Source organism: Leucopleurus acutus, assembly GCF_964270905.1.
Source record: "Leucopleurus acutus genome assembly, chromosome: 7".
In the NCBI taxonomy this organism is placed as follows: domain Eukaryota; kingdom Metazoa; phylum Chordata; class Mammalia; order Artiodactyla; family Delphinidae; genus Leucopleurus; species Leucopleurus acutus.
Genome location: NC_139150.1, coordinates 44,424,407 through 44,496,495, shown reverse-complemented (window position 1 = coordinate 44,496,495; position 72,089 = coordinate 44,424,407).

The window sequence follows — 72,089 nt, the reverse complement described above, 5'->3', positions numbered from 1 at the left end:
GTTCCACATGTAGATGTATTTGTGGGGAGGAAGGTGATCTCCATGTCTTACTCACTCCTCTGCCAACTTGAAGTTCCCCCTTCGCTTGTAGATTTTTATTTCTTCATGTAATTCTGTCAAATTTCACTGTCTACATCCTGAATGAATGTTATTAGAGGGATACAAGTACAGAATTCTAATAAATTTGTTCCTTTTATCATTGAATAAGACTTTCCTTTTTCTAATAATATTTTTTCCTAAAACTCTGTTTTGCCTGATATTAGTATTGATTTCTTTGGTTAATGTTTTAGTGGTGTGTTCTACTATTTCTATCATTGTAAATATATATAAACATTTCCTTAAAAATGATATATGACCACAATTTAAAAACCCAAATTGTGCCACAATGTTCAACGAAATCCTGAAGTCCTTTTTCTTCCCATCCCCCAACCACAATCCTCCAGAGGCAAATAAAATTATTTTCAGTTTTCTGTTCCATATTTACTTTCATATTTTAAAATACCATATTTAAAATATCATTTAAAATTTTTTCTTTTGGGGCATTATCTACTGATTTCCAAGTATGTTGGATGAGGACCTATTCACCTACATCTGTTCACCCATCCTCCTACTATGGACAGTCACAATTCTTGGTTAAATCATTATTCAGAGTTTCTATCTCATGAGTATTTCATGTTGTTTACATCTGAAACATAATATTGTTTTACAGTTGCATTTAATTTTTGCATAATGCTATTCTTCCCAGTATCAACAACTGCTTCATTTTGCTGTTTTCTTTAAAAAGCTATTACTATTTCTTCCTCAGAGCTTTCAACATGGTCATACGTTTTGGATAATCCATCTATTCCATTTTCTGTCTTTGTGATGTGCTTTCCGGAGCCCTCCGTTCTTCTCCATTAATCCGGACTTCTGGGTCCAGACTGAATTCTGGATGCCTTTTTTTCTTCTTCTCAGCCTTGAATTCAGCTTCTTGATTCATTTTTATGCTGCCTTACCCTCCTCCTTCTTAACAGGATTTCTGTCTCTTCTGTCCCAATATACCTACCATACCAATTCATATTTACTCAGTTCACCTCCAATTTCTGAAATAAGTACAAATCCTCCTTCTTTGTTTTTTGTTTTCAAATTGCAAGTGACAGTGGAGAAAGAGGGTAAAAAGGCTGTTTAAGGGTTTTAAGCATGGGAGCAGTGTGTCAAGAATTTTGTTTTAGACCATTACTAGAAAACGAGGGGGCACCTGTGGATGCAGCTACTACCATAGTCTAGTCACGAGAGGATGGTGCCCACTCAGGCTTAGGTGATAGTAGTGGAGAAAACTGGACATTTTGAAAAGATATAAAAGAAGCAGCATGCATAGGGCTTGGTGATTAGATGGTGATGGGGGGAGGGCTATGAGAGGTCAGGGATGACTCCGAGGATTCTGGCTGGATGGGCAATGGTGCCACTTACCGAGATGCGGAATACTGGAGGTCCTGGGTGAGAAGGAGGAAGAGGAGTTGGATGAAGAGATCATGTGCAAGTGATAGTGATGCGACCTACTGTAGATCAGCCATTTGTTGTGTATATTTTCTAAATGTGCTAACTTTTTTTTTTTTTTGCGGTACGCAGGCCTCTCACTGTTGTGGCCTCTCCCGTTGCGGAGCCCAGGCTCCAGACGCGCAGGCCCAGCAGCCATGGCTCATGGGCCCAGCCACTCCGTGGCATGTGGGACCCTCCTGGACCGGGGCACAAACCCGTGTCCCCTGCATCGGCAGGCGGATTCTCAACCACTGCGCCACCAGGGAAGCCCTAAATGTGCTAACTTTTTGAAGCCGTGGGTAACAGCTAAAACAGACTGGTTCTGGCAGAAATAGGATGGGAAGACCTGTTGTCCTGCCTGTTTGGTCCATGTGGGTGACTATCAGTTAAACCCCACTATTTTTCAAGGATCAAAATACTAGTATAATTGATTACCTCAATTAATTGCTTCTGTTTATTGTCTGGGATACCATTTCCCATTGAATTTTTTTTCCTCATACTCTTTCCTTCCAAGTGGAAAAGATCAGCCTATTTAGCAAGCAGATAAGGTTGGAATCAGTGGAGCAGTTACAAAAATAAGATGGAAAACAAAATGTGAAGGGGTGCAGAGCTTGAATTGAAAAAAAACCCTAGAAAGAAAAATGCAGTAAGCCAACTTAAGGAGCCAATCAATTTCAATAGGAAATTATTGGGAAAAGAATTTTCTTTGAAGGACATGTAGGGATATTTCACCTTCCCAGAGCATGGTGCCAGAAGGCTGCTGGAAAAAAACAAAAAACAAAACTGTGCAGGCCTGTTCAACCAGCAGAAAGGAGAGGGTTATGAAAAATAGGACTGTCATGGGTCTCTAAATTTCTCACAGAGTGAAACAGGATCAATGATTTCTCTTAGAGCTCATGTGCTTAAGTCACGTAATCTTACAGCATTACGTGTGTGTGTGTGTGTGTGTGTGTATATATATATATATTCTGAGTTATAGCACGTGCCTTGAACCACAAGGGAGAAGACCAAGAAAGAGACTTCAGCATTGATCATAGAGGCACGACTGGTATCATTATAGAAATAGAATTGTGTAACAAAATGAGCCAGTTCCCCTGTTGAACCCTCATCATTGAGGAAAGATTGTAAAGTAACATTTTCTTCATTCTAAATTATGTGCAGACTAAATCACACATTTACTAATAAATTCAGACTGCTTTAGTGTCTGATAAATTTATAAGGAATAAGAAGCAATCCTGAAAGACGAATCTACCTCTACTGAATTTGTGCTTTGCCCACACATTGCTGTTGTTATTCATTTTGTTATTATATTATTATTGAAACAGATATTCCCTTCCCAAGCCACTATATCTTAATAAAGATGATAGCCTTTTAAAGTAAAGAGATAAAGAATAAAGCGCTATTTTTTCTCTTCTCTGGATATGAGGCAAAATAGTATGTTGACCAGCCAAGAAAACCCTGATACAGTATTCAGATTCATTTCCAGCTAAGGGCCTTCTTTGTTGCAGGCACTGTGCGGGTGATAACATACATATTTTCTCATCCAGTAATGCGCATTGGAATTACATTCTCAGAGTCTGAGCAAACCCTGAAGTTTCTCTAGGACTCTTGGTTAGGGTTTTCAAGGGTTGGAAGTTCTGACTATGCTAAAAAATTCAATGCCCACATCATTGAGGAAAATCACACAACTGCAATCAAACTGAGCTCTCTTATGAAGTCATTCTATGACAAAGGCAAAGAATAAAACATACTCCACTCTACCATTGAAATGTATTATCCACATGGTATTAATAACCATGGATGCCTGTTCTCAAATATCAGAATGTTCAGTATAATAGAGGCAAAATGTTCAGAGGGTATAAAGCATTTTTATTTTGTTTTGGTGATATTAAGTAGTAAACAGGTCTAAACAATGAAGGCATAAATTTGCTCAAATAATTTATTTGTTTATTTATGAGTTGGCTTTGGTGCTACTGCTGCCCCAAGGAGATGCCGCATTAATGTGAATAGTTCTAAATCCATAAAAAGCAGCAGAGACAGCCGACAGATCACGACATTCACAGTCAAACACCTGGGCTCCAAGTGAGGCACTGCCACTTGAAAACCCCGTGATGCTGACAAGTGTCAATTAATCTCGCCTTAAAATGGGAACGATAATAACACCTGGCTGCTGCCTCACGTGATCGCTGTGAGGGGTGAAGAAACCAGACTGCATGCTTTGTGAATCATAGTCAGATGTGTGTTTCCTTGTCTTTTTTTCTTTCTTTTTGAGTAGAGTGTTTTATCTGAATTGTGACCCCAGTGGTGAACTGACTTTATTGTTGAGTTATCCATAATGTTCATTTGGAAATGAATATTCTGATCTCTTAACATTTAGTGTGAATTCAGCTGACAAGGTTGCTGGAAGGGAGGGAAGCAAAGCTGATTCTAGATTCTTACAAAATGAAGCAAATACTGATGCTCGAGGCAAGTTGTTCTGTAGTTTGACACCATATGTGTTAGTTTTGCTATAATGATTCAAATGTTTCCCCTGAAGAAAATTTATGTTGGGCACGCAGCTTTAATTTCATATTCCGAAAAGGCACTCTGGAGTCCGAACAAGGAGACACTGAGACTCGTAAGACAACCCATCTGCACTCCCTGATTTGTAATCTGGTTGGTTCCCTTGTGGGAATTTTCAGAAACCCTGAGCAGAGAGGCCATAATTCTGTCAACACCTCACGCCCCGGGAGCAGGGGTTAGGACTTGATCCCTGGAAGCTGTGCAGTTAAACTTGTACCATAACACGGGGCTAGAACACACAGGCTGGGTAGGATCTGCCCCTGATACTGCAAAAGCCGTTGTCCTGAAGAGCTGTCAGAAGCAGCCAGCTGCCCAGCACCCTGGCCGCTGGTGCTGCACTAACGATGCTCAGTGGATGGCCCAGATCTCCAGGGAAGGCGAGAGCCAAACAGTTCTTGCTGAGTCACTGAGCTGAAGCAGGGAGTGTTTGCAACTGTCTCCTAACACTTGGAGCATATTGTTATGTGAGGTTCTGAGTTCCTTGAAAATCACTTACTGCATGGCCGGGGTGCTCGGAATGAGTGACCCAGTCAGAGGGCTGTGTGTACATTGTGTATATGGGGACCATTCCCTGATGGGCTGCTTTCCACTGTCCACCCTTCTTTGCCCTGCTCCAGGCCCTGGGAGGCTGATCTGTAAGGACAATATCAACTGGCTCTCTTACAGTCTGGCTTCAAGTCACATGGCCCAGTGGGAGTCCCAGCAGGCGATCCACAGAGGGAGGAGTGGGGAAAAGTGTTCCTCTAGTTGTCTCCCTGCAGGGTGGCCAATGGGAGGTCATAGCTCTGTTAGGTGCCTGTCCCACACAGCATTTGGTTCCAGTAGCAACACTTCCCCCCACCCCTTCAGGCCTACCTAGGGGAGTGACAGTACACTGTTATCACCAGCCCTGGGTTACTGCATTCTTCCTCGTAGTTTCTGTTTCCTGCTTATAAATAGGAAATAGTCCATTTATTAAATTTTCTGCACATATCCCAATTTGAGGGTGCCACCTTTTTCCTGCCAAGACTCTGATATACCAGGCAAGCTGGGATTACCACTGGCCTACAAATTGGGACAAGCCAAAACTTTAGGTGCTAAATAGCTGTTGAATAGAATGTCATTCAATTTCAATGACAACAGGTGCTCCTTTGTTTCTATTACTTTCTTGATAAAGGTTGGTTTCTTTTCGCTCTGTCTTAAAATGTCATATCAAAAGTGCCTGATTATGTGGTGTGGTCCAAGTCATTTATTGAAAGGAGGTCATGGGTACTATTGTCTGATCTGTAGGATGGTTTATTTGATATATTTATTTTGGGTGGAATAAAAAATGAGGTACTACTTTTGTTATTATGAAAAAATCAAATCCCTTTTCCCTCTTCTTTCCTTGTTTGCACTTTCCTTTCCTTCTTAATTATCTATTGCTTAAACCTAGGGCACGGGTCTGTCATTTAGATATGCGTACTCTGAAAAATAAGAAGGAAAAGAAAAATGTAGTGAGTTTTCAATGTTTATCAGTATAAAACATTGTAATATTTTATAATTTTTGGTGACAGGGTTATGTGGATCAGCTCGTGTACAGACATATTGTTCTAGTCAAATGATCAATCCATTCAAGTTGCCTTATTTGATTTATGTGTATGATAATATCATATGTTAAAAGTTTCAGCACATACTGTTATTTCTCTGAAAAGCACTATTGTTGCATGCTCCTGTCTTTTTAGAGGTGCATTAGTCTTGAGCCTTTACCTCACTCCTCTAAATACTGCATGGGTGAAGACATGAAAATAATTAAAGTATATCAGAATTAACTTTAGTTTGTTTAGAGAATACTGTGGTACCCTGTGATCATAGTTTAGTGATCTAGGTGGTCTCTTCTGTCTTGTACCCTTCACTCCTCCAGCAACAACATTCTCCTTCTCTTGGGAATTGCTTTTTCCCCACTCCAACCATGTGGTTCCTCAGGAGCTGCCTTCCTATTCCACGACGCTGCCTCACTCTGACCATAAGACCAGACAGTGGTCATGGCCAAAGCTTAGACAAAAAGAATTCGCTCCTGGGACTTCTGTGAAAGGGAGAGAGGAAGAGAGTCAGTTCCTCTCTGGAGATGGAAACCACAGTTTATAAAACTCAGGTTCCCTTGGTGGCCACTTCCTCTCTATGTGAAGGAAGCCAATTATTGGCTGTTGATATTATAGTGGACGCTCAGAGAGAGGGAAGGGGGGGGATTCAGAGCAAGTCATTGTCACATTCAAGTGCTTGGTTACAGTTGTTCCTGAAACCCAGGTGCATTTCTGCCTTGCTCAGGTTTTGATTGTTCAGATACCCTTCAGTTCTGTGAGATATATTCAGTACTGTTTACATAAATTTCCCATTTGCCTAAGTTAGTTTGATTATGGTCTCTGTCAGGTACAATCAAAAGCATACTGACGGGCTTCCCTGGTGGCGCAGTGGTTGAGAGTCTGCCTGCCGATGCAGGGGACACGGGTTCGTGCCCCGGTCTGGGAGGATCCCACATGCCGCGGAGCGGCTGGGCGCGTGAGCCATGGCCGCTGAGCCTGCGTGTTCGGAGCCTGTGCTCCGCAACGGGAGAGGCCACAACAGTGAGAGGCCCGCATACCGCCAAAAAAAAAAAAAAAAAAAGCATACCGACTAGAACAAATGGCGATAAATATTCAGTTTAAATTCATTCAGCAATTTTTGAGTAGGTATTTTGAGCAGAATTCTCCAAGGAAAGCAATGCAGGATAAAACTTTGTCCCTGTTCTCTGTGTGCTTACGTCATGGTAGGAGAGATAAGAATGATAATAACAACAACCTTGGTAATATAACCACCACAATATTTTGAGCATTCCCTATGGGTCTGCTAAGTATTTTACATGCATGATTTTATTTAATGCTCATAATAACTCTGTATCTGTGATGTCTCCTCTCACATTTTAGAGATGATGTAATTAAGGTTCAGCAATCTTGAACCATATAGCAAGTAATGGTAGAGGCAGAATTTGAACTCAGGACTATCGGACTTCTTGGTCCTAGCTCTTCCTCACTATACCATACCTCTTGAAAGTAAGGAAACATATGTGTGACGTAAAGAGAAGTTCAGAGAAGACAAAGATAATTCATTTGGAAGGATCTGAGAAGTTTAATGGAGAAAGTGACATTTATATGGGCTTCCAAAGTTAGTAATAGGATGTGACGGGGCAGAAAACACAATCCCACACAATCCTACATCCATGCTTTAAGTGTACTTACAACTGAGATTGGAGCAAGGATAAAAATAAGAGATGGCATCAATTCAAATTCCTCTTGGGCTGCATCTTAAACTTTCAGTGCTAGCTCTTTCCCCCATTCGAGCTTGCCGCCTAATGATTCTGCCAAGTGTAAGGAATTAACCTGCACTTCTGAAGATTCACAGCTGGAAGGATTTCATTTTGCAGGAACCAAACCCAAGAAAGTTCAGCAGTCTTGAGCTTGGAGTAAACACTTGCTTCCCAGACCGGTGAGGTTTACATGACTGCTAAAGGCTGCATTGTGTTGCTATTAGACAGTCTGTGTGTTGGGAGTCTTCTTTCCCCTTTCCAGGCTCTTTTAAAGCAGGACCTGTTGCATCCTCTCATCTCAGCACTGTGGCCCCCTCTATCTGACAGACATGAGCAGCCGTTTTGATGCACAGCAAAGATAACCACTGGAAGTACGTCAGGGTTGTAAACCCAGAGATAAAAGTGTTTTCTGTACACTCTGCCTCTTTTTCCGTAGGGTAAACTCATCAGTGACCCCAGCCACCTCTGTGAACTTTTTGGATAAATGTGGTCTGCTGAGAACTCTCAGTGATCTTTCCTTGTAGTCATGTATTTAGTACTTCCAGGCCAGTGCTTGCTAGTTTCCAGTGCTTTATAGAGAACTTGTTGAAGAATACTTATGGAGTGTCTGCAGTGTGCCAGGCACTGAGTCAGTGACCTCATATATCACCTCTTAAGTCCTAAACTTCACAATAACACTGTGCAAAATCCAAGATTCAGAGAGGTTAAGTAGCTTGCTCAAGGCCACACAGCCAGTAGATGGCAGAGCTGAAATCTGAATTACTTTCACATAATACAAAGACAGTTACTTCACTTTGGCAAGCTGTCAGTAGGTGCTATTAACCATTCTTTGGCTGCAGATACTAAAATTTGGAAATTAAATCATTTGTAAGGCCACATTGCAAATTGAGAGTTGAGTTATCTATATCTAGTCACAGTAGTATGGTTGTACCAAATCAGACTTCTAAATGATGTTGAATATCAGACTCTGATCAGAAATAGAACATGTAGAGGTGAGAAAACATACTATTTGGAAAAAAAAGTCAGGCTATTAGAAAAATGCCTGAGAGTTCTGCTTTAAGATGACTTGAAGATTGTTATTATTATTATTCACAGCTGGTTATCATCAAGCTACTTCCAAATTAGCCATTCGTTTTTGAAGGTGTTAATGTCAGGCTCAAAATAAGTCAATGCTGGGAACCTTCAAAAATAATTGATTGGGCAGATGATCTGCAGGCTTGTTGCACAGATACTCTCTGTAAAACAGACAATGTCCTACTTAGGAACTGGCAGAAAAGCAGCCTCCAGTGCTTTTTCTGAAACTAGCCTGACGAGTCGAAGGGCAAGAATCGTATATTGTTAGACCCTAGAAGTGATGATTCTTTCATTTATGGCTTGTGGTTTTACTTTACATTATTCTATGACTGAACTTAAAAGAACTGCATCTTTGCATCCATTTGGTAAGTTGTCCAAGGCAAGCAATTAATGGTACTTATATTTTATATTTAATGGTAGAAGGAGAGTTGTTTAAAAGTAATGAAGAAGTAAAAAGCTCCAGCTAAATAATCACCTTGGGACCGAGATGCAGGTGAAGACTCATATAGTAAAAATTGCAAACATCTAAATATCACGTGCTAAGCCCTGTACTTTCCTATGAGTTTCTAACTTTAGTCATGTGGGGAAATAACCTATTTTGCGTCAGATTTTCTGCATGTCAAGAAAACTTTTATCTCTTTAGACTTAATAACCAAGAAATCAATGTCAAATCTTATTACATAATGCTATGTGCCTCCTGGGTTAAAGCAACTCTATTGTTCAGAGTGACATTGATGATCCTTTTCTAAACTGACTGCCATAAAAGTTTCCAGGGGAAACTTTACTGAATCGGAGGCTCTTTATACCACCTTTAGGTAAGTAATTAGGTCCTGGTAAAGCCCTGTGTATGAAAAAAATCACAGGATTCTAGGCTGTCCCTTAGGAAAAATATTTGTCTTTCTTTTTTCTGTTAGAAAATGTAGGCTAATCAAAGCTGCAGTAACAAAACCCCCAGATCTCTGTGGATTCACAGGGTAAAAGGTGTTTCTTGCTCAAGTCTTTATTTGCATCAAGCTGTATGGTTTTTCTGGGCAGCTCTTTCCCCAGGTGATAATTCAAGTTTTGGGGCTTCTTCCATTGTATGTATGGATCCTCTGGGAATGTTCTGATTCCTGTTATTATATGGATGGGAGAGAGAGCGAGAGAGCTTAAAATCATGTGGAAAATCTTCAAGGCAAAGCCTGGAAGTGGAATTCCTCATTTCTACCCATGTTCTGGAGACTAGAATTTAGTCACATATACAACCTAACTTCAAGAGAGCCTGAGAAATGTAAAACCACCAATTGGGGAAGCAGTTTTACATTTTAGTGACTTTATTTTTTGAGGGTTGGGCTAAAAGAGTGAGGATACAAGTAGACAGGAGAGACCTTTTGCTTAGATTGGTGAAGGTTTGTTGTAGGAAGAAGAAGGACAATGTTAACCCAGTGATATTACAAATATCACCACTCAGATAAAAGAAATTCAACCCACTGCTTTGGCCATTAGAGCCTAGCAATGCTGTGATTGACTAGCTAGATTCCAAAATTTTTAAAGAAAGTTTTCTATATTGTCATATCAGGTTGGTCAAAGTAAGAAATATCTGGATAGTGTGTGTAACCATTGGGTATGTTTTTGGCCATAGCATATCATTCTATCTATCTATCTATCCATCTATCTGTCTATCCATCTATCTATCTACCTACCTACCTACATATCTGTCTAATCATCTAATCAGTTAGAAAATACAAGAAGACAAAACAACAAGGACCTACTGTATAACACAGGGAACTATATTCAATATCTTGTAGTAACCTATAATGAAAAATAATCTGAAAACAAATACATATATAACTGAATCACTTTGCTGTACACCTGAAACTACATAGTATTGTAAATCAACTATACTTCAGTACAAAATAAATGAATGGCAGGAAAAAAAGCCATATCGGTGTGAAATTAAATGGTGGGCTAATAAATGTATTCTAACTAGTAAGCCTTAGCTACATATGAATCCCACCTTTATAAGTCTGCTGGCTAAACTGATGATCCCAGAGCAGCCAAACAGTTCACCTTTGGCTGGAAGAAATGGAAGGCTTAGGTGTGCATACTGTCACAGAGATGTTCTCCTTAAATGTGATTGATTGATAGACCTACCCACTCATTTAAACAACTTTAATTGAGGGACTACTGGTACTAAGTGATGTGTTGGGCTTTGGGAGGACAGGGTAAGGATAAATATGACATGGCCCCATAGCATATAAACTGTATATAAAGTTATAAAGAAGGATATTACAATTATAATAAAGTATTTTAAGCCAAATGGGTAATATTTTTTTCCCCCTCTGAGAAGATGAATTCTGACATACTCCTAAAATCCTTTAGGATAACTTGAACACATCTCACCTGTACACACTTGACTGATAACTAAATCAGTTTTATTTCCAGAGTGGGCTTTATTAGAATCCATCAATTTGTCAGGTTCTGTTATCTCCCAATAGCTGTTCATTGATTTAAAGAAGTGAATGGACAAACTTCAGGCTATTTCTAAGAGCACCAACTGCCAAGACTTCCCAAACTGCAGCAGGAGTTTCAACAGAGGAAAGAGAGAGTGAAAGGTGAATTGTCTCCACTGGAACATTCTGTCTTTGCAACTCGGGGTGCTGTGTTCAGGAGTAGGAAGTTATCTGCTTTTTTTGTTATAGGTACAGGAACAAGGAAAGGTTTCTAATCCCTGGGCTTTCTGATCTGTCTTCTATAAGAAGCCAGTTCTTCAGAGTGGTATCAAAATTGGTCATCAATTTATATCCATTCTTGTTTATTGTAGCACATTCAGTCATTTAAAACACAAGTTCTGTTTTTTTCCCTCTTGTTCATCCTTTTTTGGTTTTTGGGTTTTTTTGTCATCAGTATAAGTCTAGTAGGGCTGCCATAACAAAATACCACAGACTGGCTTAAACAACATAAATTTATTTTTTCAGAGTTCTGGAGGCTGAAAAGTGTAAGATCAAGGTGCTGGCAGGGTTCCTTTCTGCTGAGGTCTCTCTCCTTGGCTTGTGGAGAGCCGCCTTCTCACTGTGTCCACATAGTCTTTTCTCCACGCCAGCACATCACTGGTGTCTCTCTTCTTGGAAGGACACTGGTCTTACTGGATTAGGGCCCCAACCTTATGACCTCATTTAAGCTTAATTACATTCTTAAAAAGCCCTATCTCAAATACACGTTCAGAGTTAGGGCTTCAACATGTGAGTTTGAGGATGAGAGGAGACACAATTCAATCCATAACAACATCTGCATGTGAACTTGAGGATGAGAGGAGACACTATTCAATCCATAACAACATCTGTCTGTTTCTTCTTCTCTCAAGCACTCTCCTACTTCACCTGTTAGTAGTTGCTTCTGTTAATCTGAAATTCTATGGGATAGATTCATAAATTTCCTGAGCCAAAAATAGGCATGTCTATTGCCCTCAGCTGAGTGTTTCAGATTAATGCTGTGCATTTGGAAGGAAAGCTAACTGGAAGTGAGGGACAACATGTTAAGTCCTGGCTAGAGAGTGTTCACACGGTGCCTTTTCTTTTTAACCCTTCCTTTTATTGGGGGAGGGCAGATTACATTTTACATAAACAGTTGAAGTAGACTAACGTGATTTACAAACAAAAATTGCTAATGAAATGCCTCTTACTTGGCTTTTAAGAAATGTTAATTCCCTTTGCTTTGCTTTCATTGACTTTGTCATTGAAAATAGATTTCTAAGAAGAGGTGCAAGTACGTTAGAAAAAGTCGTGTCTCCTAAAGCAGAAATGGACATCATAATTGTGAATGACAAGCCAAGCACGTTTCTAAACATTCTCAGTTTTATCATGGACGCCACTGTCCTAACAAGTTCTGACATGGACAGGGCAACTATGTCTCTTAATATTGCAGGGAGCTAGTGTTCACTTCCACTAGGATTATATGAACATATAATGATTCTGTGTGCTTTTTTTGCACATTTCCTCAAGGGTCAAATATTTGTTCAATCATACCTGTTAGACTCATTGACATCTTTCCTTTTTCCTTCTGATCTGCCCGTGTGGAGTTATATAGCAACCCAATATTTCTCCATCTTTTTTTCCTCTTTGTTCGTCCTCTGTTATCACCAGCAGGAATTCAGAGATAAAAAAACTGGACGTGTGCAACTTTGTACCAACAACTCCTTCTCCCTAGCGTCATCAGCTCAGCTGCCTGTAATTCCCTAGGAGTGTCACAGTTTTCAGTGTAAATCAGCTTGTTTGTATGTTTTGTTCTGTTTTGTTTTAAACATAGAAATCTGGTTTACAACTAGCTGGTTTGGCTAGATTGGAGAAATTACCCTCAGAAAGACTGGAGAGGACCTAGGAAATTTATCTTATTGACTGAACTTTTAAAGCAGCAGCCCACAGGGGTAATTTACATTAAGGAAGAAGCAGCATGGAGCTGCACTGGGATTTACAGGCACTTTTGTTAGAAAGGAAAATATCATACATCCGACCAAAATGGACTGAATGGCTCAATGCTCACAGCGTTCTTTTCATTGGTAAACAATTTGAAAAATCCAGCAAATGAGAAATGAAACCCTGATTTGGTTTGAAATTGAAATTTCTCAGATAAATTTATTACTTACCTCAAGGATTAAAGATTTTTGTGTTCAGAATATAGAGCTTTGGGCTAGAGTAACACTGTACTACAGACCTGTTTAGTTGACATATCTGTGCGTATGAAGTTCGTAATTCAGTGGAAAAGGGAAAGAAGTATTTGGAATACAATAACTTAGAATTTATAAAGGATACATGTATTTGTGTACACTTATCCCTCTTCAGATAAGGCATGTTGGGTGGGGGTCACATAACAGAGTGGGAGCTGTGTTTCTTGGTACTTGATACCCATAAGACTCTGGGAATAGGTACGTACGTCTATTGAACTCTAGAAACTAAGAGTAAGCATTAGGAGGGAAAGTGAAGTGGAACAGAGTGGGCAGTAAGTTGGTAATAGTGAAGTTGTGTTTAAAAGTTGCTTTAAAGACAGTCATTTGTTTTGTTTGAGAGGTAATTAGTAGGCTTTTTAACTTCAGGAGCTTTTGCCAACTAAGGTGGTTTACAATCAACAGTTGTTACTAATTGCCTGACTCTTGGTAGGTTTTCAATACAGGTTAATTTCTATCCCCAGTTCCCTGCCCCTTAGAGGTTTTGATTTTAGAAAAGCCAGCAGGGAAGTAACATAAATAAACTGAGTTAACTTGCATTTTGACTAGTAGATCTTTCCAAATTCCCATATATTTTTAATATAAATCACTAATTTTATACACACACATTGTATGTATGTGTATATATTGTTGATATATTAATGTGGAATTTTGGTAATCTGTATATTTAATTAAAATCAAATAAATTAAGATTTTCAATAATAAACCCTGAATTTTCTAGATGTAGGACCTAAAGTATAGGATTAGCACAAGGGATTATAGAACCACAGAATGTCATTCTGAAAGGGGACCTAGAAATCAGTTGTCGATCTGATTCTTCCTCATCATTTTTCGGTTGAAGAAACAAGAACTGATAGGTGAACCGATTTGCCCTAGCTTGTCCATGTCAGTATGGCAAATCTTTATTGGAAACAAAGGAAAGTCATCTGGGGCTAGGTCTGAGGAAAAAATCATTGATCAAGTTAAATAATATTCTTAAGGCAAAAATTTTCATGAAGCTCATACCAGCCACTGAGACAATCCCTGCCCTGCCTTCTCTACCTGCCCTAACAACCCAATTCTAGAAGAAGAGAGTAGCAAAAACCTTTAAAATAATAACTGCATCACTAGAAGAAAATGTCCAGCTTTCTAGGTTTATTTTGAAAGATGACTTTCATTTGGATGTGTAAGTTCCAGTGCGTATGTGTGTTTATTTTTTGCTTGATTTAGTTACGGACATTATTTGAGTTTCATCTCATGTAGGGGGATGGCCTTGGACTGTAGGCAGATATCATCATTGTCTTCTGAGGCATGACAATTATGCAACCAAGAATTTATAGATTAAAGACGAACAAAGCCCTTTTCTTCTTTTATAAAACAGTAAAGAAACAAAATGTTTTCTTTGATAATTTTAAACTATTTTAATAATATTCTTAGTAAGCAACTCTGGGTTAAAGATCTAAAGAAATGTTGAAACAATTTACTTGGCTTATTTATATTAATTAGCTTTGATAGTCTTCTTAGTATGCAATTTTCTAATTGTCTGCAAATCAAAACCTATTTATATAATTCAAGGAATGTATAATACCTTACTTTAATTTCATCTGGTAAGGTCAGTAACATTTGTATTTCCACCTATAAAAATCAGTTCCATGAGTCTATCATAGTAGATGTATTTTGTCATTTATTCAGCTAAATTTACCATTTCTAACTGAGTAGAGAGAGCTAACTGCCTACCCAATATCCATTTTCCCCTTCTCCCTGGGCAACATGCCAGCTGGGGAAAATGATAAGAAGATCAATGATGTTTCTTCACCTAGGCCAATGATATATATGCTGAAGATTTCTGGAAAATGTCTTCAAAGGCTCTTACCCTTTTCTTGTAACCAGCTGTCTGGAATGTAGTTATGATAACTGGAGTTCCAGCAGTTATCTTGAAACACAAGGTAACCTTTAGGATAGACATCAGTGCTGAATATGGTAGATCAGAAAGAGAGATGGAACTTGGGTCCCTGATGATATCCCTGGAGTGCCTTCCTTCAGATTTCTTTCATATGAGAGAAAAATAAACCCATATGTCTCTAAGCCATCGTTACTTTGAACTTTCTGTTCTACGCAATAAAATGTAATTTCCTCTTATATGCTAAGCTCAATTTCAGCAGGATTTTTTATGTTTTCTTTTTAACCAGCTCAAGAAAGTCTCATGGTTACCTGTTGCTTGCTATAAAAATATAATCACTTAACCAACTATATAACCCAGTCTCTTCTATTATACTTTTGGCCCATTGCTGCACCCATGCTAATCTGCTCAATCCTATCTCACCCATGACTTGTTTCCAATCTATTTGAAGTTTACTCTTGCAAAAAATGTTTTAATTTTATGTATTGGGCATATTCAAATTTAGATATAAAGGTTGCAAAAAAAATTGATTTCAAAAGAGAGCAAATACAATGCCAGTTTATAGCTCACAAATATAGAAATTTCTTTCTCATTCCAGATTTTGCTCAAGGTAGAGTATGTTGAAGCCAGTACAGCTGTGCCTGTGTTTTTTGAATGTTTGTAGTTTGTTATTTGCATATGTAAAAATATAGTTACAAGTTTTAAAATAAGGGAAACTAAAGTGGAAGTAGCATTGGGAAAGATGAAATTTAGAAAGATCTTGAATATCTTACTCTAGGAGGGCTAAGTCACTTTGTTAAAGGATGAGATAATAAGCGTTTCAAAACAATAGGAGTGAATGAATTTCTGAGAGAACAATTCATGATAGTGGCAATTCAGTTTTCAAGAGTGCTTAATTCACTGTAAATCTCTGAGTTATCAGAATTATGAAATCTCACTGTATGGCTACTGAGAACTTGGACATGAGGATTTAAATAAAGATAAATTGGGGGTGGGGGAAGGGGAGGAGAATGGGCTTCTCTGCAAGAAATGTTTCTACTACTTAAAAATGTTCCCACTATTTAAAAATTAGTTATGCATTACATTTCTCATTTTATGCATTTTCAGTGTATATAATTTTTAGAAGTGCAATTCATGTGTTCAGTAAGAATCAGTTCTCCTAAAGGGGACCCTCTTGCACTGTTGGTGGGAATGTAAATTGATATAGCCACTATGGAGAACAGTATGGAGGTTCCTTAAAAAACTAAAAATAGAACTACCATACGACCCAGGAATCCCACTACTGGACGTATACCCTGAGAAAACCATAATTCAAAAAGAGTCATGTACTACAGTGTTCATTGCAGCTCTATTTACAATAGCCAGGACATGGAAGCAACCTAAGTGTCCATCGACAGATGAATGGATAAAGAAGATGTGGCACATATATACAATGGAATATTACTCAGCCATAAAAAGAAGCGAAATTGAGTTATTTGTAGTGAGGTGGATGGACCTACAGTCTGTCATACAGAGTGAAGTTAAGTCAGAAAGAGAAAAACAAATACTGTAGGCTAACACATATATATGGAATCTAAAAAAAAAAAAAAGGTTCTGAAGAACCTAGGGGCAGGACAGGAATAAAGATGCAGAGGTAGAGAATGGACTTGAGGACACAGGGAGGGGGAAGGGTAAGCTGGGACGAAGTGAGAGAGTGGCATTGACATACATATACTACCAAATGTAAAATAGATAGCTAGTGGGAAGCAACTGCATAGCACAGGCAGATCAGGTCAATGCTTTGTGACCACTTAGAGGGGTGGGATAGGGAGGGTGGGAGGGAGGGAGACGCAAGAGAGAAGGGATATGGGGATGTATGTATATGTGTAGCTGATTCACTTTGTTATACAGTAGAAACTAACACAACAATGTAAAGCAATTAGACTCCAATAAAGATGTTTAAAAAAAAAAAAGAATCATTTCTCCTGTGTCCTTGACTTTCATCAGGAATATACTCTTATTAAATATAGGGGAAGTCCCCAAATCTTTTTTTGTTTTTTGGCTATGCTGCAGGGCTTGCGGGATCTTAGTTCCCTGACCAGGGATTGAACCTGGGGCCATGGCAGTGAAAGGGCTGAGTTGTAACCACTGAACCACCAGGGAACTTCCAGTCCCCAAATCTTTGTCTTACCAGCCTGTGACTACAAAGAAGGCAATATTTCATTTAATACCCACACTTTAATGATTTGGAGAACTCATCTGCCAACTTAGCTTGGGATCCGTATCTTTTTCCTAGGTTTCCTTTTCATTTTTCAAGGAACCCTAGAGTGATTTGTTTATCAGTCCTGGTCGCATGCTTACAGCATTTGCCAGGTGTGAGACTGCAAACCAGTCATATGAAACCCTTGCGACTTTGGACACCCCCCTTTGCTGGTTTCTGTTTCTTCTAGAGCTGCTGCCTTAATCCTGTGACAGAGGCTAGTGATGTTGACAGGCACACTGAACTCTGGCAGGCCCCTGAAAGCCTGCCTGGGCTTCCCATCTTGCTGTCTAGTGCAGGAAAGATGAGGCTTGATTACATCACTGGCTCCAAGTCTGGCCTGTCCGCTCTTCTGCTGTGGCTGGTGATCTGCTCTCCTCTCCACTCAGCTACAGGCATCTGACAATTTGTTCAGCCTCAGGGACTTCTCAGATCTAAGGGGAGTTGCTTCTTCCTTTGGTGTTCTGCTCAGTCGAGGTATCGTACAGCAAAACCATGCTGAATAATTACAGGGGGCATAATTGTCTGGAATACCGTGGAATAATGCTGGTTGGGGGGATGCAATATGGTGTCTCAGTATGGGCCCCAATTATAACTATCAGTGTCATACTGATATTTAATTCACACAAAGAGCACACCCAGAGTGGTATAACATTATTTCCTGTATGTTAAAATTAAACATAAAAATACCTAATATGTAATTGGATGTAAAGTAAGATGCCTTTTAAAAAAGAAAGAAAAGGAGGAAACAAGGGCTTAGATGAAGATACAGTAAACAAAAGAAAAAACTCAAGGCAGAACTGAAAGTTCAAGAGAATATGGAAACCAAGAAGAAGACTTATAGTTAGCCAGTTGGGCTGAGTAAAGGAATAGCTCCTAGGGACTCAACCAATCTACCTGCTTTCTGGGAACTCCAGGAAGTTGAACGATGCTGCATTAAATTGAGGAGAAGAAAGAGAGCAGAACCTAAAGTGATTACAAACTTTTTTGACAACCAGGTAGAGAAATATCTAGGCAAGAATGGGCCCATTTTCTAGAAACCAGAATAACGGGCATTAGCAGATTATTGCTTTATTTGTGATTGCCTATCAATTGTATGTTTTTTCAGCAAGTATATATTGAATGCTTACAGTTCTAGATACTGGGGATACGATGGTAAACATTCCTATGAGTTCCTTGCTCTCATGGAACTGACAGTAGTGAATGAGAGAAAGAAAATAAACATGTAAAAAAATAATTTTAGATAATTTTGAAAGAAACAAAATTAGGACTGTGAGCTTGAAATAGAGGGAGGTCTGCTTTATATGGAGTGTTCAGGGAAAACTTCCTTGAGGGGTGACACTCAAGATGAGAGCTAAATGATGAGCGTGAGGCAGCCATTCACAGATAGAGCAGAGTGGCATTCCAGGTAGCAGGAGCAGCTAGTGCAAAGGCCCTGTGTCAGAATAAGCTTGGCATGTCTGAAAGACAGCAAGAATGACAGTGTGAGTAGCGTATCATGAAGGAGGGAGGGAGTTTTAGGAGAAGTTGGGGAGGCAGGGAGGGGCCGGGGTTTCTAGGTCATTGTAGGGAGGCTGCAAGTTTGGCTTTTATTCAAATAAGAAGCCACACATATACACACTACTATTTATAAAATAGGTAAACAACAAGGGCCTACTGTGTAGCACAGGGAACTATATTCAGTATCTTGTAATAACCTATAATGGAAAAGAATCTGAAAAATTATATATATATATAAACTGAATCACTTTGCTGTATACCTGAAACTAACGCAACACTGTAAATTAACTATACTTAAATTTTAAAAAATGGTAAAAAAGAAATAAGAAGCCACTGGAGGGATAATGCAGAAAAGTGATTAATATTTCAAAATGATAAGCGTGGCTACCATGTGAGGCACGGATGATAAGCAGGGCAGTATGGAACCACAGAGATCAGTTTGGAGACTGTCATATGAGCCCAAGTGAGAGGTGGTGGTGGCTTGGAGTAGGGCTGCGTCAGTAGAAATGTAGATCCTACTGGAACATGCTTGGTTGGCGTGAGTAAAATAAAGCTGTACAAAAATGACATTTGACCGTGCCAAGTGTGGTTCTTAGGTGGTGTTTACTACTGACACAGCGTTTGCAAAATAAAAGGACATTGAAATGGAACTCTAGGGCTATATCTTTTAAGAAGACCCCCAAACCTAGGAATAGTGACATGGATGTGATGATGAAGACTGAGAGCCTAGCATTGTATCACCCGATCAATGTTTACGGGAAAAAAGAAAATTCTTATGTTTTTTCTTAATCTCATGAGTTTAATAGTCATGACACCTTGTTTAGAGCTAGAGAAGTCCCATTAATTTGCACAGGACCAAAAGAGAAAAACAGTAACTAATTAAACTGATATTTACTTAAGGATATTCTGCAAGAGTAATTTGGTGCAGAGGGATTATATGATAAAGACTCACACACCTAGAATGTATGATCCACATCAACCCAGCTGTAAACTTTTGTCTCAGCTGAGATTTTTTCCGCTTCACAGATCCTGTTCCACCTTTCAAGTGGAAGTGGATTTGTGCTGTCTCATCTGAGTTCGGATAAACTGGTGTGCTTAAAGAGAATAGTGTAAAATTTCTTAGGAAAGGAAAGGAAGGTTGCCTGACATTTACCAGCAATTTTTCCTGGTATTTCTCAGCATGTAAAGGGGAAGGTGAGTTCTAATACAGATTATGCATGTATTAGAAATGCAGATGAAGCATTCTTTTGCATCAAAGTCATAGGTTGTTCTAAAACAGCATTTAATTCCCTTTACCCATCAGTCTATCAATCTGTACATGTTTTGAGTAATCCATTTATTCGGTACATTCATTTAAGAAACCACAAACTTCCTTGTTGTATATCTTTCTAAAGATTTTTAAACTGGTAGCTACCAAGGAAAAGAAGCCAATATAGGCATGGTTTATGTTCCAAATCCTCAAATATTTATATTCCTTTCTTTGGGGGGAAAAACTGGGATGTCGTGTATTTGTTTTCCTTACCTTCTAAACTCATAAAATTTTGACAGTTCTATTTTCTCCAGTATGGTCACATTATACAATGAACTTCAGTTAATCTGATTAGAGAGGGAGGAAACAAAGGAACTGACATTTGTTGAATTCCTACTTTGTGCTAGGTATATATCTATTCCTGCTTTGTGCTCGGTATATGTCTATTCCTGCTTTGTGCTAGGTACATATCTATTCCTGCTTTGTGCTAGGTACATATCTATTCCTGCTTTGTGCTAGGTACATATCTATTCCTGCTTTGTGCTAGGTACGTATCTATTCCTGCTTTGTGCTAGGTATATATCTATTCCTGCTTTGTGCTAGGTACGTATCTATTCCTGCTTTGTGCTAGGTATATATCTATTCCTGCTTTGTGCTAGGTACATATCTATTCCTGCTTTGTGCTAGGTATATATCTCTTCCTACTTTGTGCTAGGTATATATATACTCCTACTTTGTGCTAGGTAAATATATATATTTTTATATATATCTTTTAAAATATTTTTTAACTTTCTACTTTAAAATAATTTCAAACCTAAAAAGTTTCACAGAGAACTTCCAAATACCCTTCACCCAGATTCACCTAGCTCATAAATTTGCTTTATAATTTTCTCTCCCTCTTTCACTTTAATATATTTTTTCTGAGCCAATTGAAAGTGCATTGCGTGCCTACTATTCCTTTAGCCTTCAATAGTTTAATCTTCAATAGTTAACCTTCCATGTGTTTTTCCTAAAAACAAGGATATTCTCTTATATATCCATAGTACAGTTATAATATTCAGGAAATTTGACATTGATACAATATTTTAATTGAATTTACAATCCATGTTCCCATTTTTATCAATGGGCCCAGTCATGTCTTTTGTAGCATCTTTGTTCCATCAGCCCAGGGTCTAGTATTGCTGAATTGCTTCCATCTCCTTTGTCAGGAATAGTTCTTTAGGTTTGTTTTTTTGTTTGTTTGTTTTGTCTTTCATAACTTTGACATATTTTAAGAATACAAGCCAGTTATTTTATAGAATATTCCTCAGTTTGAGGTTTAAATATTTATTTTTTTAGTATTTCCTCCTGATTAGATTTAGATGTACATCCCTGGTCAGAAGTACATGTGTTTTTACCAGGCTGTCACATCTGGAGGCACAGTATGTCCATCTGCCCCTCCTTGGGGATGCTCATTTTGATCACCAGGCTAAGATATTGTTTGTTTTTTTCCATTGTAAAATTATTATTTTTCCACCTTGAAAATCATAAGCAATCTCTGGAGAGACACTTAAGGTCATGTAAGTATAATGATATTCATCAAACTCCACTTCCACCTTCTCTCAGTAGATCTAGCATCCATTGATGATTCTCACCTGAAACAATCTTGACTCTTACAGCTGCAAAATAGTGACTTTCCAATTCGGGCACTCCTTCTACACTTGTTCATTGGCATTCTACTGCAAGGAAGAGCCCTACTTTTGCCACTAAGAATATTTATTGATTATTGCTGTGGACTCCTGTATTCCTATTTTATTCAATGGGTCTTAATCCATTACTATCCTTGGTTTTTATGCTCAAATTTTTGTATATTTGGCCAGTGGGAGCCTCTTCAAGATAGCTCCTGTGTGGTGTGCATGTATGTGTGTGTGTTGTTTTTGTTTTTTCAAGGGACATTAAAAAAAAAAACTTTTAGTTTTAGAATAATTTTATAGAAAAAATGCAAATGTAACACAAAGAATTCCTGCAGTATCTGCTCACTCATATTCCCCTGTTGTAACATCTTATATTACTGTGGCTCATTTGTAGCAACTACAGAACCAACAATGGTACATTACTACTAACCAAACTCCACACTTTATTTAAATTTCACTAGTTTTTTTCCCTAATGTTCCTTTTCTATTCCAGGATCCCATTCAGGATACCACGTCATGTCTCCTTAGCCTCTCTGCTCAGTGAGTTTCTCAGATTTACCTTGTTTTTGATAAGGCAGTTTTGAAGAGTACTGTCCTGTGTCCTTTTGACATGTCCAATTATTTATTTCGTTGAGCACTACCTTACTTTTTGGCACAAGAAGATGTTTCTGGTTCCTTTTGTTACTTCCCTGGAATTTGACATTTCTCCAAAAAGCCTCTGTTCCCTTTAATATAGATGGCATTTAGAAACTAATGTGTGGGCATTAAATAGGATTATTGATGCTGGAGTGTCATTGATTCTAGGCCTTTTCAGCAGAGATTTAGGAGATACAGGTTAGATGTAGATTCATATGGCTTTTTACGGCTTTGATCCAACTCCAGTGGGCGTTTCTTTGCCTTCCTCCACTTCATTTTGTATCCTTCTCCTTCTATAGAGATAACCTGGAACTTCTAACATCAGCAACACTTTCTCAATCACTTGTTCAATTTCACAATACACAAAAATTAGATTCAGAACTTCTGCACCAATATCACTATAAAACACAAACCTACAAAAGAGTTCAAGATCTGATTGCAATGTTATTTTCTCTCTAGGCTGAAGGTATACAGTCATATTATCAAGTTCAATAGGTACTTTAGTTTCTTTTCTCTCTTGCAGTGTAGTATGTTGTTCATTTCAGATACAGCTTGGGTTCATTTGTTGCTGTTTGCATTCAGTTTTAGTGTTTTTCTCTCTATCTCTGTGGATTTAATTAAATTAATTAATTTATTTTTACCTTCTAGAACAGGGATCAGCAAACTTTTTCTGTAAAAACCAGACAGTAAATATTTTATGCTTTGTGGACCATACAGTCTTTGTCGCAACTACTCAAATCTGCTGGTTTAGTGTGAAAGCACCCATAGGCCATAAACAAATGGGCGTTGCTGAGTTCCAATAAAATTTTATTTACAGAAACAGAGAGCAGGATGGATTTGGCCTGTGGGCTGTTGTTTGCCAATCCTGTTCTGGAACACTAAATGCTTTCCAAAGTTAAACTATTTTTTTTTTTAAAGTATGCTCACAGAGATGTCACTCCTTCCCCTAAGTCTCCCACCCAGTGGCTTCTTATATTTTCCAAACATGATCACAACACTATCTTCCATCCCACATGGCCTTCTGCAATGCCATGTTGCTACTCACTCATCAAGAAGTGGAATACACTTCTCTATCCCCTTGAATCTAGGTTGATTCTGTGATTTCTTTGACCAGTATAATATGGTGGAATGCTTATTCTGAGGGAACCCTGTCACATGTAATGTGTACCTTGAGATCACCCCATTGTGAGGAAGTTCAAGCTAGCCACGTAAAGAGAAAACAATGCTTTCAGTCCCCAGTTATCCGGTCATCCACTTTTAGGTGCCAGATCTGTGAGTGAAGAAGCCATCTTGGATATTCCAGCTCCAGCAGATGCCACTGGAAGAACAGTCCAGACATATTGCCTCAGTGAGGTTGTCCCAGCCCTCCAGCCATTTATGCCACCCCAGCTGAGGCCACAGATATCATGGAAGAGAGATGAGCTTTTTGCCCTCTATTTCCTGTAGGAATTCTTGATTCTCAAATCGAAGAGTTGTTGCTTTACTCCACTAATTTGGAGATTGTTTGTCAAGAAGGAATAAATAACCTGGAATATATGCTGTACTCCCTGCCACCACCATCATCACTATACTAAGGCTGCCATGATACAGTACTGCAGACTGGATGGCTTAAACAACAAATTTATTGCCTCACAGTTCTGGAGGCTAGAAATTCAAAATCAAGGTGTAGGCAGGATTGGTTCCTTTTGAGGACTGTGAGGGAAGGCTCTGTTCCAGGCATCTCTCCTTGGCTTGTAGATGGCCATCTTCTTTTCATGTCTCTTCCCATTGTCTCCCCTCTATGTGTATCTCTGTGTCTAAATTTCTCCTTATAGTAATACCAGTCATACTGGATTAAGGCCCATCGTGATGACTTCATTTTAACTTCAGTTACCTCTGCAAAGACCCTATCTCCAAATAGTCACATTCTGAGATACTGGGGATTAGAGCTTCAACGTATGAATTTTGGGGAAACACAATTCAACTCATTACAGTTACCACTATAGGCAACCAATTTCACTTATTTCTTTTCAATCTTCCTGTGTTGCTGTCTGCAAAAACTAAGCAGATGTATAAGTTTTTTCTATTTTCTTTCCTTTAAAATATTTTCCACTTTGCTTTTTTCACTTAGTAATCTAGGCTGGAAAACACCCCTAACAATTGGTGAATATTTTCCTCATTCTTTTTTTTAAACACCTGCATAGTATATCAATGTGTGTGTGTGTGTGTGTGTGTGTATATATATATATATATATATATATATATATATATATACACATCATCATTTATTCAATCCATCTCCTATTTGGATATTTAGGTACTTTTCAATATTTTGCAATTACAAATAATGTTGCAGTGAATAATCATGTGTATATATGTATTTCCATACTGTTTAAGGTGTGTCTTCAGAATAAATCCTAAGAAATAGGATTTCTGGGTCAAAAGGTAAACGCATATGCAGCTTTGTAGTTTTGTTAAATTCTCTCCATAGGAATTGTGCTATTTTTCATTTTTACCATCAATGCATAAAAGTGCTTATTATCCATAGGCTCTTCAATACAATACATTGTCAATATTTAAAATTTTTGCTAATCTGGTGGGTGAGAAATAGTATCTAAGTATAGTTTGAATTTCTCTCATTATGAGTAAAATTGAGTATCTTTTCATTTTTTTTTTTTTTTGGTAAAAAGCCAAGCAGGGATTTTATTTCTTTGTTTCTTTATTTATTTATATTTTGTTACAGTACATGGGGTCTTCTTAGTGGCATGTGGGATCTCTCGTGGTGTGCGAGCATCTCTCTAATTGTGGCGCGTGGGCTTTGTGTTGTCTGTACATGTCTTTTGTTCATAGTTATATCATTTTTGGTATTTCTCCTCTTAATTTTTATACATTTGGGGTGTGTTTTTATGATATATATTTCAAACATTTTTTCTAAATTTGTCATTTTTTTTTGACTTGCTTCTAGATTTTTTTTGGCCATGCATTAGAAAAGTTATGTAGTTAAATGTTTCTTTTTTAATTTTTGAATTTTATTTACTTTATTTTTTTATACAGCAGGTTCTTATTTGTCATCACTTTTATACACATCAGTGTATACATGTCAATCCCAGTCGCCCAATTCATCTCACCACCACCCCCACCTCCCCGCCGCTTTTCCCCCTTGGTGTCCATAGGTTTGTTCTCTACATCTGTGTCTCAATTTCTGCCCTGCAAACCAGTTCATCTGTACCATTTTTGTAGGTTCCACATATATGCGTTAATATACGATATTTGTTTTTCCCTTTCTGACTTACTTCACTCTGTATGACAGTCTCTAGATCCATCCGCCTCTCTACAAAAGACCCAATTTCGTTCCATTTTATGGCTGAGTAATATTCCATTGTATATATGTACCACATCTTCTTTGTCCATTTGTCTGTCGATGGGCATTTAGGTTGCTTCCATGACCTGGCTATTGTAAATAGTGCTGTAATGAACATTGGGGTCCATGTGCCTTTTTGAATTATGGTTTTCTCTGGGTATATGCCCACTAGTGGGATTGCTGGATCATATGGTAATTCTATTTTTAGTTTTTTAAGGAACCTCCATACTGTCCTCCATAGTGGCTGTATCAATTTATATTCCCACCAGTAGTGTAAGAGGGTTCCCTTTTCTCCACACCCTCTCCAGCATTTGTTGTTTGTACATTTGCTGATAATGCCCATTCTAACTGGTGTGAGGTGATACCTCATTGTAGTTTTGATTTGCATTTTTCTAATAATTAGTGATGTTGAGCAGCTTTTCATGTGCTTCTTGGCCATCTGTATGTCTTCTTTGGAGAAATGTCTATTTAGGTCTTCTGCCCATTTTTGGATTGGGTTGTTTTTTTTTTATTATTGAGCTGCATGAGCTGTTTATATATTTTAGAGATTAATCCTCTGTCCGTTGATTCATTGGCAAATATTTTCTCCCATTCTGAGGGTTGTCTTTTTGTCTTGTTTATGGTTTCCTTTGCTGTGCAAAAGCTTTGAAGTTTCATTAGGTCCCAGTTGTTTATTTTTGTTTTTATTTCCATTACTCTAGGAGGTGGATCAAAAAAGATCTTGCTGTGAGTTATGTCAAAGAGTGTTCTTCCTATGTTTTCCTCTAAGAGTTCTAGAGTGTCCAGTCTTACATTAGGTCTCTAACCCATTTTGAGTTAATTTTTGTGTATGGTGTTAGGGAGTGTTCTAATTTCATTCATTTACATGTAGCTGTCCAGTTTTCCCAGCACCGCTTATGGAAGAGACTGTCTTTTCTCCATTGTATATCCTTGCCTCCATTGTCATAGATTAGTTGACCATAGGTGTGTGGGTTTATCTCTGGGCTTTCTATCTTGTTCCATTGATCTATGTTTCTGTTTTTTGTGCCAGTACCATATTGTCTTGATTACTGTAGTTTTGTAGTATACTCTCAAGTCAGGGAGTCCGATTCCTCCAGCTCTGTTTTTTTCCCTCAAGACTGCTTTGGCTATTCAGGGTCTTTTGTGTCTCCATACAAATTTTAAGATTTTTTGTTCTGGTTCCATAAAAAATGCCATTGGTAATTTTATAGGGATTGCATTGAATATGTAGATTGTTTTGGATAGTATAGTCATTTTCACAATATTGATACTTCCAATCCAGGAACATGGTATATCTCTCCACCTGTTGGTATCATCTTTAATTTCTTTCATCAGTGTCTTATAGCTTTCTGCATACAGGTCTTTTGTCTCATTAGGTATGTTTATTCCTAGGTATTTTATTCTTTTTGTTGCAATGGTAAATGGGAGTGTTTCCTTAATTTCTCTTTCAGATTTTTCATCATTAAAATCTCTCATGCAAGAGATTTCTGTGCATTAATTTTGTATCCTGCAACTTTACCAAATTCATTGATTAGCTCTAATAGTTTTCTGGTGGCATCTTTCGGATTCTCTATGTATAGTATCATGTCATCTGCAAACAGTGACATCTTTACTTCTTCTTTTCCAATTTGTATTACTTTTATTTCTTTTTCTTCTCTGATTACCGTGGCTAGGACTTCCAAAACTATGTTGAATAATAGTGGTGAGAGTGGACATCCTTGTCTTGTTCCTAATCTTAGAGGAAATGCTTTCAGTTTTTCACCATTGAGAATGATATTTGCTGTGGGTTTGTTGTGTATGGCCTTTATTATGTTGAGGTAGTTTCCCTCTGTGCCCACTTTCTGGAGAGTTTTTATTATAAATGGGTGTTGAATTTTGTAAAAAGCTTTTTCTGCATCTATTGAGATGATCATATGGTTTTTATTCTTCAGTTTGTTAATATGGTGTATCACATTGATAGATTTGCATATATTGAGGAACCCTTGCATCCCTGGGATAAACCCCACTTAATCGTGGTGTATGATCCTTTTAATGTGTTGTTGGATTCTGTTTGCTAGTATTTTGTTGAGGATTTTTGCATCTATATTCATCAATGATATTGATCTGTAATTTTCTTTTTTGCAGTATCTTTGTCTGGTTTTGGTATCAGGGTGGTGGTGGTCTCATAGAATGAGTTTGGGAGTGTTCCTTCTTCTGCAATTGTTTGGAAGAGTTTGAGAAGGATGGGTGTTAGCTCTTCTCTAAATGTTTGATAGAATTCACCTGTGAAGCCATCTGTTCCTGGACTTTTGTTTGTTGGAAGATTTTTAATCACAGTTTCAATTTCATTACTTGTGATTGGTCTGTTCATATTTTCTATTTCCTCCTGGTTCAGTCTTGGAAGGTTATACCTTTCTAAGAATTTGTCCATTTCTTCCAGATTGTCCATTTTATTGGCACAGAGTTGCTTGTAGTACTCTCTTAGGATGCTTTGTATTTCTGTGGTGTCTGTTGTAACTTCTCCTTTTCATTTCTAATTTTATTGATTTGAGTCCTCTTCCTCTTTTTCTTGATGAGTCTGGCTAATGGTTTATTCAATTTTGTTTATCTTCTCAGGGAACCAGATTTTAGTTTTATTGATCTTTGCTATTGTTTTCTTTGTTTCTATTTCATTTATTTCTGCTCTGATATTTATGAGTTCTTTCCTTCTGCTAACTTTCGGTTTTGTTTGTTCTTCTTTCGCTAGTTTCTTTAGGTGTAAGGTTAGATTGTTTATTTGAGATTTTTCTTGTTTCTTGAGGTAGGCTTGTATAGCTATAAACTTCCCTCTTAGAACTGCTTTTGCTGCATCCCATAGGTTTTGGATCGTCGTGTTTTCAGTGTCATTTGTCTCTAGGTATTTTTTGATTTCCTCTTTGATCTCTTCAGTGATCTCTTGGTTTTTTAGTAACATATTGTTTAGCTTCCATGTGTTTGTGTTTTTTACGTTTTTTTCCCTGTAATTGATTGCTAATCTCATAGTGTTGTGGTCAGAAAAGATGCTTGATATGGTTTCAGTTTTCTTAAATTTACTGTGACTTGATTTGTGACCCAAGATGTGATCTATCCTGCAGAATGTTCTGTGCGCACTTGAGAAGAAAGTGTAATCTACTGTTTCTAGATGGAATGTACTATAAATATTAATTAAATCTATCTGGTCTATTGTGTCATTTAAAGCTTCTGTTTCCTTATTTATTTTCATTTTGGATGATCTGTCCATTGGTGTAAGTGAGGTGTTAAAGTCCCTCACTATTATTGTGTTACTGTCAATTTCCTCTTTTATAGCTGTTAGCAGTTGCCTTATGTATTGAGGTGCTTCTATGTTGGGTGCATACATATTTATAATTGTTATATCTTCTTCTTGGATTGATCCCTTGATCATTATGTAGTGTCCTTCCTTGTCTCTTGTAACATTCTTTATTTTAAAGTCTATTTTATGTGATATGAGTATTGCTACTCTAGCTTTCTTTTGATTTCCATTTGCATGGAATATCTTTTTCCATCCCCTCACTTTCAATCTCTGTGTGTCCCTAGGTCTGAAGTGGATCTCTTGTAGACAGCATATAGATGGGTCTTGTTTTGTATCCATTCAGCAAGCCTGTGACTTTAATCCATTCACGTTTAAGGTAATTATCGATATATATATTCCTATGACCATTTTCTTAATTGTTTTGGATTTGTTTTTGTAGGTCCTTTTCTTCTCTTGTGTTTCCCACTTAGAGAAGTTCCTTTAGTGTTTCTTGTAGAGCGGGTTTGGTGGTGCTGAATTCTGTTAGCTTTTGCTTGTCTGTAAAGCTTTTGATTTCTCCATCGAATCTGAATGAGATCCTTGCTGGGTAGAATAATCTTGGTTGTAGGTCCCTTCCCCCTGTGGAACTCCTTTCCACATTCCTTCCTCAAGTCCCTGGAGCCTCTGCTACCTTCAGGTATCATCCCTTCTTCTAACCCAGCAATCCCCACCAGATTTCATTGCCTTCCTGTCAGGTACCCCCAGCTAATTCCTCTCCTATGAGACAGCCTGGATGGGGATGTATAACAAGTGCCTAACAATTTGTTTAGGACCAGAAGAAATAAAAACCGTGAACAGTCCTTGAAGCCAGAAGCCCAATACTTTCTAGAAATTGAAAAGAAAAAGTTAACTCTTCATTCTTCTGGAGTCCCCTCTGCAGGGAGTCGGAACAGCAATTAATAGCTTAGTAAATTACCCTGTAACAAATGTAAATTATCTAAAACAAGTTAAGGTAGATAAGAAATCAACCTATAGACAGGAATAAAGACACAGACGTAGAGAATGGACTTGAGGACAAGGAGAGGGGGAAGGGTAAGCTGGGACGAAGTGAGAGTGGCATGGAGATATATACACTACCAAATGTGAAATAGATAGCTAGTGAGAAGCAGCTGCATAGCACAGGGAGATAAGCTCTGTGCTTTGTGACCATCTAGAGGGGTGGGATAGGGAGGGTGGGAGGGAGACGCAAGAGGGAGGAGATATGGGGATATATGTATATGTATAGCTGATTCACTTTGTTATAAAGCAGAAACTAACACACCATTGTAAAGCAATTATACTCCAATAAAGATGTTAAAAAAAAAAAAAAGAAAGAAATCAACCTATAGAGAGAAACAGCCATGTCCTATCACTGTCACCTTAAGCTCCATCCCAGGCTGAAAAACCTGAAGAATCAGCACCCTCCCAAGCCTCTCTAACAGAAGGAAGGAACAGAGCCTGATGCTCAGGGGAGGTAGGGGAGGCAGCTGCCACAGGTCTCCTAGGTGCCCTTTGGCATTCCTAAAGAAACCCAAACCTGGTTTTGTGGCCACAGGAAAAGAGCAGGCTTATTTTGGCTCAGGTTTCCATGGTTAGTGGAATTTTTAGATGAAAATTCTCAAACATCATGTGAGCAGGTAGAAATGAAAATATCCTGGATGGTGATGGGTATTCAAAGCCCTTCTCAACCTCCCTCCATGCACCTGGCTAGACTTTAGAAATCAAGGCAGGCACTCAGGTAAAGCTGAAGATGACCCTTTCTTCTCAAAGCCCAAGCCCCAGGGATAATGCAAACCTCAACCGAAATTAATACACAGACAGAAGATGCCACTTTCCTATTAGAAGAAACAAATGTAACTGAGAAGGTAAACATCGATTACAAAAACTGGAGACTATCCTCATCTAAGGATGTGCTCTTGTGAAAATTAATGGAGTTGCTGAGACTGGATGGAAACATTTCTTTGAGCAAAATTTTCATCTCAGGAGTGGTTGGAGGAGAACTTTCTGGTTGACTATAAAACACACCTCTCCAAAGATGGAGATGGTGTCCTTAGGTTCCTGGCAAGGCTCCCTGGAGGCCAATGTAGAGTGGGCAGCAAGCCATGAGAAGGCTCAGCACAGGGACCCATCCCTGATGGATCTGCCCAGCCTCTTGCCACATGGACTCTTGGGTGTCATCCAGTTGCCTCTGGTCTTGGTTCTACCTTTGCCCCTTGAGAATTCACTCCCTGAGTCTTTCCTTGAGTGACTCACCCAGTTACTTGCCTCCTTCTCAGGGCAGCCCCCAGACCCATCACCAGGTAGAATTTAGAACCCCTTACTATGTTATTTTTGAGGCTTTTCTCCTGAGACCCTTCCACATGTCCTTCCTTGGAAGAATCTTTGCTGGGCCCCTCACACAGAAGCTTCCTGGGTGACAATTCAGTCTCCCCAAGATCCTTGTTGCTCTGGGTCTTAAACTCAGAAGGCTTTGAGGGTACAATCTGCCCTTTGGCTGAGATGTCCCTAGTGATTCACCCTAAAGGTACGCCAGGGTCAGGGATGCTAGGGTCCTATGATCCAGGTCCCACCAGTGTTAAATATGTCTCTTTTAAAGGTGGTGCTCTAGGTGCTTCCCAGCCCTACTTGTTGTAAAATGTCCAGGAAGATGGAAACCAGCAAGCAGGTTTAGAAGGCAAGGTAGTACTGAGGAAGCTTGGGAGTGGGAGGACTCAAGGATTACTGAGATTTTTGGACAAAAGGGAGTAAACTCCACGGACAACTTCTTTTGCAACAAGAACCAGTTAAGATGTTCAATTTTAGTGGGAGTGATAGACGTACCTCATTTAGTGCCATATAGAAGGGTACTCCACAGGTCCTAATCAGCAATGGAGTAGAAGTAGGACAAGTAAGAAAGAAAGAGGATTGAAGCTGGGTCTAGGCTGTATCTGGGGCAGATGTGGAGTGGTAACTGGTGGGGTGTCAGCTGAGCTGTAGCATGATCGGGGAGTGGGCAGGTTCCAGGCAGGGAAGGAGTGGGGATCCCTTAGCCTGCGTTAGGACTGAGGGCCATGAGATGGTCCTATGAATAAGGGGGAAGGGACTCTAATGGGGAAGAGCCACAAGCAATGAGGACCGTCACAGACTCGTGCAGGCAAGGGAACCCTAGAAGAGCTGGCTCCTTGTCTGCTACCCCGGGTGCCCATGGGCATGGCGGGGCTGCCATGGCCTGTGCACCTGCTCTCATTTGGCTTCCTTGCTCTTGAAGGATTGGACAACTGTGGTGTCCTGCTTGTCTACAAGTGACTCTAAGGTGTTCCCAGACTTCACTTGGTAGCCTGACCTCAGGAGTTTTGGAAATGGTCCCTTTTTGTTCTCTTCCTAAATGCAGAAATCCCCTCTGTTTATGACTCTTCTCTCCTGGTGCTCCTGGACATCAAGGAAGAGGAAAGAGTCCAGCAGCCTACACGTGCTGCTTGCAGGGTCCCCCCACCACCACCAAGAGAGGCCTCTGGTGAGATCAGGTCAGGGACCAAGTGAAGTTTGCACCAGAATCTGAGTGTGCTTTGGTGCTAGGAAGGGGATATCCATTATTTCCTGGTTCATGTGTCGCATCACACACAGTGCAAGACAAATAATAGACACTTAATAAGGAATGTCTAAAGAAACCAGTGAAGGACTGAATCCTTGAGCTCATAAAAATAATATAGGGCAGCAAATGAATAGTGACTTAAGATACTTTTTTAGGAGACATTACATACTTGAGAGTAAATTCTACATATAAATATTATTTATTTTCTGAATAGTGCTATTAAAATTTCTAATCTAGTTATATTGTTCTTCCTCCCACTCCTGTCCTTCATCTATTCAATTCTGCCCCCAGCCTCTGCCACCCCAAGTAAAAATTTTTTATTAGGTCCTTAAGTATTTTCCAGAGTTTTTAATGTAAAAGTAAGCAAATTCAAATATATTTTCTTATCCTCCCTCCTTTTCTACAAGAAATGTCATGTTATATTTATTGTTTTGCATGCTACTTTTCCACCTGATAACAGATGTTAAAAATCTTTCCTTATTATTTGTGCCCTCATTCTTTATTACCAAGTTGCATAGTAATGATGGACATTTGTTTGTTTGTTTCCTCATCTTTTGTATTATCAACAATGCTTCAAAGAATAACTTTTGCAAGGTTGCAAGTTTCCTTGTAGAATAAATTTTCTTTAATGCCATGTCTGACTGAAAGGGTACACGCATTTATAATTTTTGTGGCCATTGCTGAAAGCCCTCCATATAGGATGTACAAATTTATATTCACACCAGAAATACATGTGCCCATTTGCCACTGTCTTGGCAACAGAGCATGTCATCAAACTTCTTACAATTTTGCCAGTCCAAGAGGTAAATTATATATGGATTTATGTAATTGCTTATATATCAGTGTCATCCTCCCCCTCACCCCTTTCCCCCAACACACAGACACACACACATACACACACACACACACACACACACACACCCTTTTCCACTAAAGCTTTCTGTTAAGGGAATAAGTGAAGGGGGTCACTGACCTAAGAAGATAGTATAGTATCTTGCTCTTTCAGGAGAAAAGAAAAGCCTAATTGTCTGAAGCCCACTCTTTGGAGACTAGGGGCTAAATGACATGATCCACCCAGACCTAAGCATTGTGTCCTATAAATTCAGGAAGAAGTAGAACACTACTGGAAAGTACTAGGTTGTAAATCACTGAGAAAGAACAATCTCCCATACGTAATTCTGCGACACTGTCCAGTTGCTTTGATGATAAATGTTTGACGGGAATCTCTTTCTATCAACAGAGCTGTACATTGTAAGGTGAGGCTAATCAATGTCATCAAGAAAGGCTGCATATTACAGTGATTTGAGGAGAGAGAGGCAGTGCAATGAGACAAACCAGAATGGATTCGTGCATTTTCTGTCTGTGAGCGTAATTTGCTTCTGTAATTTTATTCAGCAGCTCCCAGATGGAATATGAAGAGATTTCCATTTTTGTTTATCTTGTCATAGATCATGCTTTTGGTTAAATTAGCCTACAAAAAGTTTTCTTCAGTATTTTGGTCCATCAAAATATCTTTGGTTTACAGGTGTCTATCTGTAAACCATCTTTGGTTTACAGATGTGTAAGAAACTGCTTTGGTTTACAGATGTGTAAGAAACTGCTGACGTTACACAAATGACAGCTCCATTTAATTACCCTCTTTTTTTTACTTCCTACTGCATCCCACCACTCTAAATAAAGGAGTATTTGTAATTTAAAATTAAGTTAAGCAGCTTCCTACAGTAACATTAGTCCCAAGTTTTCAAAGGCATTTCAGCTCTATTGAAATTATTGTAATAGTTAACCAGTATTAAGCAGTTACTAAGTGTCAGGCTATATACTTGTATAAGATGATTAATCCTCACAGTAATTTTATGAGATAGGTATGGTTATTTCTATTTTAAAAATGGGAAACTGAGGACCTGATAGGATAAATAATTCACCCAATATCTCTTCCTACAAGGACGGAGTCTGGTTTTGAATGCAGATAGTTTTGCTCCAGAAAATGGAAATTTAAAGAGAGAGAGAGAGCATGTTTCTTTAGGTCGTAACTGCTTGATTTCATCCAAGGCTCAGTTAGCCGACTCAGATCTTTCCCCCCAACTCAAAAATTTTTTAATAACTTTAAAGGCACTAAAATAATAATAATGTTGAAAATTTCACCTTTACTGTGACCACCACAAAAGATTTTATCATTTTTCTATGTTTTCTTTGTCTTTGAACACATACATATTTTATGTAGTTGTAATCATAGCAATCATAGTAACTTTATATTTTGCTTTTTCCATTAATAGCATATCATAAATATTTTTCACACTGTTACATGGTATCCATAATTATCTTTAATGACTTTATAACATTCAGTGCAGTCAACCCACTAAATCGATTTAGCTATTCCTCTATTGTTGGAATCACAAGTTCATTTAAATTCTTCTACAGTCATAGGTCATATGGCAATAAATATTTTAATGCTTATAGCTTTATGCCTCACTTTGAATCACTTTCACAGGATAAATTCCTAGAAGTGGGTAAAAGAGGCATAAAAGACCGTCCCAAGTGCTGCTGCCTTGGCGGTGAACGAGCCTCTGCCTTTCTCCGCACAAACTCACCAGCAGTGGTAATTACCTAGGATTTTGAAGTAGTTGGGTCAGTTTAGCAGATTACAGTACTATCTGAGTGTGAGTTATTTATTTTTATTTCATTGCTAAGTGGAATGATAATTCACTTTAGAAATAATATGAGATACATTAAACAAATAAACAAACTAATCTTCTAATTTATATCACTTATGCGTTCTTCTTTCTCCTGCCTGAACACCTAAACTAGGTCCTGAGTGTACCGTGTTTGATCAGGAAGAACACAGACAGTCTTCTTAGCTTTCTGCTATCGTTAGAGAGAGATGCATTGTGTTCTGACCTGGGGAAACTTGGCCCAGTGCCTTTGAAGGACCTGTACTATGTTTTCATTGCCAAGATCTCAAGGTGCCTTGAGTGACATCCTCTGGTAAAAGGCATTGAGGAAGTGGGTAAGGACATGGTACAAAAATGAAACTAGAGACTCATTGTCCTTAACTCATTCTAATAAGAAAAGATGCAAACACAACTCCCAGTTGCCACCAAAGTGAAAATCTACACTTTCCTCTGTGAAAAACCATCTACATTGATTTTTTTCTTGTATCACTAAAGGTCAGAATGAAAAATACCTCATCCTTTAAGATTATCCTATAAATAGACTAGTTTTTGCTGAGAGTGAGAATTTTCCCACACAGCTCTAATATCTCATTCATCTCCTCTCCTCTACAAACACAAACAGCTTAGGCATTATGAACAAGCCCACTACAAAGAAAAGCCCACACGGGGCGCCTTGGCACTGTAATTTGTAGGGACAAAATACCTTGATATATATTCCTTAGACACTGGAATTATTGTATAAAGCTGATAGTTTTGTCACTTTGCTCAACACACATCACATTACCTGAATTCCTTTCTATAACAGGGCATAAATAAGATGTAAAATGACACCACTGAACATTGCAAGGCCTTTTTAGGGATTGCATTACATGAGAGGAAATGGACAAAAGAAACCTGTATCAATGATCACTTTTTCTTCTTCACACATCAAATAAAGACAATCTCCAGAGCAGTTACAGTGGTGTGCAATACCATATATATATATTTTTTTGTAATTAATGAATGAGTAAAGTATAAGGTCCAGAGAGAGTTCTTGGAAATCTGAGTGTTTGAGAACCAATATGTGCCTTAGCTCACTGCCTTAAATTTTCATAGGCCTTTTACATTTCAAAAGTAATATGTATGCTAGGGTCCAGAGATGACTTTTTTTCCTATCTGAATTCTTGTGTTTGTTGGTTGTAGTTTTTAAGAGTAGAGATAGCCTAGTATAGCTTTTGTAGCGATAAAAGTTGATTTTATTGAAGGTCTGCTTTATTGCTACTGAACACAATGCATTTATTATCTACCTTTATTTTCTCTGAGGAAAGTCTCAGAGAGAAAAGGAAACCTTTGCAAATCTGTGCATTCCAAAAGTTTACTTCAGTGCATTGATAGTACCATGGATAGCACATTCACATCCATGAAATATTTTGAACCTTACAATTGCCTAGTTAGGGTAAGTAAAATTAATTTCCTTTTCTAGGTGAAGAGAGTATCCCTCAGTGATGCAACAGGGTCACCACAGGTCTTTGCTGTAATCCCTACAGCACCATGGCTCTACTGGGAATAAAAAAAGCATCTGAGATTACAGACCAAGTTTTGGTTGGAGGGTTAGGACCTATCCCTGTCTGCATTCCACGCATCACTTGTTGCCTTGAAGCAGGGTATGAATCCAGTGTCAATTCTTGTGAACTTCAGCCTGTTCCTTGGCAGGCATTTCCCAGTCATTCCACGTCTTTGTAGTTCCTCCTTCTCCCCACTGAGAAAACAAGAGGCAGGTAAAGCCTGCAGACTGAGTTGAGGGGCAAGTTTTAAATACTGTTTTTGCATAACTGGAGGCAGGTGGCCAAATAGGTGAAAATTACATATTTTACAGTGAAAATATATAATTCTTAGGAAAATTTCTGAAGACAGAAGGGCCAAGAAAGATTTGAATTTGCTCAGATCCTTGCAACCTTACATCCATAAATTTGTGCAAAAAGCATACTTTGGAAGCTCATTCAAATACTGTACCCACAGAACAGAATTTACCATAATCCAGACCTTTCTGGGTATGAGTAAAGATATTTATTTGCTAAGTTTCCACATGGATTCTATTATAAGGACACTTCCTGGAAATTAGACCTCTTTGAATCTTCTCCATCCTCTCCCAACCTTAATAATATCATAATAAAATGTCTATGTATATAAGACAAGAAGTTTGGGAAATTTCTCAGAGATATTTCTGTTTATTACTCTTTGCATAAAATGTACCACAACGGCCATGGAAGAATTGAAATGACTGTAATTGATTTTGTATTACCAACCTCAGCCTACAATGTTTCTCCTGTTTTCAGTGGGTCTTCATCTTATCTTCTTCACACTGTTGAGTAAGGTGAAAGACAAAGGTGCATCGTTAGAGAAAACTTACCTTGGCAATTAGCAGTGGTAGAAGAGAAAATGTCCTTAGGAGAAGGAAAGTGCAATAACATTTCACAGCTAACAGCAACTCTGGCACTATGATACTAATTAAACCTTTAAGGTCCTGTTTCATCCTTTAGTTTTACACAGCTTATTCTGCCCAGGCAAAATGAAGGGGGCAAGTTAGGTAATGATATGGATGATGTAAAGGCTCTCTTCTGCCCCTGCTTTCTTCCTTTAGGAAAAAAAGATAAACGTTGGTTCATAACTTTTCCTTTGCACAAAGATCTATATTGCTTGAGTGTCGTGTGTGTGTGTGTGTGTGTGTGTGTGTGTGTGTGCATAAATAATATATATGTATGTGTGTGTATTCTCATATTCACAGAGCATGCCTAGCCCTATTGCTGTTGTAATATTAGCGGTAGGTTGGGTAGTCTAAACATTTGTAATGGCCAAGCTGAGCATCTCATATACAATCCCCCTCACTTTTCACACCCATTTCCCTACCAATATTGGAAGAAGGGAGTTAGTGGTGACATGCTGTGTCAGCAGTGCATTCTAGAGTTGTAGCTGGAGCAGTTTTAGTTCTCTTCTCCCCCAGGACATTAAGACAACAGCACCTCCTTCAAAGATGGTGATTCTGAAGGATCGATAAGATATGTGAATAAAAGCCAGTTGCTTTTCCCAATTATTTTGAATAAATAAGTATTAGCAGAGTTCATAACTCCCTCATTACTTAAGTTTTTAGAAGCTTAGCACTGTAACTGACAATTCTGGAATATTTTGAAAAGGGAAAAAGTAACCACTTTTGCATTTCAACAAAATAAGGAAGAGGGACTCTATCTTCAGGGTGTATGGAAATACATACAATACTTAGAGTAATGGGTTTACTTCATGTGAGTGCGGATAACCATCACTTCACATGCCATAAATCATACTACATTATACACAACTGGTTGGAATTGTTGAATAATAATCAAAGCAGACATGACGAGAATGCCAGGCAGAAGCCTTCCAACCCGGCCTTTTACTTCCGGGAGCTTGTGTGGACTAGAACAGGCAGTGGAAATGGAGAAAACAAATCAGGATGAATAGGATCAGTGAAGAAACATCAGTGAGGTAATGTCATATGCAACGAGTCATGATTTGTATCCTTTTTGAAATTTTCAGTAAAACAAATTAACATAGGGTGCTTTACCTTGAAAAGGCATGGTCTTAATCTATGGAGCACGTGGGAAAAGCCCCCTTAGCTTCTCTCTGTACATAGACCGTTGTAATCTGCCACTAGACAGTGTGGTTGGCCTGGAAATTCAAGTTAAACATCCATAAGAGATGTTCAGTTTCTAGAGCTTTTGAGGGGCCACTCTACGTAGTGGAATCGAATCCTTGGCAATTTGTTTATTCTGAATAGCTCTGTGAATATGGACTAATATGGTTTGACTATTAGGCATTTGAGATGGCTTTTCATGATTAACTCCTAGCATACTCTCTCTTGGTGTGTGTTAGATGTGTACTCACCAGAAGCAACACTGGGCTTCCCTGGTGGCACAGTGGTTGAGAGTCTGCCTGCCGATGCAGGGGACACGGGTTCGTGCCCCGGTCCGGGAAGATGCCACATGCCGCGGAGCGGCTGGGCCCGTGAGCCATGGCCGCTGAGTCTGCGCATCCGGAAGCTGTGCTCCGCAATGGGAGAGGGCACAACAGAGAGAGGCCCGCGTACCGCAAAAAAAAAAAAGAAAGCAACAGCCACATAGGAAACCTGGGGTTATTTTCTTAATAGCTGGCTAAGTGCTCAATGTCCTCTCACTGCCTGGCTTTTCTGACAAGTTGTGCTGGAGCAGGTGGACTGTTCCAGGAGACTCAGCATGTACTCTTCCAACCAGTGGTGGAAAACAAGGATGGAGAGTCAGTCAAAGAACAGGATCTTCCATACTTACCTCATTGGAAAAAGGCACGATGCTGTTGAGCACCACGCTGTCCTAGAGACTGGGAGTAAGGGGAATGCACATCTTTTATCTAGGCAGGGCACACAGGATGGAAGTTTCATCTACTAGTGAGCAGGTTTGCCCCTGAGTGTGCAACATACCAGGGTCTTTCCTGATTCCCTCAATGAGACATTTCTGAGCCTGAACACGTGTAGTCTTCATACTTACATCTTTCTCTGGACTCAGATTCCTACACCTGTGATTCTCAAAATGGCCCCCAGAGCAGCAGCAGCATCACCTGGGAACTTGTTAGGCATGATGTTCTAGAGCCCTACTCAGACTTACGAGTCAGAAACACGAGGCAGTCTGTTTCCACAAGCCTCGCAGGTGATCTGAAGCACGCTAAAGTTTGAGAAGCACTGTTTTAGAGGAGTGCTTCTCAAAATTACTGAGCGTACAAAACTACTGTGGATCTTGTTAATGACTGAGTCAGTAAGAGGGGCCTGAGGCTCCTAGGTGATCCCACTGCTGCTGGCCTGGGCACCACACATTGAAAAGCAAGGGTTTGGGTGTCATGGCTGCTATTGATATGTGTAGTTTGCAGAGTTTTAGTCTGGCGGTGAATGTCTTCCTTCCCTAAGAAGGAAGCATTAACCTTCTTTCCTCTGGGCAACTATAGAGATTATCATATTCTATAATTATTTGTCTACTTCTCCCTATTCCCAATTGATATCAGCTTTTTGAGGGCAGGAAAAATGTCTGTATTTGCAGCAACTTTAAGTGTCTGGCATATAGAAGTTCCTTGATAATGAGAGATAGAACATATCTATGACTATATCCATATAGCTTGTCAGTAGGAGTTGTATTAAAACTTGTTGCAAAAGCTTGTGTGTTATTTATTTGGTAACCTTATTACAGCTATTTCCTGCCAGCATATGATAGAATGGTAAAATCCACAAGGCTGAAATTCTTCAAGCACAGCCAAAGTAAGATGAACTTTTTGTCTTAAATGGCTGTGTCTCCAGTGGAGGGTGGGAGTGAAGTAAAACTGGTTTTGGCCTGGTTCCTGGTGAACTGTGACTAAGGGGTTGTTAATGACTTTCCTCTTTGAGTTAGAGATTGTCAGTCCTCAGGAGAAAAACTGGGGAGTTCAGCATTCTATCTTGAAAAGACTCCTCTTATTTTAACCATGACAGAAGCTGAAATTCTTTTCTCCCTCTTTTCAGAATGATATGGTCAGTATTGTGGATTATCTGTTTTTTAGTCTGTTTCACCTTAGTCAGTCAGTTCCTGATAAGGATGAAAGTATTTACCTAGCTTGTGAAAATATCCAATGTTTTATTATAAAGAACCCTGGCTAGTGAGTTCACCTCTCCACTGTAGCATCTCCTTTGTATGTTCAGAGGAATTTTCTCTAATAGTGTGAAAATTAACAACATTGGCACTGGGACAAAGCTAGGGATATCTGGTAATATCCAAGTGAAGCGATCGTATCATCACCCAAAAGAAAACCTACTGGAGGGACTGGACTATCTGTCTTTGTAGAAAGCAAGTCCCACATTGAAAGTGGCCAGTAGGTAAGAATTTCATGAAGAATATAAAGTAAAACTAAGTGGTCTAAACTTACCCATCCTAATTTAAATGAATGTTAAAGGCTTGAAAACGTATCCTTGCAGTTGCAGATTCTATTTATCGCAGTTATAGGTTTCAGTGGTGCTCAATAAAGTTCTCCAAAATTAAGAGCAGTGCCCAAAGTACCATTTACCCAAAGACCTAGATAAACGCCTTTCTTCCACAAACTACAGAAAACAGTAGGTCGTATTGCATTTTCATTAGATGTTTAATTATCATAGTCCCTCACAAAACATTTTATCTACAACTTCTAAATTCATTTCACTTGGGATCACAGGAGTTAGTCTATTAGAGTGATTTTCAATAAAGTCTGGCTTTAAATTAAGACCGTCTGGCTTTCACAGATCAAGTAGCAGGTAGGAAATCTATTGTGCCCTCCAGACCACCAGGACTATAAACTGATCTGAAGCTCTGGCCTCATGGAATGTTTCCTCTCTGGGCAGCTATCCGGAGACAACAGTAAAGAGGGCAATTATCTTGTTTTGTAGTCATTCGTAGTCATTCTCTCTCATATCAAAACATTTCTTTTTCAAGTTTATTTATTTACTTACTTATTTATATATTTATTTTTTGCGGTACGCGGGCCTCTCACCGTTGCGGCCTCTCCCGCTGCAGAGCACAGGCTCTGGACGCGCAGGCTCAGCGGCCATGGCTCACGGGCCCAGCCGCTCCGCGGCATGTGGGATCTTCCCGGACTGGAGCACGAACCCGCATCCCCTGCATCAGCAGGTGGACTCTCAACCACTGTGCCACCAGGGAAGCCCCAAGTTTATATTTTAAAACAAAACTTTTCTATTAATGTGAAAGAATCATCTGACAAATCTTTATTACATTTGTCAAAGGATATTTTGCTCCTGGGGGAATTATCAATCAGGATATGAACCTGAAAAAACATATCTAAAATCCCTATTATCACTGTTTTCCTATATTTACCCTTATAGAGCAAGCAGCTGAGAACTGAAGAGGTAACCTTCCTTCCAGAGTTTCCAAGTAGGAAGGACAAAGGCTCTTATCTTCCTTGAAAAATTTGTGATAGCATCATATGTCATTAGGAAAATGAAAATTAAAACAACAGTGAGATACTACTACACACGTATTAGAATGGTCGGTATCTGGAGCACTGACAGCACCGAATGCTGGCGAGGATGTGCAGCAATAGGAACTCTCATTCATTGCTGGTGGGAGTGCAAAATGGTACCGGCACTTTGGAAGACAGTTGGGTAGGTTCTAAAAAATTCTAAGCATCCTCTTACCATACGATCCAGCAACCGTGCTTCTTGTTACTTACCCAGAGGAATTGAAAACTTATGCCCACACAAAAACCTGCACACAGATGTCTATAGCAGCTTTATTCATAATTGCCGAAACTTGGAAGCAACCAAGATGTCCTTCAGTAGTTGAATGGATAAACTTTTGTGTACCCAGACAATGGAATACTATTCAGCATTAAGAAGAAATGAACTATCAAGCCATGAAGACATAGAGAAAACTTAAATGCATATTACTAAATGAAAGAAGCCAAGCTGTACAGTCAAAATACTGTATGATTTCAACTGTATGACATTCTGGAAAAGGCAAAACTATGGAGACAGTAAAAAGATCAGTGGTTGCCAGAGGATGGATGGGGGTGTTAGGAGGGGTAGGCGAATAGGAGGAGCACAGAAGATTTTTAGGGCAGTGAAGCTGCTTCATATGACACTATAATGGTGGATATATGTTATTACACATTTGTCCAAACACAGAATGTTCAACACCAAGAGTGAACCTTAATGTAAACTATGGCGTTTGGGGGATTTTGATTATGGTATAGGTTCATCAGTTGTAACAATTGTACCCCTCTGGTCGGGGATGTTGATAACGAGGAAAGCTATGTCTGGGTGGGGACATACGCATACATAGGGGGTATATGGGAAATCTCTGTATCTCTTCTCAATTTTTCTGTGACTCTAAGCCTGCTGTAACAAAAAGCCTTTTTTTCCTAATATATAAATAAACCCAGCATTTATTTTTTAAAAATCTATTATAGTTTAATTTATGGACTAGAGAATGAAAAACATACCTGATTATGAAACAAAAGGATATTAACTCCAGATACTGCCTAGTCTTCATAAGGTCAAAGAACAGGGTGATTATCTAAGTTTTACGTCTTAAAAGTGATGGATCATGAAGAAAGATTAATAGATATCTCATTCTACCTCTTCCAGAACAGGGCCAGGCCAGATTGCTAATTACCGGAGGGCCAAATAAACAGAGGGCACTCAGTTTGGGAAGACATCATTCATTCATTCATTCATTCATTGTACACATTTTTTGTTCAATAAACAAGTGAAGGAACCCCATTTAGATGGCATAACAACATTCTGTGGGCATTTAGAACATATCTTGAAGCAGCCTCTTCTGTATGAGAGCCCTTTTGCAAAGACCCTATCCAGCCAACAGGAAAAACCAGGAAAGCTAGCAGGCTTCAATTTGGGCAGGCCCTGATGGTTTATTCTGATGCAACAAGCAACGGAATCTAAACGTGGTATGGGAGGCAAAGAAAAGAAAGAAGGAAAGGAAGTTTGGTGACTGCTTATACAGGAGCCTTCTCTCAGCATTAATGTAAGAAAAGGAAATGGCATTTTTATTTTCCATTAAAATTCAACAAGCATCAAAGTCAGAAAACAGATCGTCTCTCCCCATGGCTGGAAGCATATAGAAACAGATGAGCAGGTGCGTTCTGCTGGGTGCTGCTGGGGGTTTCACTAACCCAGATCTGTCAACCTGTATGTGAGCACAAACTTGTAGGGAGGAGGAGAAGAGACTGAGGAGGGCTGGGTGGATCCCTGTTCAAGCAGACAAGCAAGCCCTCGGCAAGTTCTGGAAGACACTTCCTTCCTTCATTCCACAAGTCTGTACGGAATCCCTTCTGTGCACCAAGACGTGGCAGTGCTCTCAGGTTGCCCCCAGTCTAATGGAAGAGACAGATAAGCAAGCAGGCGATGGCAACACAGTGTTGAAGGGTCGTATGTAAGAGCTCTAAGAGCATAATCAAGGGCATTTACTTCTGACCTGGGGGGTTCAGGAAAGGCTTTGTAGGGGAGGTACCATCTAGGTTGATACTCAAAAGATGAATAAGCCAGGTGACACCCCAATAGTGTGGACAGGAGAGGGGGGCAGGGGAGCAGAGAGGAGGCAGCAGATGATGGCATTGGCAGAGTTCACAGCATGTTCAGACGCCTGGAGAAGAAAGGCAACGTGGCACGTTGGGAACCGACAAACAGTGCGTGAGGCTGAAGCATGTTCTGGAGAGAGAAGTGAGCTGAAGAGCTGAGGAAAGGAAGACCGGTGTACATCCCACTAAGGGCTTTGAATTGCATCAAAGAGTCTCAAAGGCTCTGCTCTGGACACTCTTGGAACCTCTGTATAATGTGGACTGTGTGGAGGAGGGGCCGCACCCCACACATGGTGCCTCTCACATACCTCAGGGCACTGAAGAGAGTTGTCTATATCTCTCTTCACCCCAGATCAGTTATCAGTATCTGAAGGGCAAAGAACAGTCTTTGAAAATGTCTACATTTCCTCACTGTGGGGGTAAATAACCTATCGGGACCTGCTGTGTTGAGGGCAGGACACAGGCAAAAGCACATAGGCAAAAGTGCTAGTCACTTCAAAACAAGACAACCACCAACCTTGCCAGCACTCTGTGAATCCAGTGCCGTTGGTGGATAATAGTCATGGCAGGTGAACAGTGTAGTAATTGGCTCTTTGGACAACAATTGCACATTTCAAGACATTTCTCTGCCCTTTCAGTACATTAGCACTAATGAGGCCAGTTATCAAAACAACTGCCTGCCTTTCTCTAACAGGGCAGGCATTTCCCACCAGGGGGCAAATTATGAATCAATCCCTTGAAGATTTTTAAAAGGGTAACTATTTGAGAACAACTGTGATTTTGCAGTCTTTGAGTAATCATATAGTGACTACACAGGGAAAGGAAGCGGGCTGAATAGCAACAGCCTTAACGGTGCAGGAAGGATAGTTCATTCGTTCATTCAGACGTTTATGGAAACACCACTATGCATCAGGTGATGGAAATTGAAAGACAGATCCAGCACTGATGCTGTGCTCAGGGCCTCACAGGATGGGTGGTGTGATGAGGGAGGGGGCACAGTCATTGTAACACAGCAGGGTAAGTGCTGTGACACGGACCTGTCAGAGGTCCTGGGGAAGCAGCGGGGCGGTGGATGGTGAAGGGGACATGGGCTCAGCCTGGGGCTGTCTAGTGGGTCGAATGGTGGCTCTCCCAAAGGTATGTCCACCCAGAACCTGTACACCTGACCCTATTTGGAAAAAGAGTCTTTGCAGATATAATTCAGTTAAGGATCTCCAGATGACATCATTCTGGATTCGGGTGGGTCTTAATCCTATGGCAGTGTCCCTGCAAGAGACAGAAAAGAAGACAAAGACATAGAAGAGAAGGCCATGTGAGGATGGAGGTGGAAAGAGTTTTGTTGCCAAAAGCTAAGGAATGCTTACAGCCACCAAGCTGGCAGAGCCAAGACAGGCCTCTCCCCTGGTGCCTTCAGAGGGAGTGTGGTTCCACCAACACCGTGATTTCAGACTTCTGACATCTAGAATCATGTGGGAATACATTTCTGTTGTCGGGCTTCCCTGGTGGCGCAGTGGTTGAGAGTCCGCCTGCCGATGCAGGGGACGCGGGTTCGTGCCCCGGTCCGGGAAGATCCCACATGCCGTGGCGCGGCTGGGCCCGTGAGCCATGGCCGCTGGGCCTGCGCGTCCGGAGCCTGTGCTCCACAATGGGAGAGGCCACAAGAGTGAGAGGCCCGCGTACCGCAAAAAAAAATAAAATATTTATGTTGTTATAAGCCACTCAGTTGTTGGTCATTTATCACAGTAGCCTATAAACTAATACAGGGTGGAAACTGTGAAAAGTCAGAGAAACTTCTTGAAGAGAACATGCCTGAGTGAAGTCTCGAAAACAGAGGGAGCCAGCTGAAATGATTCGAGTGGGATTAGGAGGATGATGGACAAGAGGTAGGAATGGAAGGGCATGTGATGTGGTGTTCAAGGAAGTGTCTTGAAAAATTAAAGCAGTGATGCTGAAAACGTACTTGTACCTGATTATCTCATGGCTGAGTTGATGTGGCCAAAGAGAAAAGGCTTATATGTAGGCACATGCTTCAGAAAAGATTTCTGTGGACAAATAGGTTTGGAAAATGATGTATTATATATACTATTTGTATTTTAGAGATCCAGAGTTCACATAAACATATTGACACCTCATGGAAATTCTCTTTCCCCTAGACTTTTAAATTTTGTACCTGTGTATGTGTGTGTGTGCGTGCGTGTGTGTGTGTGTGCGTGTGTGTGTGTGTGTGTGTGTGTGTGTGTGAAATACCTACTAACAGCTCAAGGAAAACAGCACTTCCAGAGCATGTTTCGGAAACAATGCCCCAGATAATGTTTGGAGGATGTTAGGAAGACTCCCTCATGCCTACCAGTATGAAACCAAACTGTCAGGGCTCTTTTCCTTTTTTTATTTTTTTGTGATTGTAATAATTGTATATTTTTTGTCATTTATAATGACAACTTTTTTTTTAAAGTATTTTTTGGTAGTTGTTAAAAGACTAATCGTTTGCTTCTAGGAGTTTACCCTTTAGGCCGAGGCCTTAGAAGTTGTGAAAAGCTGATTCTTTTTGCAAAATGGGTTTAAATCAGGACTAGTGTGAGAGGCCATGAAATGTCCTGAGAAGAGTAAAAGGCTCAACCTCAGCATGGCCATTGGTGGACTGAGGGGTGAGGATGCAGGTAGAGAAAGTCCTGGGGAGAGTAACAGCCAGTTCTGGTGTCTCCAGGGTCCGGCGGCACCAAAACTGTGTTCACTCAGCCACTGACTCACTTTGACTAACTGTGGTTTGTTTTCGTAGCTCTTTCATTCTGATTTCTGGCCAAGCAGGCAGCTCCCTTAGGGGGTCTGAGAGAGTGATCTTCATGACTAAGTCCTGGGAGCAGGGCATGCGCCAGTGTCCTGGTCATGTGCTCTGGCTTCTCCTAGGATACTGTAATTTTTCCTCAGGGTGAGCAGAAGAAGAATGACTTTCAGAGGATGACATTTACAGATAAGTTCTGTTTGAGCGAAACAAGCTGCAAATGTGCAATGATCCAGCCAAAGATAATTGAAAAGATTTTATTTAAGTAACAACAACAAAACCTCCCAACCAATCAGTTCCTGAAACCTACATTTTATGGTGGTATCTTAAGTTACAATTAAATGATGCCAAGCAGCTCAGAGTCACTCCTGAGCACTCCCACATCATGGTCCCCAATTTAGTTCACTTGGGGCTTTTGGATTCTCAACCAAAAGCAACTTACAGAAAGAATTTTCTTCTGTGACAAACATTCAAAGCTGTTACAATTTGATCTGTCCTCTCTCTCTGTGTTTCTTTCTCTCGGCTTACTTTTAGCTTTGTGCTTGTTTGTTTTATAGATTAGGCCTGATTTTAAAGTATCTGTAAATCTTTCCCTAAGTAAAGGACAGCTTGCTGCTCTGTATGCAAATGATATACATGCCTGCCTTAAAAATTTCAGATTGACTTTGAATTGACCCCGTGCTTTATCCCTCAGTGGAGAAAAATGAAAGGATATTTATAATACCTGTGGACATTGTGTAAGATGCCAGTGGGAGTTTTCCCCAACAGTAGATGAATAGCAGCAACACGGGCAGACTAAAATGTGGCAGATATAGGCAAGAGGCAGATTGAAACTGATTTACATAGCTGGGTGTTTCTTACTGTAGCTCTCTGTGGTTTCTCCCTTTCAGATACCTACAATGCTATAATTTTCTGTATAAATAAAGAATATAAAACTGAAAAAAAGCACACATATGATCACATACCAACAACTGAGCCCCCAAAAGTTTATAGTACAAGTTTCATTTTTTCTTTCTAAATATATTATAATTTTGAGGACAGCTTAAACAATTTTTACAGTAACCTTTTTACTACCTAGGGGCAAGCTACAAAAATCTCATTTATGTTGGAAGTTCATGTGCTTCAAAATACATACCCCACTGCACATCAGTTTTCACCATTAGCAGAAACGTTCTTTGTTTTATTTTTTGAACCTCTTTTCTTCACACTGCCTTAAAAATTAAAATAGAGCAGAACACTGACCTGGGATGAAATACGGATTTTTTTATGCTTCTCTCAAACTCACATTTTATTAAGGTTATTGAAAATAAGATCACTTCACTTAAAAATGCCAGAGAAACCCAAAGGATAAAATTGCATGAGATTAACATACCTATTCTTATCCTACAACAAACATATCTCAGTCCAAACCTCAGAGTTTCTTGGACTACACTATTTCAGAGCTGCATTTTTTAGTGTTTAGTTTTGATTTCCGCAGTAGCACATTAACTGTCCCATGTTCTCAAATGAAAATGTGGAAATTCTCCAGGTCACTTCAGTAGTGGCTGGAACCAGAGTCTTCATATCCTAAGGATCATGAGTTAAGTCTCTTCCCTAAAAGTTTTGCATTCACTGGCTCACAGTGACGCGACTGGAAGTGCTGGGACTGAGCATCCCAAAAGGGCATGATTGGGAAAGTAATGAAAGACAGTAATCGCCTTTCTTTGCCCCTTGTCTCCCTTCATGAGGACCTCCAACCCACCACCTGTTATGTCCAGGGCTCACAGACTCCTTTCTGTTCCCTTTATTTATCAAGAAACGATCTGATATCAGTCTCATTCACTGAGTGCCTAGCAATAAATGTTTGTTGTTGAATGAATAAATGAATGAGTGAATCCTTTACTTTCCAGTTTGTGGAGACTAATTAGAAAGAAAGATTAAAGAGGATGAAATGGGTCATACAGTATGAATAGATCTCTCTGGCAATAAAAGAAAGAAAATAAATCACACTTGGGTCTTCCAACCCCAGTCTTTTCTTCGTAGGGTAAGTGGGAAGAAATATGGCTAAGAAGGGTTGATAACCTGTTTCAGGAGCAGAAGGAAAATGAGAGGTGACAGGAGAGGGATAGAACCTTCTGGTAGAAATCAAATTATTCCAATACTTTCCCATGTGTTCTGGCCTGATGTCATTATTGAGGGCAAAGGACTATTCAGAAGGGAAATTACTGTGGCATTATGATGTGTTCTACAGCAGGAAGGAAAGAAGTCAAAGTGCTTAGTGGAAGTTAAAGAGATATGTTTGCAATATATACAGGAGTAGCTGTACAGGCCCCTAAACTTTGTGGGAGAAAGACTGGGTTTGGCAAACCTGTTGCATTTGCTGACAGCTCTGCAGTGCAGGTCACGAAGCACGGAGCTACATTTCCTCGAGGTGGAAGCTCGGCCTCCTGGTTCCTAGGTGAGCTACTCTGGGCTTAAAATTGCCCTTTCTCTCTGTCTTTAACCTCCTGGTGGTCCCTTGTGTGGTAGGTGGGAGAGAAGAATGGGGAGTCATCAAGGGAAAGGAGGTCACCCCCTGTGTGGGAAAGAAGAACTTAGGATTCCTGCATGCATGCTATGCCGAGTCAAGGAATGAGATTCCTTCATACTTCCTTTTGGAGTAATCATCAAAATGCTGTCTGTCTTGTGGGTCACCATCTCTTTACTGGGAGATGACAGAGTTAAATAACGTGTTGCCTTTACTGGGGGAATTTGAATTTTATGACATTTCTCTCATTAAGCAGTGAGAAAATTTGATCCTTGTTAATGGGAATTCTGTCATTATTATTCAGCTGCAGAAAAATTGAAGTGTTTTACCAAAGCCTTCTTAGCCCTCTGCAAAGGAGGAAAGCTTCCTATTCTGCCTGTGCAAAGAGTGGCTGCTGGGAACAGAAGTGCCAACTTCAACCTAAAAGGGGTCTAGACCCCTTACACTGTGATTCTGCCTCTCTTACCTTACAAGAAAGAGAAGAACAGCAGACCCTGACATCCAGGAGCTGGTCTGATACTCACAGCCAGTCCTCAGTGTTGTTAGAAGCTGGGCTGGTGCTCACAGCTGGACATGCTATTCTCCTGTTGGACATAAACAATCTCACAGAACACAAGCATCAGGCAAGAGCGCTCTCAGCCCGTGATAAAATGAGAAAACTCGAGCCCACTTCATAATTTTGTTGAGCACAGAGAAAAAAAAAAATCACCGTGTAATCCACAGAGTACCAAACATCCCCTTTCTTGGCTAATATGAAGGACTGCTACTTCTTTTCCAATTACAGCTCACTCTAGTCTGCCTTATTTATAGGTACAATTTATTGAGAATTGTTGCCAATTGAGAATTGTTTCAGACAGCCTTCAGTCCAGAGAGAGCCCCTACTTCCTTAGACTCTGCCTCAAAATACCATAAGTCCTTTCTAATACTCTCTTATTGAGATACCCACAGTTCCTTGTGGTGGGTGTCCTCCTTTGCTAATAAACCCCCAACTTGTTCATCCACGGATGTGTACCTGGTAGCCTTTGGCTGGAGTGAATTGACACCTCACTGTTCCTGAAGTGTGATAGCCTTCTGTTGGACACTTCAGGACTTCGGTCATTGCTTTTCACACGCCTGCTGCTAATACCTGAATCAGAAGACTGACATAGGCTATAGATACATGAAAGTTCGGACTCTGATTTGCAAATGAAAGAAAACCTAACCCGAAAACTCACTAAGAAAAAAAAAAGGGGAGGAGAGTCATTATCTCATTTAATGAAAAATTCCAGGGATACATCTGCCTTCGAGAAAGTCTGTATTAAAGGACATCCTGCCATTTGCAACATGGATGGACTTTGAGGACATTAGGCTAAGTGAGATAAATCAGACAAAGAATGGCAAATACTGTATAATATCACTTATATGTGGAATCTAAAAAAGCCAAACTTGTAAAAATAGAGAGTAAAATGGTGGTTACCAGGGGCTGGGAGGGGGAATATGAGAGGTATTGTTTAAGGGTACAAATTGCAACTAGTAATAAATAAGTCCTAGAGATCTAATGTGCAGTATAGTAAATATAGACCACAGTATTATATTATAATCATCAAACTTTCTAAGATACTAGATCATAATTATTCCAACCACTAAAAAGAAATGATAATTATGTGATGTGATGGAGGTGGTAATTATCACTACGATGGCAATCATACTACAATATATAAATGTATTGTATCAACATGTTGTATATCTTAAATTTTTACAACATTATATGTCAAATATATTTCAAGAAAAAAGAAAGTCTGTGTAGGAGATTGAAACAACATAATCAAAAATTGTTTCTCTCCATCTCTCATACATTTTTCTACTGTATTGGAATCGTTCATCTTTTTTGTTGGTTCTCATAAGCCTGCCACAATGCATCAGGAAAGTGCACTGCTCAAATGGCCTAGCCTGAGTCATGTGATCCACCTCTGTAACTAGAAATGATCCCACCCAGGCCAAATGGAGCAAGAGCTTGAGATATGGGAACTGTCAGGCTGAAGTTCATCGCACATTATGAATCTTACTGGGGCCAGGGATTTGAGAGGCAGCGACTGAAAGCTGGAGCAAAGAGAGTTTGTGGAAGCACAGGTTTTAGAAGCTGTATAGATGAAAGGAAAACCCTAGTCCTGCCCATGCTTGCTGGTATAGCACTACTCTAAGTAGCATTTTAGGGCTGGATGGATGTTGATGGGGGAAATATCAGAAAAAGAGTTCAGGGGATATGTGGAAGCTAAGAGCAAGATTTTAATGTTTAAAGTACAGTTGATCCTTGAACAACATGGAGTTAGGGGCATCCACTCTCCACGCAGTCGAAAGAGTCCACGTTTAACTTATCGTCATTGGCCCTCTCTATTGGAGGTTCCTCTGTATCCGTGGATTCAACCAACCTTAGATTATAGTGTAGTGTAGTAGTGCGATAGTATTTACTATTGAAAAAAATCCACGTATAAGTGGCCCCATGCAGTTCAAACCTGTGTTGTTCAGGATTCAACTGTATAATTATGTGGGTCCAGTGTTTTCCATTAAGAAGTGAATACACACACAATAAAACAGGCTCTACGGAAACAAGAAGTGACCTAGTTTTCCTCTGCCTGGACAGCTCTCCCTGTCACTCTTCACTGCTTTCCTAGTCTTCCTCAGGTCCCAGCTAAAGAACGTATCCTCTGGGCAAGTCTTTCCCAATCCTTTAAAGGTCAGATTCCATCTGCTATAAATTTCATAGTATAATTTCCCTAAAATTTGCACAGCATTTATCACAGTTTTAATCTTCAATTTATTTATGTAATTGCTTGCTTAGTATCTGATTTCTCTATTAGCAGGGTCCAGGAGGGCAAGGTTTTTGCACCTAGTGTCTTATCTGGCACATATGAGGTGTATGCATTGGATATTTACTGATAAATTTGTAAGTAAACACCCCAACAGGTGCTTTTAAAAGTATTTAAAAGCATTCTATACTCTTCTAATACAGACTGTGTTATTGTCTCCTTAAAGGTCATAAAGGGTGAACAGATATTCAGCCACATCAGATGAGAGATCTGAAGTCTACATTATGACCTGAGGACAGAACAATGCCTTTCAGCTTTATAATCATGAGGATTGTTACCAAATGACTGCTTGGAGTTCCTGTTCTTGGCAACACCGTGATGCTACAGGAGACCTGAGTCCGAAGGTTGCCTGTTTTATTTCAGGTCAGCTGAGCAAGAACCAAGTGAGTATCATTGACCTGACAACATACACCAATGGCTTCTCACACGCACTGAAGGTTTTTTGGCGTTTGTTTGTAGTCTCTATTCCTAGTGACATGGTTCTTTGTAACAAGTAAACTAAGACATTTGTCTGTGACAGTGATTTTCAAACCATCACTGGGGAAGGAGCAGTTTTTGAATTTCCAAACTGTTGAGGAATACCGTTTTAAGATACAATAAAAGTAAATTACTAGTAAACAAAAATACACAAAATACACGCCTAAGTTTTTATAGGTGAAACAAAACTACTATGTCAAGTTGCTAAGAAAAGTTTCTAAACACTCTCAGTTGTGTACTTTTCTTGTTTCTCGTGGCAACCTTACTTAGTCTACAACTGATATCTTACTATTTGCAATGGCAGAAAAGTCTCAAGACACCAGTTCAGTTCACACGTATTGTGTGTGAAACCCCCAGCAAATTGTTGTCTCTCGCACCAAATGAGTCTGTAAAGGTACGAAAGTCAATATCAGCAGATAAGCTTTCTGTTCATACAGTGCAATTTGAGAAGGTAACAGGAGTGTTATGGGACTCCACATGACTATTTAACATTTTTTCTATCAAATATTAAATATTAAAAATTCAGTGGAAAACACAGAAGATACCTAAAGAGTATGAAATGAGTGAAGCATTTTATATTTGGCCAATGTTTTAAAACTCATTATCCACTTTAAAAAATAAAATGCATATTTGTTTAAAATCTGGGGCTTCCATTTCTATTACCCTAGAATTTAAATAGAAAGAAAGAGGTGGACTAAAGCACTATAACATATTGCCCTCTTACAACAAATTTCAGATCATAAGAATGGTAAATGTGGTGCTGTTAAAATGATTTTGTTAACTTGTGGCCAGTATGACAAGACACTTCATTTCAAATCATTGGTTTTCTAGACAAAATATACCACTGGGATGAAATCACATTTCCTTTGACAATCTGTAGGAGAAGGAAGGATCTGTGGGAGAACTACATTATCATAATTGTGAGATTAAAAAGACACACACAGCTAGCATCCAAGTTATCCAACACTGGGAGCCTGTAAAGCTTGATTATTGCAAAGGTGGATTGGCATATTAATTAAAAATAAGACTGACATTTGAAGCATATTTTAGATTTCATGGCAAACTTCGTCATTCTAAATATAGTTTCAGATAATTATGACACATTTGGTGCTAAGCTATTTTAGAATTCAAAACACTTCCATCTTGGAATGGTTGCAACAAATCAGGGTGTTTGGTCAAGGCTGCAGAGAAAAGACAGTGGATTTAATATTCCAGGTCTCCTCATATTCTGCTTTTAGCTTTTATTTTCTGTGCAGGTTAAGTTGATAGAGCTTTTGCAAGGTGATGGTATTCTGAGTGCAAATGGGATTTGACATTTTGAGTGTAAATAAGAATGGTTTGTCTTCCTGCAATATAAGTCACTTTTCACCAGCAGTTTAAATAAAGTGAAACCCAGAGAAATGTAGGGTTATTCATTTTCTTGTAAACCATCCTGAACTTCATTTTCTTCAGTTGTAAAATCAAGCTGTTAGACAAGATACTCTCCAAAGTCCCTTCCAGCGCTAACATTTCAAGGATTGAGTTGTCAGACATTCGGGTTTAAGTCCTGGCTTTGTCTCTTTACTCCCTGTGTGATCAGGGAGAGGTTGCTTAAACTCTGTAAATTTCAGTTTGCTTGGCTCTAAGATAGGGGTTAAATAATTATTTCAGCACATATTTATTGAGTTTCTCTTTTGTGCAAGGCAGTGAGGGCACTGGTGTGGATGTGGCGGAAATGGTCCCTGCTCTTGTAGAGTTTACATTCATCCATTAATTCATTCATTCATTCAACAAGTATTATTGAGTGCCTGCCATTTATCAGGCAATGTGGTGGGTGCTGGGGATACATCAGAAGATATTCGTAGAGTGGAGGCAGGTGGCCAAAAAGCCTCAGCAAACAGCAATAGGTACTATGATGGAAACAAACATGAAAGTGAGAGGACAAGGCAGGAGCTATGTCCTTTATAAGGAGGTCAGAGAAGCCTTCCTTATAAAAGTGGCATTTATGCTGACTCTTAAAGGAGAATAAGAAACTAACTATGTAGAGTGGAAGAGAAGAACCTAAGTGCATCTGAGTAACAAAAAGAAAATCAATGTAGCTGGTAGAAGTAGGATGAGATGACCATTGGAGAAATATTCAAAGGCCAGACATGCAAAGGCCTTAAGAGTTTGCTTATTCTGAGTTGAATTAAAAGCTACTGATAGGGTTTCCCCGGTGGCGCAGTGGTTGAGAGTCCGCCTGCCGATGCAGGGGACACGGGTTCGTGTCCCGGTCCGGGAAGATCCCACATGCCGCAGAGCAGCTGGCCCCGTGAGCCATGGCCGCTGAGCCTGCGCGTCCGGAGCCTGTGCTCCGCAGCGGGAGAGGCCACAGCAGTAAGAGGCCAGCGTACCGGCAGGGGTGGGGGGTTGGGGGGGGGAAGCTACTGATAGTAATGATAGTCATATGACTTGATGATAGTAATGGCAAGATATGAACAGTCACTTGACCTAATTTATATTTAACATCTTTCTGGCTGTTTGGTGGAGCATGGACTGAGGGGCAGCAGTGAAGGAGGGAGGACTAGGCATGTTGCAGTAGTTCAGGCAAGAGATCATGCCAGATGGCCTCCAGGAGAGGCAGGGGAAGTGGGGAGATGCAACCTACTGCAGAAACAATTTAAGGCAGAACAATCAGATTTACTCATGAATTTCATGTGGGAATTTAAGAAAATGGCAAAATTAAGGCTGTCCCCTAGTGTTGGGGACATAGGTTTAGGGAGGAGAATCAGGAGTTCCATTTTGGACATGCTGTATTGAGATGCTGCTAAAGAGACAGAGTAGAGCTGGCAAGTCATCAATAAGATATGTGAGTCTAAAGCTCGTAGAAGAGGACTGGGATGGAGAAAAGTAAATATGGGCACATCATGAGGAAAGGCCTCAAGAGTAGATGAGCTCACTAGAGAGCGGAGAGACAAAAATGATCACTAGAGAGCGGAGAGACAAAAATGGTTCTGAGCTCTAAGGAACTCGCCTATTTGGAAATCATAAGAACAGGTCCCATAGGAAAAACTATCAAAAACAGTCAAAGAGGGAAGAGGGCATAAAGACATTGTGCTGTTAGAAACTACCAAAGAAGAGCAGTTCAAGAATGAAGGGGCTCAGAAGTGTTGAAAATTGCCAAAGAATAATGGAGATGAGAGAAAAACATCCACAGGAACAGGCAACGTGATGTTTGCTGGTCAGAGAAGATTGAGTGACATATTGGAGGAGGAATCCATTCTGCAGTGGATTAAGTTGTGCTGTAGGGGATGAGGGAGTGGAGATAACACTTCCAGAAAATTGGGCCAAGAAGAGAGCAAAAAATAGTAACTTGAGACAGATAAGGCTCCAGGGGGTTTTATTTTCCTTTTTAAAGATGGAGGTGTTGTATAGAATTGATAGTAAATAGCCAGTGGAGTAGGAGTGTGGGTGGCAGAGTCGTGGTACAGAAGTTGCTGTTATAAAACATAAAAGACGGAACTGAGGGAAAGGAAAGTCCTTGAGAAGCAGAGGAAGGTTAGAGTCTGGAGCACAAACAGAGGGCTTAGCACAGGGTGTGGCATGTAGTGACTGGCCAGTAAAGATAGGTATTCATGATGGCGATGGCTCTAAGGAGCTTTTCCTCGTCTCTGTGTTGGCCTAGCCTGGGAAGAGGCTGCAGTTGGAGAGAAGAGTCCTGGGCGTGTAGAACAGTGGTGGGCTCACCAGTTTTTCAGGTCTAGTTATCAGTGGCTTCCTAATGTAAAACGGCAAATTTAGGGGAAAACATTCTTGACAATAGAGGTTTAATCACAGGGCAAGCCTGGACAGGGCAAAGAGGTTTGTAGGGACATTAGAAAAGAGTTCTCTTCCTTTGCCTCCTTCCCACACTCAGCCACTCAAAACCATTTCCTCTCTCGAGTGCAAAGTGGTGCAACCTCATGGAGAAAAATTTGGCAATACCTAACACAACTTCTCATGCATTTGCCTTTTTATTTATTTTTTAAAATTTTTATTGGAGTATAGTTGCTTTACAATGTTGTGTTAGTTTCTACTGCACAGCAAAGTGAATGAGCTATAAGTATACATATATCTGCTCTTTTTTGGATTTCCTTCCCACTTAGGTCACCGCAGAGCATTGAGTAGAGTTCCCTGTGCGATACAGTAGGTTCTCATTAGTTATCTATTTTATGCATAGTATCAATAGTGTATATATGTCAGTCCCAATCTCCCAATCATCCCCACCCCCCCACACCTTCCCCCTTGGTATCCATGTTTGTTCTCTACGTCTGTGTCTCTATTTCTGCTTTGCAAATAAGATCATCTATACCTTTTTTTTTTTTTTTTTGCCTTTTTACAAAGCACTTCTCTGCTGGGAATTTTACCCAGAAGATACACTCCACAAACATGAAAAACAAAAATGAAAACACATGCAGAAGATTCATCACTGTGGCATTATTTGTATAAACAAAATATTGGAAACAACATAAATGTTCATTCTTAAGAAACTAATTGAATAAACTATGGTAGTTTCACACAACGTAGTACCATGCAGTTGTGCAGCTGTGAAAAATAATGAAGTGATAGTGATTTCCAGGATATATTGATAAGTGAAATATAAATTTTATATGTATATATATATGTATAATTTTTTGGTAAGAGGTTACACAGAAGTATAAACAGAAACAAATGAAAATGATTATGGGAGGTGAGTAGGCATACAGGGATGGAAATGGGATAAAAGTGGGAACTCTTTGAAAATAACTTTGTATTTAGTTTTGACTTTTTAATTATGTAAATGTTTAAAATTTTCTAAATAAAAAGCAAGATAGATTAGATAGATAGATAGATAGATATCAAGTATTTCCAGTTCCAATATTTTTCAATTCTGATTGTGGATTCTTTTTATTATAAATACTTTCTTTTTATTCCTACAGCCAGTGCCTCAGCTCTGTCCCTAATTTTCTCAGCTTAAAAATACTGGCTCAGTATTATCCTGCATTGTCCTGACCCCATGAGCAATTTGATTATGTACAAATTGCAGGCTGTCATTTACTGCCATATTTCACTTTAAGTTAAGCATCACTGTCTTAAAACACACTCTTAAGTAGCTCTTAATACTCTGTCTTAAGTGACACTTGACCTCCTGGGCCCAAAGCCAAGCAGTGACATGGTCCTTCTGCCTCTGGTTTTTGGGGCAACCTGTAAAAGTGACCCTTGGAAAGGTTTCCAGCTATGAGAAGGACATGTAATTCTCCTGTCTCCTTCTCCTGAGCAGTGGAAACAGTTGGTCAGTGTGACAGCCTCCTCACTCACTCCACAAGTAATTGTATCAGTTTGACATTGTAGCCTGGGGGATAGGGGCTATGAGAGAGTAATAGGATTTAAACTCCCAATTCTTTTCAGCTGCTGGCTAGGATTAGTGAATAGAGATAAATAGAACTCTTTTGCTATTTTTATAAATAACAGCTTTGATATAGGTTTAGATTTGAAACACCTGAAATTTCTCCAGAGATGACATGTAAAAACTGCCAGTGGAAATGTACAGAAAACCTACCTTTGGTTAAGGAATCTGGCTCAGTTTCTCTCCCAGACGGCATTTGGGGAAATGATCTCCATAAGGTTTTATTATTACTGATCACTCTATACTCCTTCTTGGGCATTTGTCAACAAATTGCTCCAATAAAAGCACTTGTAATAAATCCCGTGTGCCCTGTGGATTCATTGCCTGGTAGGTACAATCCTTCTTGGAGATACTGCTGTTTGGTTGTTCAATGACTTTGTAATTTAAACTGTAACTGGTAGAAGGAAGAAAACAATTTCATCTTCTCAAAGTAATGATTTAAAGCTACTGTGCTGAAGACGTGAGAGTTTCATGGCTCTGTCATTTCTGTATTATTTCTGTGTTCATTAGAGTGTGCGCAAACTGAGGAGGGGATAGTTAAGTCTGAGAACTATCTCAGATCAAGCAAATGTGTTTACTCACGTTGGAGAAGAAAAGAGAGGGGACACATGCTTAAAGTATTCAAATATTAGAAAGGAATATCATTAAGGGGAAACAGGCTGATTGTGTTTCCAACAAGGCTGAACTGTAAGCATTGGTAGGAAGGTACAAGGGGGCAGTTTTGAATTTAATAGAAAAATGAATTTTCTAACACTATCCAGCAGTGGAACAGATTGCCCAGCACTAAAAATATCCAGGTAGAGGCTAAATAACTCTGTCAAGTTTATAATTTGTTAACCTCCAAAATCTCCTGTCAATTTTAAGAGTCAATTCATTCATTAATTCATTCCACATTCATTCAGGTATTAATTATTATTGAGGAATTCTCATGGATACCAAGTTACTGCCTAGACATTGTAGGAACAATGATAAATGACAACAGACATGGCACCTAATATCACAATCTGGTAGAGAGAGAGGAGGGACAATGACCAACTAATCACACAGTGAGTGCATGATGATAAACTTGGATGAGTATGTTGAAGGGAAGAAATGTGGTCCTATTAGAGCATAGGGCAAAGGAGACTTCCTGAACATGGTGTTGGTGGGGTGGGGTTGTGAAGAAAGGCTTTCCTGCTGATGTCATGCCCGAGTAGAAAGTTGGGAGATGAGTAAATCTGGTATGGTGGGAAGGGGAAGGGAGGAGGAGACTTCCAAGAAGAATGAAGAGCATTTGGAAAGTCCTGTGGAAGGAGGGATCCTGGCATGTTTTTCCCAAACTTTCCTGCTAGTAAGAATGACCTGGGGATTAGGAACTAAGATGACGGAGTAGAAGGACATGCTCTCCCTCCCTCTTGTGAGAACACCAGAATAACAACTAGCTGCTGGACAGTCATCGATAGGAAGACACTCTAACACCCCAAAAAAGACACCCCACATCCAAAGACGAAGGAGAAGCCACAATGAGAGGGTAGGAGGGGCACAACCACAGTAAAATCAAATCCCATAACTGGTGGGGGGGTGACTCACAGACTGGAGGACACTTATACCACAGAAGTCCACCCACTGGAGTGAAGGTTCTGAGCCCCACGTCAGCCTTCCCAACCTGGGGGTCCGGCAACGGGAGGAGGAATTCCTAGAGAATCAGACTTTGAAGGCTAGTGGGATTTGTATGCAGGACTTCGACAGGAGAGGGGGAAACAGAGACTCCACTCTTGGAGGGCACACACAAAGTAGTGTGCGCATCGGGACCCTGGGGAAGGAGCAGTGACCCCAGGGGAGACTGAACGAGACCTACCTGCTAGTGTTGGAGGGTCTCCTGCAGAGGCGGGGGGAGGCTGTGGCTCACCGTGCGGACAAGAACACTGGCAGCAGAAGTTCTGGGAAGTACTCCTTGGCATGAGCCCTCCCAGAGTCTGCCATTAGCCCCACAAAAGAGCCCAAGTAGGCTCCAGTGTTGGGTTGCCTCAGGCCAAACAACCTACAGGAAGGGAACACAGCCCCACCCATCCCATCAGCAGTGAAGCTGATTAAAATTTTACTGAGCTCTGCCCACCAGAGCAACAGTCAGCTCTACTCACCAGTCCCTCCCATCAGGAAACTTGCACAAGCCTCTTAGATAGCTTCATCCACCAGAGGGCAGACAGCAGAAGCAAGAAGAACTACAGGGCTGCAGCCTGTGGAACAAAAAACCACATTCACAGAAAGATAGACGAGATGAAAATGCAGAGGGCTATGTACCAGATGAAGGAACAAGATAAAACCCCAGAAAAACAACTAAATGAAGTGGAGATAGGCAACCTTCCAGAAAAAGAATTCAGAATAATGATAGTGAGGATGATCCAGGACCTCGGAAAAAGAATGGAGGCAAAGATCGAGAAGATGCAAGAAATGTTTAACAAAGACCTAGAAGAATTAAAAAGCAAACAAACAGAGATGAACAATACAATAACTGAAATGAAAACTACACTAGAAGAAATCAATAGCAGAATAACTGAGGCAGAAGAACAGATAAGTGACCTGGAAGACAAAATGGTGGAATTCACTGCTGTGGAACAGAATAAAGAACAAAGAATGAAAAGAAATGAAGACAGCCTAAGAGACCTCTGGGACAACATTAAATGCAACAACATTCGCATTAAAGGGGTCCCAGAAGGAGAAGACAGAGAGAAAGGACCCGAGAAAATATTTGAAGAGATTATAGTCAAAAACTTCGCTAACATGGGAAAGGAAATAGCCACCCAAGTCCAGGAAGCACAGAGACTCCCATACAGGATAAACCCAAGGAGAAACATACCGAGACAAATAGTCATCAAATTCGTAAAAATTAAACACAAAGAAAAATTATTGAAAGCAGCAAGGGAAAAACGACAAATAACATACAAGGGAACTCCCATAAGGTTAACAGCTGATATCTCAGCAGAAACTCTACAGGCCAGAAGGGAGTGGCATGATATACTTAAAGTGATGAAAGGGAAGAAACTACAACCAAGGTTACTCTACCCAGCAAGGATCTCATTCAGATTCAATGGAGAAATCAAAAGCTTTACAGACAAGCAAAAGCTAAGAGAATTCAGCACCACCAAACCAGCTCTACAACAAATGCTAAAGGAAGTTCTCTAAGTGGGAAACACAAGAGAAGAAAAGGACCTACAAAAACAAACCCAAAACAATTAAGAAAAAGGGCGTAGGAACATACATATCAATAATTACCTTAAACGTTACTGGATTAAATGCTCCAACCAAAAGTCACAGGCTTGCTGAATGGATACAAAAACAAGACCCATCTATATGCTGTCTACAAGAGACCCACTTCAGACCTAGGGACACATACAGACTGAAAGTGAGGGGATGGAAAAAGATATTCCATGCAAATGGAAATCAAAAGAAAGCTGGAGTAGCTATACTCATATCAGATAAAAGAGACTTTAAAATAAAGAATGTTACAAGAGACAAGGAAGGACACTACATAATGATCAAGGGATCAATCCAAGAAGAAGATATAACAATTACAAATATATATGTACCCAACATAGGAGCACCTCAATACATAATGCAACTGCTAACAGCTCTAAAAGAGGAAATTGACAGTAACACAATAATAGTGGGGGACTTGAATGCCTCACTTACACCAATGGACAGATCATCCAAAATGAAAATAAATAAGGAAACAGAAGCTTTAAATAACACAATAGACTAGATAGATTTAATTAATATTAATAGGACATTCCATCTAGAAACAGCAGATTAAACTTTCTTCTCAGGTGTGCACGGAAAATTCTGCAGGATAGATCACATCTTGGGTCACAAATCAAGCCACAGTAAATTTAAGAAAACTGAAATCATAACAAGTATCTTTTCTGACCACAACGCTATGAGATTAGAAACGAATTACAGGGAAAAAAATGTAAAAAACACAAACACATGGAAACTAAACAATACATTTCTAAATAACCAAGAGGTCACTGAAGAAATCAAAGAGGAAATCAAAAAATACCTAGAGACAAATGGCAATGAAAACATGACGATCCAAAACCTATGGGATGCAGCAAAAGCAGGTCTAAGAGGGAAGTTTATAGCTATACAAGCCTACCTCAAGAAACAAGAAAAATCTCAAATGAACAATCTAACCTTACACCTAAAGAAACTAGAGAAAGAAGCACAAACAAAACCTAAAGTTAGCAGAAGGAAAGAAATCATAAATATCAGAGCAGAAATAAATGAAATAGAAACAAAGAAAACAATAGCAAGGATCAATAAAACTAAAAGCTAGTTCTTTGAGAAGGTAAACAAAATTGATAAACCATTAGCCACACTCATGAAGGAAAAGAGGGAGAGGACTCAAATCAACAAAATTAGAAATGAAAAAGGAGAAGTTACAACAGACACTGTGAAAATAGAAAGCATCCTAAGAGACTACTACAGGCAACTCAATGCCAATAAAATGGACAATCTGGAAGAAATGGACAAATTCTTAGAAAGGTATAAGCTTTCAAGACTGAATGAGGAAGAAATAGGAAATATGAACAGGCCAATCACAAGTAATTAAATTAAAACTGTGATTAAAAATCTTCCAACAAACAAAAGTCCAGGACCAGATGGCTTCACAGGTGAATTCTATCAAACATTTAGAGAAGAGCTAACACCCATCCTTCTTAAACTCTTTCAAAAAATTGCAGAGGAAGGAACACTCCCAAACTCATTCTATGAGACCACCACCACCCTGATACCAAAACCAGACAAAGATACTACAAAAAAAGAAAATTACAGACCAATATCATTGATGAATACAGATGCAAAAATCCTCAAAAAAATGCTAGAAGACAGAATCCAACAACACATTAAAAGGATCATACACCATGATCAAGTGGGATTTATCCCAGGGATGCAAGGATTCTTCATTATACGTAAATCAATCAATGTGATACACCATATTAACAAATTGAAGAATAAAAACCATATGATCATCTCAATAGATGCAAAAAAGCTTTTGACAAAATTCAACACCCATTTATGATAAAAACTCTCCAGAAAGTGGGTTTAGAGGGAACCTACCTCAACATAATAAAGGCCATACATGACAAACCCACAGCAAACATCATTCTCAATGGTGAAAAACTGAAAGCATTTTCTCTAAGATCAGGAAAAAGACAAGGATGTCCACTCTCACCACTATTATTCAACATAGTTTTGGACGTACTAGCCACGGCAGTCAGAGAAGAAAAAGAAATAAAAGGAATACAAATTGGAAAAGAAGAAGTAAAAATGTCACTGTTTGCAGATGACATGATACTATACATAGAGAATCCTAAAGATGCCACCAGAAAACTACTAGAGCTGATGAATGAATTTGGTAAAGTTGCAAGATACAAATTTAATGCACAGAAATCTCTTGCATTCATATACACTAATGATGAAAAATCTGAAAGAGAAATTAAGGAAACACTCCCATTTACCATTGCAACAACAACAACAACAAAATACCTAGGAATAAACCTACCTAATGAGATAAAAAACCTATATGCAGAAAACTATAAGACACTGATGGAAGAAATTAAAGATGATACCAACAGATGGAGAGATATACCATGTTCTTGGATTGGAAGAATCAGTATTGTGAAAATGACTATACTTCCCAAAGCAATCTACATATTCAATGCAATCCCTATCAAATTACCAATGGCATCTTTTATGGAACTAGAACAAAAAATATTAAAATTTGTATGGAGACACAAAAGACTCCGAATAGCCAAAGCAGTCTTGAGGGAAAAAGACAGAGCTGGAGGAATCAGACTCCCTGACTTCAGACTATACCACAAATCTACAGTATTCAAGACAATATGGTACTGGCACAAAAACAGAAACATAGATCCATGGAACAAGATAGAAAGCCCAGAGATAAACCCTTGCACCTATGGTCGACTAATCTATGACAAAGGAGGCAAGGATACACAATGGAGAAAAGACAGTCTCTTCAATAAGTGGTGCTGGGAAAACTGGACAGCTACATGTAAATGAATGAAATTAGAACACTCCCTAACACCATACACAAAAATTAACTCAAAATGGGTTAGAGACCTAAATGTAAGACCGGACACTCTAAAAGTCTTAGAGGAAAACATAGGAAGAACACTCTTTGACATAACTCACAGCAAGATCTTTTTTGATCTACCTCCTAGAGTAATGGAAATAAAAACAAAAATAAACAACTGGGACCTAATGAAACTTCAAAGCTTTTGCACAGCAAAGGAAACCATAAACAAGACAAAAAGACAACCCTCAGAATGGGAGAAAATATTTGCAAATGAATCAACGGACAAAGGATTAATCTCCAAAATATATAAACATCTCACGCAGCTCGATATTAAAAAAACAACCCAATCCAAAAATGGGCAGAAGACCTAAATAGACATTTCTCCAAAGAAGACATACAGATGGCCAAGAAGCACATGAAGAGCTGCTCAACATCACTAATTATTAGAGAAATGCAAATCAAAACTACGAGGTATCACCTCACACCAGTTAGAATGGGCATCATCAGAGAATGTACAAACAACAAATGCTGGAGAGGGTGTGGAGAAAAGGGAACCCTCTTACACTGTTGGTGGGAATATAAGTTGATACAGCCACTCTGGAGAACAGTATGGAGGTTCCTTAAAAAACTAAAAACAGAATTACCATATGATCCAGCAATCCCACTACTGGGCATATACCCAGAGAAAACCATAATTCCAAAAGACACATGCACCCCAGTGTTCATTGCAGCACTATTTACAATAGCCAGGTCATGGAGGCAACCTAACTGCCCATTGACAGACGAATGGATAAAGAAGATGTGGTACCTATATACAATGGAATATTACTCAGCCATAAAAAGGAAAGCAATTGGGTCATTTGTTGAGACGTGGATGGTTCTAGAGACTGTCATACAGAGTGAAGTAAGTCAGAAAGAGAAAAACAAATATCGTATATTAACTCATATATGTGGAACCTAGAAAAATGGTACAATTGAACCAGTTTGCAGGGCAGAAATTGAGACACAGATGTAGAAAACAAATGTATGGACACCAGTGGGGGAAAGCGGCCGGGGTGTGGGAGTGGTGGTGTGATGAATTGGGCAATTGGGATTGACATGTATACACTGATGTGTATAAAATTGATGAATAATAAGGACCTGCTGTATAAAAAAATAAAATAAAATTCAAAATTAAAAAAAGAATGACCTGAGGCTCTTGTTAAGTCTACCACTTTCTAGCCCTTCCCCTTAAAGTACTATCTAGTGGGCTTGGAAATTTTAATTTATCCAATAACTTGAATGATTCTTCCCCTAGTTTCAGACGTGATGTTAGAGGGCCTTTCGAAGGCCAGTGTGGCTGAAGCGTAAAGGCTGCGGGGTTGTTGGATGAGAGGCCGGACATGTCCATGTATTGGGCACTGTCTTGAGAACAATAGGTAGATTTGTGGAATTGGTAAATGAAACCTGAGGGCATTTTTTTCTGATAGCTTCAATTTTCTCTGTGATCGAAGGAAAGGAAGATGGTTGGTCATACCAGTAGGGGCAGTCTGATCAGGCGTCATCACAGTTTTGAGGGAAATGGAGAAGTGAGAGGGCCAGTTGTCTAGGAGAAACACGTAGGATTGATGGGCGGTGTTGAGAGCTCACTTGAGGTGAGTGATTATGGATTTATAGTGGTAACAGTTTGCCATGTTGTGTTTTTCTCCAGAAACTATTAGGTGCTTAAGTGTTACCAGAGAGAAAACCCAACAGCAGGGTTGATCCCAGATTAAATGTGACAAAATACAAAGACATAAAGGAGTTTGCGGTATCAATGAGAGTGTTTTTTAAAAGAATTAGTTAATTAATTTTAATTGATATATAGTTGATTTACAATGCTTCAGGTGTACAGCTAAGTAATTCAGTTTTATATATATATATATATACACACACACACACACACACATACACACACACACACACACACACACATATATATTCAAATTCTTTCAGGTTATTTTCCATTATAAGTTACTATAAGATACTGACTATAGTTCCCTATGGTATATAGTAGCTCCTTGTTGTTTATGTACAGTAATGTGTATCTGTTAATGCCAAGTTCCTAATTTATCCCTCCTCCTCCCGTCCCTTTGGTAACCATAAGTTTGTTTTCTCTGTGAGTCTATTTCTGTTTTGTAAGTAAGTTCATTTGTACCATTTTTTTAAGATTCCACATAAAATTATATCATATGATATTGATCTTTCTCTGTCAGGCTTACTTTATTTAGTATGATAATCTCTAGGTCCATCCACGTTGCTGCGAATGGCATTATTTCACTCTTTTTTTTGGCTGACTAATATTCCGTTGTGTATATGTACCACATCTTTATCCATTCCTCTGTCGATGGATATTTAAGTTGCTTCCATGTCTTGGCTATCGTAAATAGTGCTGCAGTGAACACTGGGTTGCATGTGTCTTTTCGAATTAGAGTTTTCTCTGGATCTATGCCCAGGAGTGGAATTGCTGAATCATATGGTAGCTCTATTTTTAATTTTTTAAGGAACCTCCATACTGTTCTTCTTAGTGGCTGTTTCAATTTACATTCCCACCAGCAGTGTAGGAAGGTTTTCTGCACACCCTCTCCAGCATTTGTTATTCATAGACTTTTCAATGCTGGCCATTTTGACCAGTGTGAACGAAAGTGATTTTGAAATGAATGATTATACCATGTAAACTAGATAAGGAGGGAAGTGAAGAAATTAAACAGGCTGAAGGATTGCTTAGCATATAGAGGTCAATAGACCAGAGGTTCTGATGAGTCCAAATTGGAAATAGTTGGAACTACAATGTCATAGTCGAAGGGTAATATGCCCAGGTTCATGATTTGGAGATAGAACAGTCTTATATAACATTTATGTCCACAGTATTATGGGTTTGAGATAGGTTTTGTAGGATTGAGTGGGGAAAAGTTTATTGGAAAAGAAGCAGTGAAATAAGTGAGAGGTAAAATCGTCTCATCTCTGCTACTATGATATAGGAAAATTAAGACTGGAGGAGGGGATTTTGCTTCAAGGCATGGCCTGTTTTTGCTTTCACTCTACTAGTCAGTGTCAGGGTGGCTGTAGGTCAGGGAATTGGGTAGGGTGATGAGACTGCTTTAGGTCATCACAAACCACAAAAATCTTAGGGAGCAAGACAGCAATATATCACGGCTTGGAGCCAACAGAAGTCAGGAGGACATAAATACTAGAGAACAAAACATGGCAAGTGGCCAGGAGCTGATGGGGATGATTAGCGAGTGGAAGATCTTAGACACTGAGCGAGAAGAAAACGAAAGATTGAAAAATAAGCAGAAAGCCAAGCAAAATCAGGAACTGAGGTGAAGACAAGCTAGGCAAGAAAGCAGGTGCAGCACACCTGTAGTGAAGGAATCACCTTGCTTTAACTCAACTTAAGCTGTGTTATTTCCTTGTGACCCTGATGAAAACTGATCCAGGACAAGCCTGGCCTGCAGGTGGCAGTAAATGAAAACAGCCAGGGATAGGAAAACTTCTGGTTGAAACAAATGCTTGGAAACACATGGTCCTTTGTCCTTGAAGATGGTCCTATTATACTTTAGACTCTAAATTGGGATTTATAGCCAAAAAGAAGAATTTCTTCCTATTTTCTCTTTCCTGATGGTAGCTTATTAGCCTGTATAGCCATTGGAAAATAGAATTGTGATGCTTCACAAGTCCCAAAATAATATTTCTTCAAAAATTCATCAGGTGGGGACTGAAAATCAAGTAAACACACTTCTCCGACGCTTGACCCAAACCAGTGCATCTGAAGCTAGAATGCTGCATGCATTTTCAGATGATTCACCTTGAGAAAAATGTGATGAAAAAGGCTAAGCAATACTGCATTTTAACCCAGGCAAGAAGGAGATTATGCCTCAGAAGGCCTCGCAGTAGCCCTTGACTGCTGTGCCTCATACTATAGGCCAAAGAGTACCTGGCCCGCCCCAAGAGGCACTCCCTTCTGACCTGACTCTGTTATCTAGGACCTTGGAATTCCTGCTTAAATGCCTTTGACCCTACTTTCAGAGCCTGGGTGAGTCTGTTCCCTCTGTCTTTGCTCCTAAAGACAAAAATGGCACCCCTGGTGGGTACACTCTAGACTAAGTAGTGACCAAAGGACAGCTGTTTGTGGAGGCTGTGGCTGGAGCTTATATACACCACCTGTGTGTCCACATGTATGTGAGCAAGTACGGAAAGGAAGCAGGGGGAGGAAAAGGAGGGAAGAATGCCAACGGCCACAAGCTGGGAGCCAGGAGCCATCTTTCCCTGTACTGCCATGTTCTCAGAACTCTGAGAATTCCAAACTCAGACCTGGCCTTCCAGGTTTTATGAAGTTCTGTTCATCACAGAAGAAGAGTAGAACATGTTCTATTTAGCAGTCTGTTAGCTTGATATATATCTTTTTTTTTTTTTTTTTTTTTGCGGTGTGCGGGACTCTCGCTGTTGTGGCCTCTCCCATTGCGGAGCACAGGCTCCGGACGCGCAGGCTGAGCGGCCATGGCTCACGGGCCCAGCCGCTCCGCAGCATGTGGGATCTTCCCGGACCAGGGCACGAACCCGTGTCCCCTGCATCGGCAGGCAGACTCTCAACAACTGCGCCACCAGGGAAGCCCTTGATATATTCTTTTAAACACTTAGACATATGTTACATGGGCCTCCATCTGTACTCTAAGCCCCAAATATTTGGGATAGGCCTGGGTTTATGTGTACAAATTGCTCTAACTTTTTGTAGTCCTCCAATGTAGCATTGTCTTATGCCCTGTTTATGTATCTATCTCTCCTCCTGGACATTTAATCCTTAAATCATCTCGTATTTATCTTTAAATTTCCCAACATATAGCTGATTGCCTCTTGGCACATAGTATATTCAATGTGATTCACTTCTCCATCTCCCATCCCTGGAAACTGAAGAGAGAACTGCATTCTACATTGGGATTCTGTGGTATAAAACAGAAGTATATGCAAAAATGCAGAATCACAGAGATCAGGATAACTCTGAGAATGAAATGCTAGCTTTCTTGAAAATTTGCAGAACTCCCAGAGAAAGTTTTGAACTTCCGTGGATTGTGGAAGGAGTAGCAATTCAAGAGTCTTATCTAGAAAGTGAGGTGTATCAACCATGTCTTTTATCTTCTCAGTTCTGACGCTTTGACATCTGGGATCTTGCTGACCTTGGAGGGACTGCGCCGTCCAGGGTTGGCCAATTCCTAGAGAAAGTAAACAATTCATCCATAAGTGTGCCTTTCAAATGCAAACCACAATAAGGGCTCTTGCCCACAGTTTCACTCTGTCCCTCTGTTTCCTGACCAACCCCAGTTCTTCCCTCTGTGTCCCCCATGATGTGGTGTGCTCTCTCTTCTTGGGATCTGTGAGTATAACATTCATCTTTTCAATAGCAGTTGTTTCCTGATCTATTGGCCTTACCATAAGTAATAACAAAACGTGGGGCAGCTAATACCCTTGAACTTTCCCATTGCAGTCCTTTCTCCCCTTTCAGTACCTCTCCCTCTGGCACTGTGCTTGTAACAGTTTGCTGTTGATGCTGCTTTCCGCGCTTCCTAGTGAAAATGGCTCCTAGTTTGCAAAGAGGATTCAAGTGAAGTTTATTTACAGAGGACTCGCCTGGTTACCTAAATTTCTTTTTAACTTATTAGTGCTTTTTACTTACAAAAATAATACACCTTGTAAGAAAATTTTAGTACAAAAATTTGTAGAGTAAATGAGTTTAAAATATACATATAGAAACAAACACAATGTTTATTAATTTATCACTGTATTTTAGGGTTCTTGTTTGAAAGCACAGGAGTCTAGTCTTGCTAACTTGAAAGGAAAAGCAATTTATTGGAAAACAATTTTAAGATGTTATATCTGTAGGTAGAGAACACAAAGAATGCCCATTGATGTACTAAAGCATATTTCTTCCTTAAGGAAGAATTGAAGAAAAGGTTGAAGAGCTAGGTAAGGATATTTGGAAAGGACAAGAATCAGAGTAGTTCTGGGCATTGTGGTAACAGGAACCCACGTCGTAAGCCTGCATCAGTTCTGTCCCTTTTTGTGCTTGTGTAAATATCATTTGAGATTCAAACTCCCAGGGAAGTGTCAGATTGCTCAGTTTGAGTCACAAGCCTTCCTCTTGGCCAGGGTACCTTGATTGACAAAGGCAAGAGATGGTCTCTAGACAAAACATATTTCCATTACCAGAAGCTGAGGGAATGGATTTGTAAAAGAAAAACTTCAGGTGTTCACTATAATTTTTCACATGTCAACTGAAAAAATGCACAGAGTGAGAGCTGTGAGTTAAGTTTTATTTGGGGCAAAATGAGGATGATAGCATGGGAGACAGAATTTCAGATATCTCTGAGAAACTGCTCCAAAGAGGTAGGGGGGGAAGGTCAGTATATATGGGATTTTGGTGAAGGGGGAGTACATGCAGTCAAGCACATATGTTTTGCAGAAGGATGCTGCTAGTCTCTTGAAGGTTACTGCTAGTCAGAAGGAGCAGATGTCACCATGAAGGATTTCAGTGCTTTTCTAGATAAGAGGAGGTGCAAGAATTGGGCTCGTAAAATCTTCTGAAAATCTCTCTCTGAAGACCTGTTCTGCAAGTTTTTTCCAGAGCACAGAGTGCCTCACTCCTGATCTCCACCCTGAAATCCTTTCAGGGGGTGTTGAAGGTCAGCAGCTGCAGCAGCGCATGATTTAATCCTTGTAGAGGTAGATGGCAAGTGCCAATTTGTAGTTGACACAAACGTCTATATGTCATGGGCATTCATTTATGGCAACACATGTAGATCTACCCTTTAAATAAGGTGCAGTGTTTTCTGAGTATGGATGAAGTATCAAGAGGTCAAAACTTTTTGAACAAGGAAAGCTATCCTTGAGCTTCCTCTCATCGGATTAAACCAGCTGATTTTAAACTACAGGGGTTTTAATTGACCCCTTATTTTCATGTACCTTGCTGGCCTCAAAGTCTCTAACATGGCGCACACTGCTTAAACAGCATTGAAGTTGACTCCTGCCCTAAAGAATGCATTTTGATTTGGAGCCAACTTCTTGAAATAAAAATAGGTTTACATCTGGGTGCAGGGACTATTGATTTTGCATTCCAGGTACAGTTGCAAAGAGTTCGATTTGCAAACTTGCAGCTGCTGGCTATTTCCATAATAATAACTCCTATTTATGTAGCCTTTACCAAGCACTAGGCACATTACCTACTTTATCTCTACTCCTTATAGCCACCTCAGGAGCTAGGTGCTGCTAATCTCTAAAGACATACAAACTGAGGCTCAGCAGATGTTAACAGTTTCCTCAAGGTCATGGGATTTGAAATCAGGTTCGTTTCCTAAACCTTTGGCACTTGCCCTGCTGCTGTGTGTGGAAACCTACACTCAGCAGTTTGACTCAAGCCCCTTTTCCCAGCTTCCTCTTAGTGTTTGTGGACATAACTGCCTCCAAAGTTATGCTGGAAACGCCTCTGAAAGTACAGATTATTTTTAATTCTCATTGTGTATCCCACAGCAATCATCATGGTGCCTTACACAAAGTAGATGTTCTTTCTTCACTGACATTTGCTCTGTCTCTTCTTTCTGTTTGCAAACATGTGGGTGCACACACACACACACACACACGGGTTATTGGGGGAACATGAATTTTTTTAAGACAATATAGATAGCCATTGAGTCTTTCCATTTTCTGATGAGCCAATTTCTAAAGTTAAT